Raw genomic sequence first — 72,089 nt, 5'->3', positions numbered from 1 at the left:
AGCACCTTTGACAAAGTTGACTCAGAAGAGAGCAAAGTTTCAATGGACTGATGCTTGCGAATGAAGTTTCCAGGCATTGAAGGACAGATTAACTTCAGCACCGGTTCTAACGTTCCCAGAAGGGACCGATGGTTATGTTATCTATTGTGATGCTTCAGGCATTGGATTGGGTTATGTACTGATGCAGCATGGTAAGGTTGTAGCTTATGCTTCTATACAGCTAAGAAAGCATGAGAAGAATTACCCGACCCACGATTTAGAGTTAGTCGCGGTGATTCATGCGCTAAAGATATGGAGGCACTACTTGTATGGCATTCATGTTGATATTTATACGGATCATAAGAGCCTCCAGTATATCTTCAAGCAAAAGGAATTGAATTTAAGTCAAAGGAGATGGTTGGAGCTACTTAAAGACTATGGTATTGATATTTTATACCATCCGGGGAAGGAAAACATAGTAGCTGATGCTCTCAGCCGTAGATCTATGGGTAGCCTGTCATATTTACAACAGAGAAGAGGGAAATAGCCCATGAGAATTATCAGCTAGCCAGTCTTGGAGTTCTATTATTGGATTCAGGTGATACCGGAATTACTATTCAGGACACGACAACATCCTCTTTAGTAACTGAAGTGAAGGAACGCCAATACGAGGATCCTGTGTTAGCTCATTATAAGGATACAACACCTCAGAAGGAGAAGACACCGTTTGAGATTACAGAAAATAAGGTCCTCAGATATCGAGGACGATTATGTGTCCCTAATGTTGCAGGGTTGTGTCGGCAGGTCATGGGAGAAACTCACTATTCTCATTACTCTATTCATCCAGGAGCAACAAAGATGTATCATGATATCAAGGAAATATATTGGTGGGACGGAATGAGAAAGGATATAGCAGAGTTTGTTGCTCAGTGCCCTAACTGTCAGCATGTCAAGATTGAGCATCAAAAACCCGGTGGATTATTGCAGGCTATGGAGATTCCGACTTGGAAGTGGGAAGTAATCAATATGGATTTAATTATAGGCTTACCTTGTACCCAACGTAAGTTCGATTCTATATAGGTGATTGTTGATAGACGTACAAAAGTAGCCTATTTTCTACCCATTAGAACTATATATTCCACAGAGGATTATGCAAGGCTTTACATTAAGGAGATAGTACGACTCATGGTGTCCCCATATCTATTATCTCGGATAGAGGAGCTCAGTTTATAGCTAATTTCTGGAGGTCCTTCCAAAAAGGATTGGGGACTCAGGTAAGTCTTAGTACAGCATTTCATCCCCAGACAGACGGACAGGTTGAGCATACTATTCAGACACTTGAGGATACGTTATGGGCTTGTGTGATAGACATCAAAGGTAGCTGGGATGATCATTTGCCGCTTATTGAGTTCGCGTATAATAATAGCTATCATTCCAGTATTCAGATGGCTCCATACGAAGCTCTTTACGGACGGAAGTGTAGGTCACCTATAGGGTGGTTCGATGTTGGGGAAACTATGTTAGTAGGACCAGAATTAGTACAACAGGAAATCGAGAAAATTAAGCTCATACAAGAAAGTCTATTAGTAGCTCAAAGCCGTCAGAAGTCTTATGCGGATAATCGACGGCGAGACTTGGAAATTCAGGTTGACGATTGGGTATTCCTAAAGGTATCACCGATGAAAGGCGTTATGAGGTTCGCAAAGAAAGGAAAACTCAGCCCTCGGTACATTGGACCATATAAGATCATACGGAAGGTAGGTCAGGTACCATATGAGTTAGACTTGCCTTCTGACTTAGAGTCTGTACATCCAGTCTTTCATGTGTCTATGCTTTGTAAATGTATCGGAGATCCTTCTAGCATCGTGCCAGTTGACGCTGTTTAGGTCACAGAGCAGCTATCATATAAGGAAACTCCTATTGCTATACTAGACAGACAGGTTCGGAGATTGACGACTAAAGACGTAGCTTCGGTGAAAGTACTTTGGAGAAATAATAATGTGAAAAAAATGACTTGGGAAGCCGAAGAAGACATGAAGTCTAGATATCCTCACTTATCTCCTCTTCCAGAGAAGGATCCGACTGAGACATCACAGCCTTAAGGTAAGTGTATGGATTCTTGTGTTAGTTATTACCATTGGTTGTGTGAAGCCATCGTCGTTATTGATGCTTGTGGTCTTATGTGACATTGAATTATTGGGTTTTCTACAGAAAGTTTTGATAGTAGTACTGTTACAAAGGCGACCCTACCAAATTTATATAGATCCCGGGGAGTTAAACATTCGAGGACGAATGTTTCTGGGGGGGGAAGGATGTTGCGTTTCGCGTTTTCGTACGTTAAGGTTTCGTCGTCAGTTAATCGATGTAGACTAAGGGATGAGATTATCTTGAGGTTATAAGCATTCATGCTATTTATAACATGTAAAGATTAAAGGGTAAGCGAATCAAGGAGAATGAGTTTCATTGAAGGTTGTTGATTTGAGATAAAATACGGTGCGAGCTATAATACCCGGCATTTATGGACTAATGACATATAAAGTACTCCATAACCACGATAGTAGGGTACATAAAGTGTATTAAAAGTGAGTAATATTTTAAGTAATTTGAGATAATTCTTAATTATATTGATTAGTAGTTAATGGGAGAATTAGCAAGTTAATTAAAATTAATGGGTAATTAATTAACAATCTTTGGATAATTAAAGAACCCCAACGTGGCAGCACCCCCATCCTATGTAATGACTCTTACAAGAGAGTGAAAGGTGGCACATTTAAGGGTGTTATGTGACACCAAACTTGAAATGTGGGACCCATACCCATTAAAGCATAAGACCCATCTAAATTCAAGAGAGGTGCATATAATAATAGTAATGAAGCTTCCATTGCTTGAACGAGATTAGCTTCTGAAGTGTTATTTTCTTGAAAGCAAAATCTTGATATTTCCAAATAGCAATATCTAAGTGAAGCCTTGAAATTGTTCACTAGATTTACATGTTTATTGTTTACATTACAAAGGCCTCTAATGTATCTCAAGTAATCATGTACCTAGGTATGAAATATAAGAACGACCAATGAAAATCTAGTTGATCACACATAGGTAACGTGAGATTTCATAGCATCTGCAACAATTCAACAAGAATATCATATGAAGTTTTTCCTACTCCGATCTTGTCGTCACGTATTTTATCGCAATTAACGTGTGTTAGAGGGATTATCAAGAGAATCGACTCAGGTATATTAAGGCTATCCTTTCTTTCTTTTTGGCATGGTCCATATGATACAAGCGAAACGAGCAAATGCACAGCTTTCATAAGTAACTCTATTCATAGAAGTATTAGAGGTGCCTATGTTCTTGATTTCCCCATGTGACATATTATTATATCTTTTGTTCATGGGTCACAGAAAAATACGTAGTTGATAAAGTTTATCCGAAAGGTATATTGATCTTATTTACATATTTCTTATGCTTTTTATTCATTTACACATGTACATTGACCCATGATCATATGGCATTATATACGCATATATTATATGTATATGGAATATGGGAAAAGGTTACGGCGTTATATACGCACCACCACCTGATCAGTTGGTACGCGTTGATGATTTTGCCCACAGTGGACGAGATGATATGATGGGATGCCCTCAGAGGCTTGATGATGTTATGTACACCTATACATATGCATGACATGACATTTATACGCACGTACATGACATTATAAATATTTTAGGATTTACAAAGTGATTTAGACTTATAAGCGAAATTCTTTATTCCATGTTTCATCTATGTCTGTTATGTACTTATTTTTATGCCTTCCATACTGAGTACATTATTCGTACTGATGCCCTATTTCCCAGGGCCTGCGTTTCATGCCCGCATGTGTAGGTAGACAAGTTGACGGTCCCCCTTCTTAGGATCCTTGATCAGCGAGAGTTAGCGTACTCCACTTGATCCGGAGCTGCTTTTGATTTTGGTACGATATGCTTGTATGCACATATGGGTATGACGGGGCCCAGTCCCGTCCTTGTACAGTTGTATATTCTATTAGAGGTCTATAGACCGTATGTATAGTTGGATAGTATGTGGCATTGCCGGCTTCCAATTTTGGATATGTAGTTGTCTATAGCAGCCTTGTCGGCTCGCTCTACGTATTTTTCAAGAATATGTACATGTGTCTTTTGGACAGGTTTTTCTCACGCATGTTATTCTCGTAATTCAGTAGATGTTATTCATCTTCATATATTAGTCGCATTCTTAAGGGTGTTCGACAGGTAGGACTCGGTCACCTGTCGCGGCCCATCGGTTTGGGTCGCGACAATCACGTAAGGTCCTTGTTGGCAAATAGGAATTTGCTCTTTGCAATCGCATAAATGAGAACGCGTTCCTGTAAGGTTGGGATGTTGTGCACTGCGAACGCGGTTAAGGAATCGCGATCTTGTAGAAGGAAGGAAAGGCTTTGGGAAGGCACGCGTTCGTGTGACCTTGAGCACGATCGCATAGACTGAAGATCACTGGTCATCGCATTCGCGATCGGATTCTCACGATCGCGTATGAGGATTTTGTGAGCTGTAGTAATTTGTTCTCCCCGATCGCATTTGTTTTTCTGCGATCGCGTAAGGTAATAAATGGGCAGCAGGTATTTAATTTCCAAATCGAGGGTTTTGTTACATTTTTCATCTTTTGAGTTAGAGACCTCGGTTTTGGGTGATTTTGGAAGAGATTTTCAAGGAATTCATCAGGGTAAGTGATTTTGCCTCGGATTTGATTAGTATACATTAATCCATCATTATTTTTACCATTTAATTAGTGTTTTTAGTTGAAAAAATTAGGGAAATTTGTGAAAACTTCACAAGCAATATTTTGAGGATTTGAAGGTTGATTTGAGGTCGGAATTAAATAATTTTAGTTTGGTTAGACTCGTTATTGAATGGGTATTCGGGTATTTTACGTTTGGTCGGGTTCCAAGACGCGGGCTCGGGGTTGACTTTTTTATTTTCTTTAAATATTGTAACTTTATTGTCCTGAATAGTTTCCTATGGTTTGTATATATGGTATAAAGTTATTTTTGGCTAGATTCGAGCCTTTCGGAGTCGGATATTCGCGGAAAAGGCTTACTAGTGGATTGAGTTAGCGTGTTTGAGGTAAGTATCTTGCCTAACTTTATATGGGAGAATTACCCTTTAGGATTTGGGTTTATTGTGCTATTTGTGATAAGTGAAAGACGTGTACGCAAGGTGACAAGTGGGTACACGTGCTATATGTGGTATTTGACCGGTTTAGGCTAGTTGGACTCTTTCATGACTTTAATTGAAATGTTATAGCATGTTATAATTTCATTGTTAGTCTACCCTTACATTTATTAATCTACCCTCACATGCCTTATTTGACAATGTTAACACTTGTTCCACCTTTTACTTGTTAATTGCTCTTATATGCTTTAGTTGAAGTTATTGTTTTCTTCATAGTCCATTACTTCTTTAATTGTGGAATTAGTTACTTGAAGTTGTTGTTTTTACGGAATAGCTTCTTGTTGAGTTATTGGTGTTGAAGTTGTAAAAGTAGTGATCACATTGAGGCAAAGTTGTTAATTATTGAAATACCATTCTTGTTGAGCTATTCCATTTCAGTTTCCTATTATTGAGACTCTTGTACACATTGTGGTTGAGCCATGGGTTGTTTGTTGTGGAAACATTAATATTGTTGATTCTTTTAGCAAGTTGTGGTAATTGGGCACTTGAGGTGCGAGTTGTGATATGTTGTGATATTGATACGCATGCGGTGGTATAAGGATAGGGGTTGATACGCATGCGGTGAGATAAGGTGGGCTTGATACGTGTGTTGCTTGTAGGGGAACTACTTAAATCCACGCGGTGTAATAAGGTGGGCTAAAATGCGGGTAGCTATTTTGGGTAAAATAATTTTTAAAACTAAATGTAAGGCTTCCGCGGTGATATAAGGAAAGATTGTGATTGTGATTGTGAAATGAGATTACGAGGCGGTACGTCGATTGTGATTCTTGTTATTATCTCTTATTTACCTCACTTGTATTTGTCTGTACTGTTTCCTTGATGTTCTTATTATGTGTTCCTTCCTTGTTGAATTTATTTTTTTAAATTCAGTTGCAGCCTATCTTGTTGTATTTCCTTATTGCCTCATTTTTCCTCGTTCACATTCTTAGACTGTATTATACTTGTTCAATTTCTTATTCTTATCCTAGTAGGTGTCTTGACTAGGCCTCATCACTGCCCTACCTAGGTTAGGCTTGATACTTACTGGGTACCATTGTGGAATACTCATACTATGCTTCTGCACATCTTTTTGTGTAGATCCAGGTACCTCATACCAGGCTAGGCACCAGTGAGTAGAGCTTCCAGATCGGAGACTTCAAGGTACACCTGCAGGCGTTCGCAGGCCTCGGAGTCACCCTTTGTCCTTGTTTTTCTATTGCATACTCTTTATTAGATTGTGATGTATTAGGGATGTTTCAATATACTCGTGTAGAGCTTATGACACAGTCTCACCAGATTTTGGGAGTTATTGTCAGCTATATTGTGGAGTTCTTTTATGATAGCTGGTTGGTTTAAACTTGAAGTTCTATTATTATTTCCATTATTTTTTCATGTATGTTAGGCTTACCTAGTCTTAGACTAGGTGCCATCACGACATCCTACGGTGGGGGATTGGGGGGGTCATGACAAGTTGGTATCAGAGCTCTAGGTTCATAGGTATTACGAGTCATAAGCAGGTTTAGTTGAGTCTTGTGGATCGGTACGGAGATGTCTGTACTTATCTTTGAGAGGCTATGGAACTGTTAGGAAACATAACTTCTTTGGTTCTTTATCGTGCGAATTTGTTGGCTTTATTTTGAATTTTTGTCTTTTTATTCTCTCATAGATGGTGAGGACATGCACCGCTGGATCCAACGATCAGACACCCACCCCCTGCTGGAGCTGCGAGAGGCTGAGGCCTGGGTAGAGGTCGAGGAGGAGCACGTGGTGCACCTAGAGGACCTGCCCGAGCTGCGACAAAGAAGCCACCAGTAGCTCCAGTTGGGGGGCAGGCACTCGAGGCGCTTGTCGCCACCCCTGCACTTCAAGAGACCCTCACATAGTTCTTGAGCATGTTTGGTACTCTAGCTTAGGCGGGGTTGACTCCACTTACACCAGCCACATCTCAGGCTGGGGGGAGCTCAGACTCGCACGGCCCGTACCCCAGAGCAACGGGTCCATGTTGACCAACGCCCCAGCAGCATTTATGCACCCGATGAATAGTGTAGTACAGCCATATCTTGATTCATTCATCATGGGTTTATTGACAGCGTCGGGGTGATCATGAGCGGCACCTGAGGATCGTGCTCTAGACCTTGACAGAGAAGAAGTTGTATGCAAAATTCTCAAAGTGTGAATTCTGGCTCGATTCGGCGGTGTTTTTGGGTCATGTGGTGTCGAGTGAGGGGATCAAGGTAGATCCAAAGAAGATTGAAGTTGTTCAGAGTTGGCCCAGACCGTCTTCAGCTACTGAGATTCAGAGTTTCCTTGGTTTGATCGGGTATTATCATCACTTCGTAGAGGGTTTCTCATATATTGCAGCACCTATGACCAGATTGACCCATAGGGTGCTCCTTTCAGACGGTCCAAGGAGTGTAAGGAGAGCTTTCAAAAGCTCAAAACTGCTTTGACTACAGCCCCAGTGTTAGTATTGCCTACGGGTTTTGGGTTGTACAATATGTACTGTGATGCGTCACGTTGGCCCTGGCGCGGTGTTGATACAAAACGGTAGGGTGATTGCTTACGCATTTCGGTAGTTGAAGACCCATGAGAAGAATTATCCGGTCCACGACTTGGAATTGGCAGCTATTGTTAATGCCTTGAAGATTTGGCGGCACTATTTGTATGGTGTCCCTTGTGAGGTCTATACTGACCACCGGAGTCCACAGCATCTGTTCAAACAGAAAGATCTTAACTTACGGCAGCGGAGATGGTTAGAGTTGCTTGAAGACTATATACCACCATTCTATATCATCCCGGGAAGGCCAATATGGCGGTTGATGCCTTGAGTCGAAAGGCAGAGAGCTTGGGCAGCATAGCATAACTACCAGCAGTGAAGAGGCCATTAGCATTGGATGTTCAGGCCTTGGCCAACTAGTTTGTTAGATTGGATGTTTCGTAGCCCAGTAGATATTTTGCTTGCATGGTTTCTCTATCTTCTTTATATGATCGCATCAGAGAGTGTCTGTATGATGACCACCATTTGTTTGTCCTTAAGGACACGGTACAGTGCGGCGATGCCAAATACGTTTCTATCGGAGATGACAGTGTGGTGCGGATGCAGGGCTAGTTATTTGTGCCCAGCGTGGATGGGTTACGTGAGTTGATTCTTCAGAAGGCCCACAGTTCACGATTATTCATCCGGGTGCCGCTAAGATGTAGCAGGATTTGAGGCAGCACTATTGGTGGAGGAGAATGAAGATAGACATAGTGGAGTATGTAGCTCGGTGCCTAAATTGTCAGCAGCTGAAGTATGAGCACCAGAGGCCAGGAGGGTTTCTTTAGAGACTTGGGATTCCTGAGTGGAAATGGGAACATGTTACCATGGACTTCGTTATTTCTACAACGGACTGAGAAGAAATTTGACACTGTATGGGTGATTATGGATAGGTTGACCAAGTCGGCTCACTTCATTCCGGTGGTAACTACTTTATAACAACACGATAGGGGGATTCAAGAATTACTGAAGAAAAATAAGAAAATCAAGAAACGTGCGGAAGCTAAAAGAAAATAGGATAACGAAAAAAGAAGACAAAAATTAAAATAGATTGAATTCAAGAAAGAGTTTCTTAAATTCAAGAAGTCTATTCATGAAGTTGAATCCTAACAACAACAATTAGCTAACGAAGAACTAATCGCTTTTGATAGAGAATTAAAAACAAGAGATAGATTGTGAAACCCGACCCTTTAGAATAACAAGAACAACAATAAGACTAAACTCATCACCTTTCTTGAATACTTAAGAGTTATCTACGATTTCGAAAAATGTTTAATCTTACCACCTTAAGTTGAGTCTTGAAGGTTGAAGAATAAATCCAAGAATAGCCACACACAAGAGTGCAAGAAAAATCTCATATTTTTTATTGATAATAGTCTATCATAATAATCTAAGTCTAAAAACAAAGAATACATCTCTTATATAGGTAGGAGGGGTCACGAAATTAAGGCTAAAAATAAGGAAATAAAGTCCTAAACTACTTTGGACAACAAGTCCAACTACCTTAGGAAAAGCAAAATACTAGGAAGCAAAAACCAAGTCATTCTTGGAAAGTAATTCCAAAACTCATAGGAAAAGAAAAACATAACCTTAACTAACTAGGAAAGCAATAAATATAGTCCCGAAATATATGAAAATAAGTCCCAAACCAATCTTGGATAGAATCTTGGAATGCTTGGAAATCTTGAAAATCTTGAAGGAAATTTGCAAGCAATTTTGCACCAACTTGCACTCAACGTCTAGCACGCCTATTTTACCCTTCTTGGACATCAAGTAAGTCTTTTTTATGTTATAACAATGTGGCTTTATTTAGGACTGCATGGGCTGCAAGTTTGGATACATTTTAGGTGCCAAATTGGTCCAAAAGTGGACTGACTAGGACTTTCTTCAAAGGATGTCTCTTGGGATCCAATCCTCATCTTCTTGGACAAAAATTTGGGCCATAAAAAATTGTAATACCTAGCCAATTCATATCCTTTATCCTTGAGCTCTTCCTCCCAATTAACAACTTCTTTATTTGCACTTTTGATGGCCTTGTTTTGCAACTCTTTAGCTTGACATCTTGTTAAAGCCATCTTTGAGATTCCAAAGCTTCATCCTTATCCTTGAATAGAATTGATCTTCCTAGGATTCTATCATTCCCCTCTTCTTGAAGAAAATTCGTCCTCGAATTTCAACCTTGCAGGAAAAAGAAAACAGGCACTAGTAAATGGCATCCACTAATCTGAAAAAATGGTAAGAATAAAACAAGATAGTGACCATGTATCCACTTAACCCAATTAAGCCTAAGAGGTGTAAATACTCCATTAAAAAGCATATGGACATCTTCATCCCAATAAAATTTATACCTACGTAGATTAATACAATAAAAACCTCTTTTAGATGCACTATGCAATGAAACTTGCAATTTGATCTTGTCAATAAGTTAGTCCAATCATGTGCATGCCAAAGAAATTAAAAAAGATTGACCATGCGTCCATTTAACACAAGTATCTCTACCAAATGTATCAAATAAGACACTTTTATGATATAGCCAAGTATCAATTACAAATCCCATGGATTCTTCTACATGTAATTTATTCAAAGAAGCACATAAATTCTCAGAAAGGTCAAAAGAACCCATAAATTCCAAAATAAAAATTTCTATACATTCAAGCTCATGATTATAACTTTCTCCAATAATATTCGCAATATCAATGGATTCTAAATAATTGCTCAAACTGTCACAGAAAGAGTCATAGATATGTTCATGAAAGTGTACTTGATCACAAGCGTCACAATAATCATGTATATCCTCTTTACTAGTAGCAAACACTTTTACAAGCTCACAATCAACATGACTTAAAGAATGACTCCCCATCACACACAAAAAATTATGTTCTAGCAATTTATCACATGAAAGCTCACTAGACACTTGAATAAGAGAAGAAGAAATATTTAAATCATTCGCAAACCTCTTTTCATAAATTTCATGCCCCTTTCTACCAAGTTGAAATTCATAATCATCTATGTCATACTCAATTTCAAAAGGAAGCAAATTACTCTTGCACTTGAACTTAGATATTACAGTTAATGACTTGATATGCATCAAAATATCATCATCCACAAAAATTATAAAGTCATCAACATAAGACTTAAGAGTATAGTTCATTACCTCCAAAAATACCTTATGTGTTCTAGAAAGGCCAAGAATGTGAATAAACCAGTTATACATACCACACTTGGACTTATTTACTAATGGAACAACATCACCGTGTATACATTTATACAATGAATCCAACTTAGCAATGGCTTTAGGAAACTCCATGTCATAAACATGTAAATAAGAATTATAATAGTCAAAAAGTTCAATAACAAAAAATTTAACCAATCTTTTATCTTCCACCATCCAACAAGAATTGATTTCGCCAAATTTATGTTGGAATCCAATTGGATCCTTTGCCACCATCTCTTGCGCCACACTTCCCCTTTCGAAAGGTATTTCAACATGTGGCTGCACAAAATTACAAGAACTAAAACAAGAAAGAGTTAATGGGTTAGAAAGTAAAGAAACTTTTTTCTTGCTTACACTTTCTTTGGCTTTTATCACAAGACGAACTTTTTCCTCACCCTTAGCCTCTTTTCTCTCACTAAAGTTATTTCTTCATGTATGTTAGGCTTACCTAGTCTTAGACTAGGTGCCATCACGACATCCTACGGTGGGAGATTGGGGGGTCGTGACAAGTTGGTATCAGAGCTCTATGTTCATAGGTATTACGAGTCATAAGTAGGTTTAGTTCAGTCTTGTGGATCGGTACGGAGATGTCTGTACTTATCTTTGAGAGGCTATGGAACTGTTAGGAAACTTAACTTCTTTGGTTCTTTATCGTGCGAATTTGTTGGCTTTATTCTGAATTTTTGTCTTTCTATTCTCTCACAGATGGTGAGGACATGCACCGCTGGATCCAACGATCGGACACCCACCCCCCTGCTGGAGCTGCGAGAGGCTGAGGCCTGGGTAGAGGCCGAGGAGGGGGCACGTGGTGTATCTAGAGAACCTGCCCGAGGTGTGATAGAGGAGCCACCAGTAGCTCCAGTTGGGGGGCAGGCACTCGAGATGCTTGTCACCACCCCTGCACTTCAAGAGACCCTCGCATAGTTCTTGAGCATGTTTGGTACTCTAGCTCAGGCGGGGTTGACTCCACTTACACCAGCCATATCTCAGGCTGGGGGGAAGCTCAGACTCCCACGGCCCGTACCCCAGAGCAACGGGACCATGTTGACCAGGTCCCAGAGGTTATACCAGTGCAGTCGGTTGTTCCAGTTCAGCCTGAGATTAGGGTAGTAGCATCTGAGGAGAAGGATCTTAGACTTGAGAGGTACAAGAAGTACCATCCTCCTACTTTTAGCGGCCTATCTACAGAGGATGCACAAGGTTTTCTAGACAAATGCCACTGTATTCTCCACACCATGGGTATTGTGGAGACGAGCGAGGTTGCTTTTACTACATTCCAACTGTTGGGAGTAGCGTATCAGTGGTCGCTAGCTTACGAGGAGGGTATCCCAACCGATGCAGCTTCACTAACAGGGGCTCAGTTTTTAGAGATGTTCTTGAGAGAGTTTATTCCCCAGAGCCTTCGGAATGCATGGCATGCAGAGTTTGAGCAGCTGCGCCAGAGTACCATGACAGTGTCAGAGTATGCTGTCAGATTCAGTGAGTTATCTAGACATGCACCTGCCTTGGTTTCTACAATCAGAGAGCGGGTCCGTCGATTTATCGAGGGGCTCAACTATGGTATTAGATTCAGCATGGCTCGAGAGTTGGAGACAGATACCCTATATCAACAGGTGATAGAGATCGCACGAAGGTTATAGGGTATGCGGGGCCGTGAGAGAGAGGACAGTGAGGCCAAGAGGCCTCGAGAATAGTGGTGCCCGTGCCCCAGTTGCAGCCCATCATGGCACGGGCTATATGAGCTGTCTAGTTCATTCAGCACTTCTAGATTCTAGTGGTACTATGGCTACTTCCAGGTCTCAGGTTGCCCATTATGCACCTGCACGAGGTGCTTTCAGCGGTCAGTCCAGCCGACCAGGCCCGAGCCAATTTCAGTAGGCACGCCCACCGAGAGCTTGTTTTGAGTGTGGTAATACCCATCATATGGTATGGGACTTCCCCGGACTCAGAAGGGGTGCACCTCCACCAACTACTCAGGCTCCACGTATTCCACGGGGTCCCCAGACTTTTCAGGCCGTGGTTACTACTCCAGTTGCTGCCCCACCTGCACAGCCAGCTTCGAGGTGGAGGCCAGGCGGGTAGGAGTCGCCCTAGAGGGGGAGGCCAAGCCAGATGTTATGCTTTTCCGGGTAGGACGGAGGTGGTTGCATCAGACGCAGTTATCACAGATATTGTTCTAGTTTGTCATAGAGATGCATCAGTCTTATTTGATCCAGACTCCACTTACTCATATGTATCATCTTACTTTGCTCTGTATTTGGGTATATCTAATAATTCTTTGAGTTCTCCTATTTATGTGTCCATGCTTGTGGGAGATTCTATTATTGTTGACCGTGTGTATCAGTCGTGTTTAGTTGTTATTGGTGGTTTTGAGACCAGAGTTGATCTATTGTTGCTCAGTATAGTAGAACTTGATGTTATCTTGGGCATGGATTGGTTGTCGCCCTATCATGCTATTCTTGATTGCCACACCAACACGGTAACATTGGCTATTCCAGGTTTATCGTAGTTATTGTTGAGGGGTACTTTGGATTACATTCCTAGCAAGGTTGTGTCCTTCCTTAAGGCACAACGGATAGTTGAGAAGGAGTGTGATGCATACCCAGCATTTGTGAGAGATGTCAGTTTGATACTCCTACCGTTGAGTCAATTTCGGTAATGAGAGACTATCCCGATGGATTTCTGGCAGATCTTCCGGGCATGCTGCCCGATAGAGATATCGATTTTGGTATTGACTTGTTGTCGGGCACTCAGCCCATTTCTATTCCACCATATTGTATAGCCCTAGCGGATTTAAAGGAGTTAAAGGAGAAGCTACAAGAGTTGCTTGATAAGGGTTTCATTCGGCCTAGTGTGTCACCTTAAGGTGCTTCGGTTCTGTTTGTGAAGACGAAAGATGGTTCTATGCGTATGTGTATTGATTATCGGCAGTTAAACAAGGTTACAGTGAAGAACAGGTACCCATTACCAAGCATTGATGACTTATTTGATCAGCTACAGGGTGCTAGAGTGTTCCCAAAGATTGATTTGCGGTTAGGGCATCATCAGCTGAAGATTCGGGATCCTGATATTCTAAAGACTGACTTTAGAACTCGGTATGGTGAGAACGAGTTCCTTGTGATATTATTTGGGCTGACCAACACCCCAGCAGCATTTATGCACCCGATGAACAGTGTAGTCCAGCCATATCTTGATTCATTCATCATGGGTTGATTGACCGCGTCGGGATGGTCATGAGCAGCACCTGAGGATCGTGCTCTAGACCTTGACAAAGAATAAGTTGTATGCAAAATTCTCAACTTGATTCGGTGGTGTTTTTGGGTCATGTGGTGTCGAGTGAGGGGATCAAGGTAGATCCAAAGAAGATTGAATTTGTTCAGAGTTGGCCCAGACCGTCTTTAGCTACTGAGATTCAGAGTTTCCTTGGTTTGATCGGGTATTATCATCGCTTCGTAGAGGGTTTCTCATATATTGCTGCACCTATGACCAGATTGACCCATAGGGTGCTCCTTTCAGACGGTCCAAGGAGTGTAAGGAGAGCTTTCAAAAGCTCAAAACTGCTCTGACTACAGCCCCAGTGTTAGATTTGCCTACGGGTTTTGGGTTGTACAATATGTACTGTGATGCGTCACGTTGGCCCTGGCGCGGTGTTGATACAAAACGGTAGGGTGATTGCTTACGCATTTCGGTAGTTGAAGACCCATGAGAAGAATTATCCGGTCCACGACTTGGAATTGGCAGCTATTGTTAATGCCTTGAAGATTTGGCGGCACTATTTGTATGGTGACCCTTGTGAGGTCTATACTGACCACCGGAGTCTACAGCATCTGTTCAAACAGAAAGATCTTAACTTACGGCAGCGGAGATGGTTAGAGTTGCTTAAAGACTATATACCACCATTCTATATCATCCCGGGAAGGCAAATATGGTGGCCGATGCCTTGAGTCGAAAGGCAGAGAGCTTGGGCAGCTTAGCATAACTACCGGCAGTGAAGAGGCCATTAGCATTGGATGTTCAGGCCTTGGCCAACCAGTTTGTTAGATTGGATGTTTCGTAGCCCAGTAGATTTTTTGCTTGCATGGTTTCTCTATCTTCTTTATATGATCGCATCAGAGAGTGTCAGTATGACGACCACCATTTGTTTGTCCTTAAGGACACGGTACAGTGCGGCGATGCCAAATACGTTTCGAGCGGAGATGACGGTGTGTTGCGGATATAGGGCTAATTATTTGTGCCCAGCGTGGATGGGTTACGTGAGTTGATTCTTCAGAAGGCCCACAGTTCGTGATAATCTATTCATACGGGTGCCGCTAAAATGTATCATGATTTGAGGCAGCACTATTGGTGGAGGAGAATGAAGAAAGACATAATGGAGTATGTAGCCCGGTGCCTAAATTGTCAGCAGCTGAAGTATGAGCACCAGAGGCCAAGAGGGTTTCTTTAGAGACTTGGGATTCCTGAGTGGAAATGGGAGCGTGTTACCATGGACTTCGTTGTTGCTCCAACGGACTGAGAAGAAATTTGACACTGTATGGGTGATTATGGATAGGTTGACCAAGTCGGCTCACTTCATTCCGGTGGTAACTACTTTATAACAACACGATAGGGGGATTCAAGAATTACTGAAGAAAAATAAGAAAATCAAGAAACGTGCGGAAGCTAAAAGAAAATAGGATAACGAAAAAAGAAAACAAAAATTAAAGATAGATTGAATTCAAGAAAGAGTTTCTTAAATTCAAGAAGTCTATTCATGAAGTTGAATCCTAACAACAACAATTAGCTAACGAAGAACTAATCGCTTTTGATAGAGAATTAAAAATAAGAGATAGATTGTGAAACCCGACCCTTTAGAATAATAAGAACAACAATAAGACTAAACTCATCACCTTTCTTGAATACTTAAAAGTTGTCTACGATTTCGAAAAATGTTTAATCTTACCACCTTAAGTTGAGTCTTGAAGGTTGAAGAATAAATCCAAGAATAGCCACACACAAGAGTGCAAGAAAAATCTCACAATTTTTATTGATAATAGTCTGTCATAATAATCTAAGTCTAAAAACAAAGAATACATCCCTTATATAGGTAGGAGGGGTCACGAAATTAAGGCTAAAAATAAGGAAATAAAGTCCTAAACTACTTTGGACAACAAGTCCAACTACCTTAGGTAAAGCAAAATACTAGGAAGCAAAAATCAAGTCATTCTTGGAAAGTAATTCCAAAACTCATAAGAAAAGAAAAACATAACCTTAACTAACAAGGAAAGAAATAAATATAGTCCCGAAATATATGAAAATAAGTCCCAAACCAATCTTGGATAGAATCTTGGAATGCTTGGAAATTTTGAAAATCTTGAAGGAAATTTGCAAGCAATTTTGCACCAACTTGCACTCAACGTCTAGCACGCCTATTTTACCCTTCTTGGACATCAAGTAAGTCCTTTTTATTTTATAACAATGTGGCTTTATTTAGGACTGCATGGGCTGCAAGTTTGGACATATTTTAGGTGCCAAATTGGTCCAAAAGTGGACTGACTAGGACTTTCTTCAAAGGATGTCTCTTGGGATCCAATCCTCCTCTTCTTGGACATAAATTTGGGCCATAAGAAATTGTAATACCTAGCCAATTCATATCCTTTATCCTTGAGCTCTTCCTCCCAATTAACAACTTTTATATTTGCACTTTTGATGGCCTTGTTTTGCAACTCTTTAGCTTGACATCTTGTTAAAGCCATCTTTGAGATTCCAAAGCTTCATCCTTATCCTTGAATAGAATTGATCTTCCTAGAATTCTATCATTCCCCTCTTCTTGAAGAAAATTCGTCCTCGAATTTCAACCTTGCAAGAAAAAGAAAACAGGCACTAGTAAATGGCATCCACTAATCAAAAAAAATGGTAAGAATAAAATAAGATAGTGACCATGTATCCACTTAACCCAATTAAGCCTAAGAGGTGTAAATACTCCCTTAAAAAGCATATGGACATCTTCATCCCAATAAAATTTATACCTACGTAGATTAGTACAATAAAAACCTCTTTTAGATGCACTATGCAATGAAACTTGCAATTCGATCTTGTCAATAAGTTAGTCCAAACATGTGCATGCCAAAAAAATTAAAAAAGATTGACCATGCGTCCATTTAACACAAGTATCTCTACTAAATGTATCAAATAAGACACTTTTATGATATAGCCAAGTATCAATTACAAATCCCATGGATTCTTCTACATGTAATTTATTCAAAGAAGCACATAAATTCTCAGAAAGGTCAAAAGAACCCATAAATTCCAAAATAAAAATTTTTATACATTCAAGCTCATGATTATAACTTTCTCCAATAATATTCGCAATATCAATGGATTCTAAATAATTGCTCAAACTGTCACAGAAAGAGTCATAGATATGTTCATGAAAGTGTACTTGATCACAAGCGTCACAATAATCATGTATATCCTCTTTACTAGTAGCAAACACTTTTACAAGCTCACAATCAACATGACTTAAAGAATGACTCCCCATCACACAACAAAAATTATGTTCTAGCAATTTATCACATGAAAGCTCACTAGACACTTGAATAAGAGAAGAAGAAATATTTAAATCATTCGCAAACCTCTTTTCATAAATTTCATGCCCCTTTCTACCAAGTTGAAATTCATAATTATCTATGTCATACTCAATTTCAAAAGGAAGCAAATTACTCTTGCACTTGAACTTAGATATTACAGTTAATGACTTGATATGCATCAAAATATCATCATCCACAAAAATTATAAAGTCATCAACATAAGACTTAAGAGTATAGTTCATTACCTCCAAAAATACCTTATGTGTTCTAGAAAGGCCAAGAATGTGAATAAACCAGTTATACATACCACACTTGGACTTATTTACTAATGGAACAACATCACCGTGTATACATTTATACAATGAATCCAACTTAGCAATGGCTTTAGGAAACTCCATGTCATAAACATGTAAATAAGAATTATAATAGTCAAAAAGTTCAATAACAAAGAATTTAACCAAGCTTTTATCTTCCACCATCCAACAAGAATTGATTTCGCCAAATTTATGTTGGAATCCAATTGGATCCTTTTCCACCATCTCTTGCGCCTCACTTCCCTTTTCAAAAGGTATTTCAACATGTGACTGCACAAAATTACAAGAACTAAAACAAGAAAGAGTTAATGGGTTAGAAAGTAAAGAAATTTTTTTCTTGCTTACACTCTCTTTAGATTTTATCACAAGTCTAACTTTTTCCTCACTCTTAACCTCTTTTCTCTCACTAAAGTTTTTCTTCTTCTTCACTCAAACCCTCTTATTTTTCTCTCTCTACCTCACAAACTTTTTTTATCTCATTGTCTTCTCCCTTTTCTTTTTTTTCAAGATCACTCTTTACATCACTTGATATCCCACTCTTTTCACTCAACACAACCTCTCCTTTTTTGCTCTCTTGGAATGTCAACATGCACTCCCTTACTCCTCTCATTCTTTTCTCTCATATTTTTCCATATTCTCTTTAACAATCTTTTCATCTTCACAAATTTGTGAGGGAGTCAAAGGCCCAAGAATGAGTTTCTTCCCGTTAACCTCAAAAGAGTATCTATTTTTTTCCATACTACATGTAGCTCTTCTGTAGCCATACCATAGCTTTCCCAACAAGATATAATAATTATTCATGGAAATCACATCACACCAGGTCGCATCCTCATATCTTCCAATAGAGAATAGTAATAACACTCTTCTATCTACCTTTACTCCTTTCAAAATGTAAGGTTCAATATTCTCAACACAAGGCAAGTTCAATTTCTCAATCATATAAGTGTTAATTAAGTTATAGCCAAACTCCTTGTCAATTCTAAGGGCACAAATCGAAGATATCACTTTAGCTCTTCTTTAAAAAATAACTTTACCATCGTCTTCCTTCCATTCAGTGTACTGGAAGTTCTACTTTTTAATTTATTGAGTCACAACTCGCCACCTTTCTTCATAACTACATGTTTGAGACATCTTGAGAAAAAGATTAAAGGCAATATGTATCTCTCAAATTTGAATTTTTTCCTCTAATGCTCTCACCTCTCTTGCCTTTTTCCACTCAAAGCAACTCTTGGTTGTTAATCTTTAGATTTATTGATAAACCTAACAAGTCACAACCCGCAGTGATAAGAATAAGGAGTTAGAAAAAGAAAAGGAACGTGGGAGACCAAACCTAGAAAGAATAGGAATTGGTTAGTGTTAAAAGAAAAAGAAAAAAATTTAAGAAACCCAAAATCCACAAGAATAAGAAAAGAAGTTACTTTAATCTTCAAGAACTAGGATCCCCTCTTCTTGTTTCCTTTCTTAACTTGAAAACTAAATAATACTTTAATTCTAAAAATACTAATGAGCAATAACACATTTTTTGGGCTGATTTTCGTTTTTAAGTTTTTTGGTTTTATTTCCTCAAGAACCTCCCAAGATTATCAAGATCGACATCTTGATTAGTTTATGCTCTGATACCACTCGATAACAACACGATGGGGGATTCAAGAATTACTAAAAAAAATAAGAAAATCAAGAAACGTGCGGAAGCTAAAAGAAAATAGGGAAACGAAAAAAGAAGATATAAATTAAAGATAGATTGAATTCAACAAAGAGTTTCTTGAATTCAAGAATTCTATTCTTTAAGTTGAATCCTAACAACACCAATTAGCTAAGGAAGAACTAATCGCCTTTGATAGAGAATTAAAACCGAGAGATAGATTGTGAAACCCGGCCCTTTAGAATAACAATAACAACAATAAGCCTAAACGTATCCCCTTTCTTGAATACCTAGAAGTGATCTAATATTTTGAAAAGGGTTTAATCTTACCACCTTAAGTTGAGTCTTGAAGGTTGAAGAATAAATTCAAGAGTAGCTACACAAGAGTGCAAGAAAAATCTCACAATTTTTATTGATAATAGTCTGTCATAATAATCTAAGTCTAAAAACAAAAAAGACACCCCTTATATAGGTTTGAGGGGTCACGAAATTAAGGCAAAAAAATAAGGAAATAAAGTCCTAAACTACTTTGGACAACAAGTTCAACTACCTTAGGAAAAGAAAACTAATAGAAAGCAAAAAAAAAAATAAATAAATAAATAAATAAAAAATAAAAATAAAAAATAAAAAAAAAATATAACCTTAACTAACTAGGAAAGCAATTAATATAGTCCCAAAATATATGAAAATAAATCGCTACCCAATCTTGGATAGAATCTTGGAAATCTTGAAGGAGATTTGCGAACAACTTGGCACCAACTTGCACTCAACATCTAGCACGCCTATTGTACCCTTCTCGGACATCAATTAAGTCATTTTTATATTATAAAATCGTGGTTTTATGTTGGACTTCATGGACTACAAGTTTGGATACATTTTAGGTGCTAAATTGGTCCAAAAGTGGACTGAATAGGACCTTCTTCAAAGGATGTCTCTTGGGATCCAATCCTCCTCTTCTTGGACATAAATTTGGGCCATAAAACAATTGCAATACCTAGCCAATTCATATCCTTTATCCTTGAGCTCCTCCTCCCAATTAACAATTTCTTTATTTGCACTTCTAATGGCCTTGTTTTGCAACTATTTAGCTTGACATCTTGTTAAAGCCCTCTTTGAGATTCCAAAGCTTCATCTTTATCCTTGAATAGAGTTGAGCTTCCTAGAATGCTATCAGACAACTCACGTGCTAATAATAATAACTCACACGGACAACTCACGTGCTCAATATCGTAATTCGCCCGACGTGGTCACGGGCTCAATATCACAATTTGTCAGGCGTGGTTACAAGCTCAATATCACAATCCGCCTGGTGTGGTCACAAGCTTAATATCACAATTCGCCCAGCATGGTCACAGGCTCAATATTATAATCCGCACGGTGTGGTCACATGATACTAGTCCAATCTGTATCACACAGAAAGCAAATATATAAGAATACATGTACATGATCAAAAAACATCAAATTTCATACTCCTAGACTGGTGCCTTAGCCGTATTTCTTCCTTGTCTTTGTCAACACTTGTTTCATCTGTGCCATTGCTTGTCTTTTGTCTCACATAGATTTGCCTTAGCTATTGAAACCCTTTGCCATCATTCCGTGCCTCCGCAATTTAACTTAGCTTGTACTTGCCGCTCCCACAACTTGAACTGCCCGTACCTTTGTCTTTGGCACACATGCCGTGCCATGCCGCCCAAACTTGCCCGCACTGCCTCATCAAGCCTTTGCCAAGCTTGTCTTGCCTATCCCAAGACCTTGGCCAATACTTGTTCTCATGACAATGTTTCTCGTCCATTGTCCCGCATGATCGTTTTTCTCCCGCATAGGCCAATGGCAAGGCCATCACGCCCCAATCCTTGCCACAGCCGCGCCACGTCCGATGTCAAAGATTTGGGTCCTAACAAACCACCCGCATCCTTTGAAATCGACATCCTCATCGAGTCGTCTTAATGGATCTGCACCAAGGAGTTGTTGACAGACAACGCCCCTGTTGCTCCATTCCACAAGAGAGTTTCCCAGGCTTTGACACTTCTTTCTCTCACGAATTGTTCCATCCTTGGCGCAGTTCAGCATTTTTGCCACAAACCATGTTCTCAAACAGCAACATTCAATCTGCTACTGATCGTCTTACCACCGCCACGAATCTTGCTCTGCTCCGATACTCATCTATCCGAGAAGTTCTGCTAAGCTCTCAGCTTCGCTCTGATACCATCTATCACAGGGTCAATTTGAGCCAATTTTTCGCGCCTGATTGACACTGCGCGACAGCAACCTGACACTCAAGTTACTCAGCCTTTCCCAACACTTAGCCAACTTTTGATCAAGTTTAGCTTCCAACAAGATTCGGCAGCAACATAAAGAGAACACCATCAATTACGTGAAAAACCCAACCTTTGTATTAATCACAAAATATACAAAGGACCCCTCTTTGCTATGAACACAATCCGTTCACAGCCCACTTCAACCCGCCAAGATCACAAATAGATCTTGTCACACTAAGACCTGCCAACGCTCCAGCCTTAGCCCACTTTCGAAAACACTTAGAAACCCTCACGTTTCTCTCTTGGTTCCCACTTTGATATGAACACAAGTCGTTCATAGCTACTAAGACCTGCATACGCCCAGCCTTAGCCCACTTTTGAAACACTCAAAAACCCTCATGTTTCTTTCTTGTTTCCCACTTTGCAAAGATCACAAGTCGATCTTTGCTCACTAAGACCTGCCCATGCCTAGCCTTAGCCCCCATTTTGAAACACTTAGAAAGAATCACCTTCCTAACTTGTTTCCGTTTCTTTGCTATGAACACAAGTCTTTCATAGCCCACTTAGTCAAGATCACAAGCCGATCTTGACACACTAAGACCTGCCCATGCCCAGCCTTAGTACCACTTCATCTTGGAGACCCTCTTCTTCATTCGAAGACTCTCTCCTTCTGCTCGGAGACCCTCTTCTTCTTGAAGACCCTCTCCTTCTGTTCGGAGACCCTCTTCTTCTTTGAAGACCCTCTCCTTCTGTTCGGAGACCCTCTTCTTCTTTGAATACCCTCTCCTTCTTTGGAAGCCCTCACAGGTGATCTTCCTTTTTTTCCTGGAAGGATCACATTTTGAACTACCTATCAGATCTTGAAGACCATCTTCTCTGTGGAAGACCCTCTTTTTCTATCTGAACTCTCATGCAAGAGTACTCTTAGCCTTGATCTAAGACTTAGCATTCATGCCTCTTCTTCACGAAATGCCCCCATATATATAGATATAGGGGCTGCCACTGGCAGATTTGAAGGGACAACTTACAATAGGGCAATTCCGTCATTGTGCTTTGCCCAGTCAAAGCGCTAAATAAGCACTTAACCATTTAATGGGGCACTCACCCACGAAATGGCCCTCTTCAGCACTTACTCTGTTTTGTGGAGCACTCAGCCTTCTAGGTGGAGCACTTAGCTCTCTGGTGGAGCACTTAGCCCTCTGGTGGAGCACTGGTCCCACCTCCCACTGAACCAAGCCTTTTACACAGCTTTGCTAAATCTGATCTTATCTAATAGTTGACATCCCCCAACTAAATAGGCCATTATCTTACACAAAATGACATCACATACAAGCATTAAACAGACATGGATACAAGTTATTGCAAAAACATAACGGCTCACTCCTTTGGCATGTGCACTACATGTGCCCTTTTACTTGGTCAGCTATTACACGCCCCAAGTCTGGCATTGTGCCCAGCCTTGGCTGATTTTGACATTGCTCCGCGCCAATGTCTTGTCCGCAACCTGCTGTCCATGATTTTACCGCACACACCCGACGCCTGTCGCCCGCATATTGCCTTAGCCGCATTTCTGCCTTGTCTTTGTCAACACTTGTTTCATCCGTGCCATTGCTTGTCTTTTGTCTCACATAGCTTTGCCTTAGCTATTGAAACCCTTTGCCATTATTCTGTGCCTCCGCAATTTAGCTTAGCTTGTACTTGGCGCTCCCACAACTTGAACTGCCCGTACCTTTGTCTTTGGCGCGCATGTCGTGCCATGCCGCCCAAACTTGCCTGCACTGCCTCATCAAGCCTTTGCCAAACTTATCTTGCCTATCCCAAGACCTTGGCCAATACTTGTTCTCATGACAATGTTTCTCGTCCATTGTCCCGCATGATCGTTTTACTCCCGCATAGGCCAATGGCAAGGCCACCACGCCCCAATCCTTGCCACATCCGATGTCAAAGATTTGGGTCCTAACAAACCACCTGCACCCTTTGAAATCGACATGCTAAGGTGTATGCATGTGCAAAGTGTGCTATCATAGCTCAAATCAGGCTAAGACATCGCAAAAGTAGCAATTATAAGGTTCAATTAGGAGATTAACCTCTATATAACCTCAAATATGAAGCTTAGCAATCAATCCAACGCATATTATAGCCTAAACACTACCCCAAGCATGAAAAATACTCTGGTGCAGGCCCATAGGCTCAACCCCACACAGGTGCGCCACCCATAGCACGTAGCTATTACAAATAACTCAAGCAACAAGTGCATCAACCGAGTTTAGGTAAGATGTTTACCTCAAGCAAGCAAAATCAATACTCCAGAAGCATCATCCCGCACGAACCGACCTCTGAATAGCTCGAAACTAGGCAAAAGCAACTCAAAAACATCAAATAATGCCAAAGGAATCAAACCCAAACGATAAAGGTCAAATTTTTAATCAAATACTCAAAGTCAACCAAAATGTCAACCCGAGTCCGCACCTCAGAACCCGACAAAACTCAAAAATCCCGATAACTCATTCAAATACGAGTCTAAACATATAAGTTTCATCCAAATCCGATCTCAATTTTGTGTTCAAAATCTAAAAATTCATTCTCTTAAGATCAAGTCAAAAAAACTCCCAATCTCTTCTTTTAAAATCCTTGATTTAGGTGTAATAATCCATGGAAAAATAAAATATATAATCAAAACAAAGATAAAATTACTTACCCTCAAGATTTGGGTGTTTATCTCCTCCAAAATCGCCTTACTTATGCTCCAAGAACTCAAAAAGTGAAGACAATGAACTCAAAATCCCAAAATTAAATGTTTTAATGTACTGCCAGTCGTCATTCTTTGTGATCGCGGTCACAAACCTCGCGATCGGGTTTCCAAAAATGTCCAGCACAGTTTTACCCTCTGCGATCGCGGCCATGAATCCCCGCGATCACGATGAACAATCTCTATTAAACCTTCCTAAACTCTTTCCAGATAGCCTGTAGTATAACGGCCATAACTTTTTGTACAAACCTCCAAATGACAAACGTTTGATTTTCTTAAAACTAGACATAAAGGGCTACAACTTTTATTTTTGGATCACCTCAAAATTCCTTATAGATTGAGAGATATAAGCTCCCAAAGTGAGCTCAGTGACAGCAGAAATTTCTTCTTCGCGAACGCGAACTTTACCTCCACGAACGCGATTCATAGCTCCAATATTGCATTTTCCTCTTTGCGATTGCGGCCCAGAGCTCCGCGATCACGATGTACACCCCTGTAGCCAAAAACCAGTAGTTAAAAAGGGCCTAAAAATGTTTGAAACCACCCAGTTCACTTGAGCCTCTCAGGACCCCCTCCAATTATACCAACAAGTCCATATACCTAATCCAAACTTATCCAAAAGCTCGAAACATCACAAATAACATCAAAACCAAGAATCGAAGATCAAGATCATTATCTTATCAAACCTTTAAACTTCGCCGAAAGTGTCTGAATCCTACAAAATCAACTCGGAATGAAACCAAACTTGAACACAATTTCCAAATGACAAAACGAACCTATTCCAGCTCCCGGAATGACAATCTGAACCTGATAACATAAAAGTCAACTCTTGCTCAAATCTATGAACTTTCCAAACCTTCCAATTTTTAACTTTTGCCAATTTGAGCCAAAACCCTAGAGAAATATCTAAATGCAAATCTGGGCATACGCTCATATCCAAAATCACCATCCGGAACTAACGGAGCAATCAAAACTCCGATCTGAGTTCAAATGCACAAAAGTCAAACTTGATCAACTCTTCTAACTTAAAGTTGAAGTTAAGAATCATTATTCCAAATCAATCTCAAACCACTCGAAAACTAAAATCGATGATATATAAAAGTTATAATACACCATATGAAGCTACTCATGATCTACAACCACCAAACCGAATGCAAATGCTCAAAACGACCGGTCGGGTCGTTACATTCTCCCCCACTTAAACATATATTCGTCCGCGAACGTGCCAAGAGTCGTTCCAAAGCCATGGAGTTGGAACGTGCTAGCTATCGTTCCAACCACAATAGCTGCTTAATAACAAATGTGGCACCAGTAGCAATCCTCATATTAAATAAAACCTTGTTCTAACCCTTCATACACTACCAATGATGAAAGAAATACACAGAAACTCATAACCACTCATCAGATCAACAAGTCGTGGAGTTCTCTCGCCCAACAAGAACCATAGCCAAATTCTAAGCTAACTAGTGGTGTTATTCTTACAAACATATCTTAATCAAATCTGATAGCACTTATTCCAGGTCCAATAACCTTATCTCATCTAGTGCAAGATGCTCGACCGACATGCCACACCAGCACCACCTCGAGCAACATATCATGCAATGCGTGCAACAAACAAGCAACAACTCGAATGTACCTAATAATGGAAAGAGAATCAAATGAGAGAACGGCCTGCAAGCTCAACAGATGCCATCACAAAGCACAATGCTATGAACCCATCGCATGAAGGAGAAACAAAACACATGAAATAAGCACGAAGGATCATATCCCAACATAACTTTGCTGCAATGCGTGACCCAATCCATACACCGGTCCACATGGAATACCTCGAGCCATGATTATCACAATCAACAACCATGTGCATATCAACAACAACCATGCGAAGTGCATGACCATAACCATGGAGAAGCGGATAGTATAATATACCACAAACAGGAAGACCATAACCAAGGCGCAATCAACCATTCAACACCCCAAGAGCCATCTCGCTCGAATTCCGCCACAAGGCCCAAACAAAACTGCATCATGTGTGTAAATAGTCAGCATCTCACAACCCATCATATCATAGGAGAGTAACGCATGAAACATATCATAAACGAATAAGATCAACTCTAACTGATGACACACCCTTCAACAATAGTTGTGCTGAGTAACAAATTCGACCTGATGTAGAATACACATTTTTATTAGGCCTACCAGTGTCCTCTAAATCAATTCTGATCCTCCCGAAATAGGTAAATAACCTTCCAAAAATCGACAGTAACTTATCCATGACACGTGCAACCAGCCGTCAAACTCTTAGCACACCTTCACAGTCTGCAACCAAGGAATAGTCTGCCTCGGAGAACGTCCGGTCCCTAAACCTCAAGAATACAGGAATCTCCATATCCGATCCCTACTCCACCACTCAAAAGACTGACAATCCTTCATACACAATCATCTCACGAGAAATACCTCCATAATTCTTCTGTGCCACATAGCAAAATCTGAACATCAGCAGTCAATCAACCAGGCGATTACGGTAATACCAGTCAAGCATCTGCAAGTCAAAACATAGTGCGCCTTCTGAAATGCGCATTCTTCTCAGGTAATAACAGATAGTGCCAACATCCTTCTAAACATCTGAAACCGTCCATTCTGTCTAGAACTCGTGACCCTCCCTTCAAAACTGAACCACAAAATTGTACATACAATTCTCAATCCCACACGTCGCGCCACATCTATCATGCCATCATATAAAAGCATGAGAATCTCATTATTAACCCTGAAGCACAAGCAGAATACACATTCCGTCAACCAGAAACCTTCCACCCCATCCAAGAGAAAATCGCAACATACCCCTAATGCATGTCGAAATTATCTGTCCCAAGACGTGGTCTACCCCATCGAGAACTCTTCGAAACCCATTTACACATAACCAAGACATCGGAACTAAATCGCTCTAACTCAACTGAGTCACGTAGATTGCCAAGCCCAATAGCATTGCCACAACACACCTACGAAGCCTCGCCACAACAAAAGAACCCAAAGAACCGATCACTTCTATTACCATGTAGATCCAAACCACTACCAAGCTGACCTATTTCTTCGATTCCCTCTCGACTTGCCTTCAAGATATCACTTCTCTCTACCAGTACACTATGATCCTTAACCCCAAGCTCACCACAAGAGATCCTAGAATGAAACCGCGTCGTCTTAAGACCCATAAGAAATTTTATTTCCTATTAAGCACCCAATAGTACCTCAACCGAAATGCCCACTCTAAAGAGACCTTCTGTGAGTTTGAATTTGTTTCTTTAACCTCTCTGATACTGAAATATAGCATCACTAATGATACAAAATAATGCAAGTCTCGGCACTAAGCAAATGCAAATCTCAGATCTTAGCCATATACAAACCCGGAGAATCCTCATATACCACATATGAATCATGAACTCATTAGAACCTTCTCGAGAATCATCCACTCTGCTCAAATCTCCAATGCACCGCCCAAACGAGCCTTACGACTTGTATTCCATTAGCACACAAACACCTCAAGAAGTAACCCCCACCTTGAACAACCCACTTAATCCCTACTCCATGTATACTACATCCACCACGAATAATAATCCTGAATCGTTCTAAGTTTTCCATATGCCCCTAAAGTGTAATACATCATGCATCTAGAAGTTTTCTTACTCGAGTCATCCTTGAAATCCACCTCTTCAAGTCATAACTGATCCACAAGTATGCCTCAGACCAAGACTAACTTAACACATGACCATGCAATCTGATCGCCGCTAACACACTCCCCCACTTGGCTCGAAGCCATAGAATATTACATCCGATAACCCAAAATACCCTTACTCTATAACGGCCATAATCCCGCATTGTAATTCACTAAGTCCTTCATCCGCTCATGCTTCTCTAATCATAAAATATCTCAAATCACCTGTTAAGTGCATACCCATCCTCGTGACAGTCGTGCAAACTTCTTTAAGCGATCCGAACTCAAATTGCGGCACACACGCATCCCATTGGTAGAAAGAAAGCTCTTCTCATAAACATCATAGGGATCACACGGCCTCAGAACCTTCCGCAGAAGATAACCCACCTACTTAGCCTCAAACTGGCATCTCTCTATGACCCCATCATGGTCGCAACCACTATGCAATCGATAAATCCTCCTGATTCTGAACTCGTCATCAAGACATAAGAATCTACTTCATTCCACAAATGAGCAATAGAAAGATCCCTCAACACACTCATAACTCGAGATTTTGCAACACATCAAGACAGAAATCAAGCACCCATAGTCCTTTTCACATCCAAAACAAACTCTTCTCATCACATACAAATCATCTAAGCCTAGTTCTCAATCACATAATACTCATCATATAGATATCCAACCACTCACTGACCCATCAATCCCACTCCTAGGGACACTACCGGACATATAAGTCCAAAAGCACATACTCGTGCAACTGAAACTACCGAGCCAAAGCTGCGGTCAAAACCTGGCCTCAAGTCCTCTAGACTGGCTCCACAATACAGAAAACACATCTCGCACTTCATCCATGACATCACAAGTCATCGATGCACAATTGATACCGAGTGCTCAACATAACGTACGAGTGTATAGAAGGAATTCAAAGAGACATGCTTCAAGCTGAATCAATGTCGCATGGTAAAAAAGGAAAGATTGGAAGTTTCCTAGATGCCCAGTAGCCTCTCGAAGATAGGTATGGACGTCATCATAACGATCCTCAAGACTCTACTAGACACTTGCTCATGACTCGTAGAACCTATGAACCTAGGACTCTGATACCAACTTGTCACGACCCGAAATCTACCTAGTCGTGATGGCACCTAACTCGACCCGCTAGGTAAGACAAATAAAAGTCAACACACTCAAATGAGAATAATAAGAATCAATAAGTGAAATAACTGAATTTCTATACAATATCTCAAGGATTGGTAGTACAAGTCATGAGCCACTAAGACTTGGATTTACAAAGCTGGTATGAAAATAAATACAACTTCTATTTGAAATATACATAAATAGAATTCGAATCATAAACTACCAAGGACAAGGAGTAGTTATAACCGAAAAGCAGGTACATCTTCAGTGCCAGCTCCCATCATCTACATCATCTCAGCTCCAAGATGTGCATGTAAGGTGCAGAAGTGTAGTATGAGTATAGCGACATCATGTACTCAGCAAGTATCATAACTAACCTCGGTGAGGTAATAGAAGCAAGAATTATAAATAATACCTGCTAATCACCTGTACAGTTCATAAAATCAACAAGTACAGAACAAAAATATGATCAAGTCATGAATCACAGAAGGAACCACCTTGGTGCACACAACTTTCTCAACGTACTCTGCTCAGTCAACAATCCAGCATATACGGGAAATATGCAAATAATCAGGTAAATAGCCAAGGAAATTGCAAGTAAGGATGAAATGCAATAACTAAATATCAATATGTTGCAGCATGCAACCCGATCCAAATAGAAATCACAATACAGCTCTAAGGCCCGCAGCAGAATCTCAATAAGCGAATCAAGCCACTGATCAGCCTTCCTAAGGCCCACATCAATCAGAAACCTGTCAGTTTCTCACAATCCGCATGTACACCATCAAGAAGGAACATGAGAGGGTGACCCTAGGGGGATAGATCCATATCCACACTCTACACAGATAACTCACGTGCTGCACGAACAACTCACGAGTTAATAATATTAACCACACGGACAACTCACGTGCTAATAATAACAACCTGCACGGAAAAGTCACGTGCTCAATATCACAATCCTCCCGGCGTGGTCACAAGCTCAATATCACAATTCACCCAGCGTGGTCACAGGATCAATATCACAATCCACTCGGCGTGGTCATAGGATCAATATCACAATCCGCACGGCATGGTCAGGTGCTACCAGTCCAATCCGTATCACACAGAAAGCAGATATACAAGAACACTTGTACATGATCAAAGAACATCAAATTTCATACTCCTGGACTGGTATAAGAGACATGCTAAGGTGTATGCATGTGCAAAATGTGATATCATAGCTCAAATCAGGCAAATACATCACAAAAGTAGCAACTATCAGGTTCAATTAGGAGATTAACCTCTGTGTAACCTCAAATATGAAGCTTAGCAATCAATCCAAGGCATATTATAGCCTAACGACTACCCTGAGCATGAACAATACCTCGGCGCACGCACATGGGCTCAACCCCACACAGGTGCGCCACCCATAGCACGTAGCTATCATAAATAACTCAGGCAATTAGTACCTCAACCAAGTTTAGATAAGATACTTACCTCAAGCAAGAAAAATCAATACTCTAGAAGCGCCATCCCGTACGAACTGATCTCCAAACGGCTCCAAACTAGTCAGAAGCAACTCAAAATTATCAAATAATGCCATAGGAATCAAACCCAAACGATAAAGGTCAAATCTTAAATCAAATACTTAATGTCAACCAAAAGGTTAACCCGGGCCCGCACCTCGGAACCCGACAAAACTCAAAAATTTCGATAACCCATTCGAATACGAGTCTAACCATATAAGTTTCATCCAAATTCGGCCTCAAATTTGTGTTCAAAACCCCAAAATTCATTCTCTTAAGCTCAAGTCAAAAACCCCTAATTTCTTCTCTTCAAATCCTTGATTTAGGTGTATTAATCCATGGAAAAATAAAATATATAAGAAAAACGAAGATAAAACTACTTACCCTCAAGATTTGAGTGTTTATCTCCTCTAAAATTGCCTTACTTGTGCTCCAAAAACTCAAAAAGTAAAGAATATTAACTCAAAATTGGATATTTTAATGCACTATCAGTCGTCCTTTTTCGCGATCGCGGTCACAAACCTCGCGATCGTGATTCCAAAAATGTCCAGCACAGCATTACCCTCCATGATCGCGACCACGAATGATAACAACACGATACGGGATTCAAGAATTACTAAAGAAAAAAAAAGTCAAGAAACGTGCGGAAGCTAAAGGAAAATAGGAAAACGAAAAAGAAGATAGAAATTAAAGATAGATAGAATTCAATAAAGAGTTTCTTGAATTCAAGAAGTCTATTCATGAAGTTGAATCCTAACAACAAACGAAGAACTAATCGACTTTGATAGAGAATTAAAAATAAGAGATAGATTGTGAAACCCGGCCCTTTAAAATAACAAGAACAACAATAAGCCTAAAATTATCACCTTTCTTGAATACCTAGAAGTGATCTAAGATTTCGAATAGGGTTTAATCTTACCACTTTAAGTTGAGTCTTGAAGGTTGAAGAATAAATCCAAGAGTAGCCACACACAAGAGTGAAAGAAAAATCTCACAATTTTTATTGATAATAGTCTATAATAATCTATATCTAAAAACAAAGAAGTCACCCCTTTATATAGGCAAGGGGTCACGAAATTGAGCCTAAAAAATAAGGAAATAAAGCCCTAAACTACTTTGGACAACAAGTTCAACTACCTTAGGAAAAAGAAAATACTAGGAAGCAAAAACCAAGTCATTCTTGGAAAGTAATTTCAAAAAATATTAGAAAAAGGAAAATATAACCTTAACTAATTAGGAAAGCAATAAATATAGTCCCAAAATATATGGAAATAAGTCTCAAACCAATCTTGGATAGAATCTTGAAAATCTTGAAAATCTTAAAAGAAATTTGCAAGCAACTTGGCACCAACTTGCACTCAACATCTAGCACGCCTATTGTACCCTTCTTGGACATCAAGTAAGTTCTTTTTATGTTATAAAAATGTGACTTTATGTAGGACTTCATGGGCTGCAAGTTTGGACACATTTTAGGTGTCAAATTGGTCCAAAAATGGACTGACTAGGACCTTCTTCAAAGGATGTCTCTTGGGATCCAATCCTTCTCTTCTTGAACATAAATTTGGGCCATAAAACAATTATAATACCTAGCCAATTCATATCCTTTATCCTTGAGCTCTTCCTCCCAATTAACAACTTCTTTATTTGCACTTCTAATGGCCTTGTTTTGCAACTCTTTAGCTTGACATCTTGTTAAAGCCCTCTTTGAGATTTCAACGTTTCATCCTTATCCTTGAATAGAGTTGAGTTTCCTAGGATGCTATCAACGAATCCCCGCGATCGCGATGAACAATCTCCATTAAACCTTCATAAACCCTTTCTAGACAGCCTGAAGTATAACAGCCATAACCTTTTGTACAAAATTCCAAAACGGTTTAATTTTCTGAAAATTAGACACAAAGGGCTACAATTTTCATTTTTGAATCACCTCTAAATTCCTTATCGATTGCAAGATATAAACTCCCAAAATCAGCTAAGTGACAGCAGAAATTTCTTCTTCGGGAACGTGAACCTTACCTCTGCGAACGCGATTCACAGGTCCAATATTGCATTTTCCTCTTGGCGGTCGCGCCCAGAGCTTCGTGATCGCAATGTACACCCAGTAGCCAAAAATCAGCAGTTAAAAAGGCCTAAAATGGTCTGAAACTCACCCGAGCCCCTCGGGACCCTGTCCAATCATACCAACAAGTCCATATACCTAACTTAAACTTATCCAAAATCTCAAAACATCACAAATAACATCACAAAACCAAGCATCGAAGATCAAAATCATACTCTTAACTTTCAAACCTTCAAACTTCGTCGAACGCGTCTGAATCCTACCAAATCAACTCGGAATGAAACCAAACTTTGCATACAAGTTTCAAATGACAAAACTTACATATTCCAACTCCCGAAACGACAATCTAAACCTGATAACATCAAATTCAACTCCCGGTCAAACCTATGAATATTCCAAACTTTCAAATTGTCAACTTTCGCCAATTTGAGCCAAAACCTTCTAGAAATATCCAAATGCAAATCCGGACATACGCCCAAGTCTAAAATCACCATCCGGACTTAATGGAACAATCAAAACTTCGAGCCGAGGTCAAATGCACAAAAGTCAAACTTGATCAACTCCTCCAACTTAAAACTTCATAGTTAAGAATCATTCTTCCAAATCAATCTCGAACCACTCGAAAACCAAAACTGACGATACACTCAAGTTAAAATACACTATATGAAGCTACTGATGACCTCAAACCACTGAATGTAAATGCAAATGCTCAAAACGACCGATCGAGTCGTTACAACATTACAATGTGTTCCCATGGTTTGAAGATCAAGAATTGAGGCAAGAGGATGGACTTGGAGTAGATTCTACCCAAAGTGGCTAATTTACATTTTAAGTCACTCTTTGGGGCTATTTTGGGAATTCCTTGTACCTAAATTAGCACTGTTATAAATATCTAAGCATTAGTGCCTTTAGATTTAAACTTTGATGAATGATAAACTTGAAGACATGAAAGTCTCATACTCTTTACTTATTTCTTAATTAATGCATTAATGTGTTTATGCCTTTAATTCCTTTATTGCTTTGTTTATGCTTTCGTTAGTGTTAAATTAGTCTTAGCTGGTGAGCAATTAGTAGTAAATTTTTAATTGCTTAATTACTTTATTCGAATTTTTAAGAGTTGCTAATCTCTCAATGGTTCTCTTGGCTTAGGGTTACAATTGATTGAATTCATATAGGTAATTAGGCTTCATAGTGGTTCTTATTTTTCCAATCAATTGTAGGTCTAACTCTATTTTTGATTCGGCGTATTTGCTATATTCGTGTTTTCGTTCATAGTTCGTATCACTTGTTAAAGCTAACTCTATGTTCTTTCTGGATGTTAAAACACAATAACATAGGAGATAAAGAAATCATAAACAAAATTGTGGATATTAATTATACTAAGAAGTCACTATAGTAGCGACAGTATCTAAATCCCGAGACTTGGAACTAAGCAAATCAATCCAGAACAACAAGCATAGCCAAATCCTCCCTTCTAAATACAGTTCACTTCAGAATTTATGTACGGTCATCCTAAGATACTCATGTTTGTACTAAACAAAAACCTGTGTAACCTTAACTGGACCTGGACCCCTTCCCTTCCTGTTGGGTCTAAAAAGAAAAGATTGGGACTTCGTATTACATGACTCTTGAGAAGAATACTGTTGTAAGTGGAAAAGGAGAGTAAGAGACTCTTCTATGCAGTGGGTAAAATAGAGAGCGAGCAGTAATATTAGACTGCAGGGAAGATTTCTCTCCAGTAACAGGAGAATCTCAACCAATGCCCAATTTATCTCCGAGATGATTCCCATAGTTTTTGTTCAATGCCCAATTTCCTTAGCTCCATCAGACCTTGCTCAACTAAAATATAAAGTGTGAACTATTAGAAAATGAATCAGTATTTATATGTATAAGAGTTTAGAAGCACAAGGAAGGGATCATAACTTCTAAGACAATTCAAACTAAAATATTTCAAACTCCAAAACAATGTATATACTACTTATTTTGCAATTTCTATTTTGAGTGGATCATCAACATGCACAGACAACCTTATTTGTATTGTGGAATATATGTACCACTTAATAGTTAAATCTTACCGAAAAAAAGGCAATATTTGCCCCTTTACTCGAAAATAAGTTACATCTACCCGCTTCAGTTTCTTGGTATAACTACCTCATATGTTGTTCGGACTCTCCAAAAATATCGTTGGATGCGTGTCGGATCCTCCAAAAGTTGTGCATTTTTTAAGGATCCAATACGGGTGCAGCAACATTTTGGAGATACACGTTGGCAAGCCTACAATGACTTGAAGAGACTTGCCTTTAAATTAAAACCCACATATAATATCCCATATCATTAAAAAGGGGTAAGTAATTAACTAAACAAAATAAAAAAGAGAAAAAGGTCAGAAAGGTGCCGAAGCCCAAAGGCTTAGGCAGAAATGCATCAAATTAAGTTTGAAAAAGGGTGAAAATATGAGATTCTTTGCAAAATCTCAAAGAAGCAAGATCTGGGAGGGGAGGCGGCGCATTACAGCTGCTGCACGTAACAACAGGAGCTATCACCAAGCCTTAATGAAATAAAGAGGAGGAAACTTTAGAGTCCATTAATTTAAGTTGAAGCCCCAGTACCGTGATTCTTGATTCTAAGGGATTTTCTGTCTATCTTGGGTTTCTTTTTGTGGAGAAGAACAAGGTAAATTGAATTTACTCAATACCTAATTTATTATTAGCTATTGTTCCGCTAACTAAAGGTATAAACTGGAACTTAAGGTATTTTGGTACATGAACTTTCTACTAAATAATAAAGATTTCTATAAGTTTAAAGCAAGCACTCTACTGTAGAGAGTATAGGTGCTTATTAAGCACTACGTGTGGACAAGAGTACGGTTAATTTGTATGTGAAACAAATCAGATTCTTTTTGAGTATATTAGTTGGTTAGCAGAAGATAAAGTCATATCCCCGAGGAATGAAAACAGGGGAATGAATTAAGTTTAACAGAATTTAACCAGACTATAGTGGTACTCATGGAGTATACATAAATTGGTTTTGTAACGATATAGGTAGTTGAAGTCAAACGAAGTACTCGCAGCGACAAGTTCAATATTTCGATACGAGTACGGTGAGTAGTAACTTTACCGCAATTTGTGTTTTCATAACTTGTCTAGTGATAAGCATCCTCCACTTCCAACCAAGGTTGTGAGTTCGAGTCACCCCAAGAGCAAGGTGGGAGTTCTTGGAAGGAGGGAGCCGAGGGTCTATCGGAAACAACCTCTCTACCCCAGGGTAGGGGTAAGGCCTGCGTACACACTACCCTCCCCAGACCCCACTAGTGGGATTATACTGGGTTGTTGTTGTTGTTGTTGTTGTTGTTGTTGTTTAAAAAAGCGCTCGCTTCCTCGCTTTAAGCGAGAAGCGAAGCGAAGCGAGAAGGGGCACGCTTCAGCAGGGTGAAGCGACTCAGGTGTAGAAAAGCGACCGCTTCCCACTAAAAAGCGAGAAGCGGGAAAGCGAAGCGAAGCGAGAGAAGCGCCCGCTTCTGTGTTTTAAAACAGACCTAGCCTTATTTTATTAAAAACGAGATTTTGTGATTAAACACTGGTCTTTCATTAATCGAACAGCAACGACTAGGGTTTTAAAGCAGAGACACTGGTCGACTTCTTCTTCTTCATCGACTTCTGATTTCTGAAAGCATCATCTAGGGTTCTTCTTCTTCAACTTCAAGTTAAGTCTTCAACAGCAACAGGTATGTTCTATTTTACCTTCTTCTTTCACTGTTTAAACGTCCAAAAAGCAGCGAAATGCTGGCGAATTTTTTTTTTAACCTTCGGTTCTTTCTCAGAAAATTATTGCCATTAACAGAGAATTCCTCTAATTTTTATATCCTTTATTCTTAGTTCTTATTGCCTTTCTTATGTGTTATATAGTTGTTCTTTTAATGGCACCAAAAGAAGATAGGAAAGACCCGGCTTGGGCTTACTCTGCAAGAGTTAGCGAGACCAACAAAATGGCAATTAGATGTCTTATTTGTGATAAGATTTCAAATGGGGGAATCTATCGTCAAAAAGCGCATCTAATCGGTAGTGATCCAAATGTCGCATCTTGTCCTAAAGTTCCGTCGCATGTGAAGGAAGAATTGAAAGCATTCCTTCAACAAAAAAAAAAGCCTCAAATGATTCATGAACAAGAACTGTACAATCTTGATGATGACGATGATGAAATAGAAGAAGGTGTTGATGCTTCCTCGCTTCCATCAAAATCACAAAAGCGAGGAAGGATGCAAACAGTGTCTCTAGTTGTGGATCTACTGGCAAGATCAAAGGTCCTATGGATTGTTACTTCCCGCAAAAATCCGGAGATACGGGAGAAAAAAGTGGTAATCCTCAAATTGATGCCAAAGCGATTTTGAGGGATCGTGCAGTTACAATGTTTGCGCGGTGGATGTATGATGCAGGTCTTCTTTTTAATTGTGTTAATTATACTGACACTTTTTCTGCTTTTATTGAGGTCGTAGGCCAATATGGTCCAGGAATGAAGCCTCCAACTTATCATGAAGTTAGAGGTCCATATCTAAAAAAAGAGGTGGAAGAGGTGAACAAAATCGTGGAGGAGCACAAAGTAGAATGGAACAAGTTTGGTTGTTCCATTATGATGGATAAGTGGACGGCAAGAAATGGAAAAATGATCATCAATATCTTGGTGAATTCTCCTAAGGGAAGCCTGTTTCTAGAGTCCGTTGATGCAAGCGACTCTTCGACTGATTCAACCAAAATGTACTCCTTGTTCAAGAGTACAATAGACTCTATTGGAGCAGAAAATGTTGTTCAAGTTGTCACGGACAACGCCAGTGAAAATGTTAAAGCTGGTGATTTGTTTGATGTCTGTTGGGTACCCGCATATTTATTGGACTCCGTGTGCAGCACATTGCATTAATTTGATCTTCGGTGGCATTTTCAAGGAAAGACCCTTCAGTTCAATCTTTAATCAGGCAATTAGAGTGTATTCCTACATTGTTCAAAGGCCTTTGTTATTGAATATGATGAAGAGATTCACTAAACAAAGAAGCATGGTGAAACCTGCAAAGACAAGATCTGCTACCGCTTTCTTGACTTGGCATAGTATGTGTGAGCAAAAAAGCAATTTGAAGAAGTTGTTTGTTTCAGATGAGTACACTAACAGTGCCTATGGAAGGGAAGCTCGAGGGAGAGAATCTGCAAATATTATACTTTCTCCTTCATTCTGGAACAATGTGGTTCATGCATGGAAGATTGGTGGTCCTTTAGTTAAAGTGCTTCGTTTGGTGGATGGGGAGCAAAGGCCACCAATGGGCTACCTGTACGAAGCAATGGATAGGGCAAAGGAAGCTATTCAAGCCTCTTTTAGTGATCACAGAAAATACAAAAGAATCTTTGAGATCATAGATAAAAGGTGGAATGGTCAGCTTCATCGCCCTTTGCATGCAACTGGACTTGTTTTGAACTCGGAATTGTTTTATGACAATGAAGAGAGGATTCTAGGAGATGAACCTTTATGGAATGGATACATTGAATGTATTGAGAAGTTGATACCTGATTTATCCGTGCAAGATAAAATAACAAAGCAATTTAGTGTACTTCTAGAAATGCTGAGTAACTTTTTGGAAAAAACATGGCGATTAGACAAAGAAAGATGAAGTCACCAGGTGAGCGAGTGCTTATATGTTGCTTTATAGTTAATAAGTTATTTCTTTATCAATATTATGTTTTGAAAATTTGTTCTACTTCTACAGTTGAATGGTGGAAGCAATATGGCCATTCCACTCCAGATTTACAAAAGTTTGCCATCAAGGTTCTAAGTCTAACATGTAGCTCATCCGGATGTGAAAGGAATTGGAGCGTGTTTGAACATGTAAGAACTAAGAAGAAAGATTTAGTATATTGAGATAATTAAATTATATCTCAATTGTCCTAATCTTACTAATTACTTATTATTTGCAGATTCATACCAGAAAGAGGAACAAACTAACCTTGAAGCGTCTCAATGATCTAGTCTTCATTAAGTACAATAGATCCAATTAGTTTGGACAACATCGATGATGCTAATGAATGGCTAACTGGAGTCCCGGAAGATCACGCAGATGAAGAAGTATTTGAGGATACTTCTGATTTCACTTGGGGTGATGTTGCGGAGGCGCGTGGAATTGGGGAGAGGATTTATGGTTTGAGGGGGAGTACCTCAACTTCAAGTTCACAGAGGAAGGGAAAAGAGGCAGCTACTTTGTCCCTAGTTGATGAAGAAGAAGAAGTTGAAGAAGATGACGAGCAATATAATAATGATAGTGGAATACAAGAATTTGACAATCTTGTAGAAGAATAGGATGCTCATTTTGTGCTTTAATTGATGCTCCTCTTTAGTTTTTTAATTGAAATATTGAACATTTGCTTACAATTACATGTGTTGTCTATGCAGTATTTATTTTAATTTTTCTTTTTTTAAATTCCGCTTCACTTCAAAAAAGCGAGCGCTTCGCTTCTCGCTTTAAGCGAAATGGGGGTTGTCGCTTTTCCTCGCTTCACGCTCTTCACAACACTGCTTGCATGATTACACATGATTGTAAATATGAATATGTTACCGACTGGTTTGAATTTGCACGTGGGACAAGTCCTTTACTTGATATATTAGAGAAATGTTTATTTAAGATGATTACTGTTATCTTAAATGTTCTCACTCTACTAGACATATTTTAGCGTTACTTGAGATATGATTATTGTTACCGATTGAAATTACATGATTTAAATAAGAATTGAAATGTCATGTACTGCTTAAGAAAGAAATTCACACGAGTATCGACTGATTACAAAGACAAGCGTAAGTGGGAGGAGACTTTGAAGGATCCCGTAGCTAACGGCATGTTCCTTAGACCGGGTGCACCTTGTGTAAATTATGGATTACCAGTTACTGTTATAGCCCTCGCTAGATAGTTAATAATCCTCAAAAGTCATAACATATTAAGCAAATGCAAAACCAAATCACAAAAGGAGACATCCTATTCTTCAACAACCAAAAAAAAAAGAACTGTTAAAACAGGGCAGAACAGTGAACAGCAGAAAAACAGAGCAGAAGCATAGTGAACAGCTGAAATTTAAAAAAAAACAGAGCACTCGCTTTTAATAGAAAACATGGCAGAACAAAGAACTGAAAAAATTAGAAAAGAAGAAGAGAAAGAGAAGAAGAAGAAAGAGGAGAGGAGTCGAACAGTGAACAGCAGAAATTAAATTAAAAAAAAAAAAGCAGTTCCCTAAAATAGAAAACAAGGCAGGATAGAAAAGAAGAACTGACAAAAATAGAAAGGAAGAAGAGAAAGAGAAGAAGAGAAAAGATGAGAGGAGTCGAACAGTAGCAGAGAAAATCAAAAGAGGAAGAGAAGAGAAAGAGAAGAAGCAGAAGAAGAGAAGAGAAGAAGAGAAACTTAGCTTAGAGAAGACAAGAACTCGAAGGCTTGCAGCAGTTGAGAGAAGAAGAGAGTCGTCGCAGCTGAGAAGCAGATGTGTTTGGAAGAAATGTGCGCAAGTGTATTTGAATTTTTTTTTAAAAAAAAACCCTCGGCAGCCGCCGGACCTCGCTTAAGCGAGCTTTTCTCGCTTTTTTCCATCGCCTCGCTTCTCACTTTTTTGCCTGAAGCGTGCGCTTATTTACAGATGCTGCGCTTCAGGGCAGAAAAGCGTAGACCCCTAGGCTCGCCTCGCTTCTACGCTTAAAGAGAGAAGCGCTCGCTTTTAATAACACTGGTATTACCGCGAGGGGTCGTCGTACCACCACGAGGATTGCAAGAAAGCCCCATCCTGAAATGAGTGCTAGCCCACCTCCAGAATCATAGGATAGTGTTACTGCTGAGGCACTTTCTTAATGCAGAAAGTCATAGAAAGCTAGGTGGACAGAATGGATAGGCACAAGATGGTTGGGCAAGATAAACCTATGCCAATACATGCACCTGCACAATCTCAGGCACCTGCACAGACTCAGCCTTTTGGGAATAAAGAGGTATCTTTGCAAGAGTTCCTAAAGTTGAAATCACCAAAATTCACAGGTTCTGATAGTTCAGCTGATCCTCAAAGTTTCTTGGATGGGAGGCATTACGTGCTCTAGGATGTTCTAGAGAGAGGGCGGTGGAGCTCGCAACATACAAACTAGAGAACATAGCTAATATTTATTGTTGTCTTTTGACTTATTGCGGGAGGGATATACGTCTTTTGAAAGAAATAACCATATTTATTTACATATAAGTACATCAAATTATTCTGTTTATTCAACATATATTAGAAAGCTCGCATAACAACTTCACTTTACTAAGTAAAGATTTATTCTGCATCTTTAGTAATTTATTGTACTATTTACTTTACCTTTTTGGCTAATTCATTGTGGAACTTTTTATTTCAAGAAAAAGTAATATTGTAGGAGTCCAACTTTTCAAAAGTCTCAGAAGCATAACTAAGTAATTTCAGCTCCTGCACACTAAGCTTGTATCCACTTCTATGTTAACATTTCTCTCATCTTGTCGTCCATGCATATTTGCAACAAATATAGAAAAATAACTTAGAGATTAATCTACTGTGACATTAAAAATTCGAAGCATCACATAATTTGAAACTAATGGAGTAGTACCTTGTTTATTTTACCAACTTAAGTTTTCACAACACATTTAAATAATTATTTTGTGCAATATAATAGAGATCACATGGTGGTCTAACAAATTAAGTACTTCTAGACATGGTTTATCAAAAAAAAACCTAGAAAACAGGCTTTATAGGTGTGGAGTGTACCATCAACAGCATCATGAGAAGTTGGTGCATGCCCACTGCGACTACTCCAAAATTGAAGTCTTTTATTGGCTTTATCCTCCTGTATACCATGGGCTTTGGCTCTCCTCCAAAAGTAAGTTAGCCATGCCTAAGCAAGTGAAATTTTGAAGGCAAGCTTAGCGTAGAGAAAAGGAGCAGAGCAGTGTGAACTGAAAGATGTAATTCATCTCAATGTTGTCCAGATAAGAACAAAGTATGCTGAATTTTCGGAACTCTCGTATTATAGTGTGATAAGATACAGATTCCTATTTAAGTGAAGAAAATTGTTATTTTGCAAATTGGTAATTTAAATTAAGACGTAGAATAGAACTGTTTTTACATTTATCGCACTTAGTTTTGGAGAGAAGTAAGCAGACTTGTGGAAAAAAAAAGAAAAAAAGGAAGTACTCAATGACAAGATGATTAAGGATCCTAGCTCGCTGGATATGTGGTATATAACTAGGAATCAGAAAGGTAAATGTAACTACAAGATGGATTATATACCTCCTTGAAAAGGACATCTTCAGACTCCTCGGGGCTGAGTTCTGAAAATAATGAAAATTTTACATAATATTCTCTCCAAAAAGGATTCCAAAAAGCTGTTACAAGATCAAGGCATTGGAAAACTTATTCAAATCAGACAAGACCAGGGATTTGCCAAAACAAGCTCAAGATAGGCACACCGTTCTTTTGCCATGTCTAAGCCGATGACAAGTATGTAAAAAAATAGACAAGTTTGGATGAGCACCTCACTGTTTTCCATATTTAAGCTAAAATCAAAGTATAAAACATAAAAAATTTAAAAAAAATTAAAAATCCAAAGGAAAGAAAGTTATAAATTTTAACAGAATGAGTTGCTTGTTTATTTCAGCTAGTTAAGTAGGATTCTGTGAGAGGGGCAATACTTTGATAAAGGAATCTAAAGACCTAAATGCAAAAATTGTGTCCTCACTAGAATGACAAATCAGATGGACTTACCAAATGCCTCCATATACTTCGGATCAATTGGTGATTTGATGTCTGCAATAATTAATTCAGATAATAAAACACAATCAATCTAGAAGGATCATACTTTTGTAGTTAAAAGAGAAGATGACTTTTAGAATTGTAGAACAGATGGAAGGAATTAACAAAAGAAAATATATCAACGAGCATCTGCATTTAAAATCAGCTGACAGATTTGCATATGCCACAACATAGAAGATCTTATTATTGAGAAGGTGTAAACCTAGATGTACTAAAATATCATTTCAATCAAGCGATTAAACTAAGATGCTTACTACTCCAGTTGACTTTTAAGTCGGTGGTCTTCTCCAACTGACCAGCAGAGAAAACGTTTGTCAGTCAATCTATGAGAAGTGCATAGTTGCAGGAGAGCTCTACAGTACATTTTACATGGTCATTAACAGTGTGTCAAAAGGACAGGAGACCAGGTGGTGCATTAACTTCAAGGCACAATGCGCGGTGAGTATTTAAATAATAAAAAAAATAAGAAATACATATAGATATAAAAAAATAACTTTAAAAAAGTACATTAAATCGTATATAAATAAAAAAATAAAATGTACATGTTAATCTAAATATCTAGGTGCAATAAAATGTGTACATCACAAACTTTTTTTTTTTTGATAAGGTAAATTGTATTAATCAAAAGGGAGAAAAGCCTCCCGTATACAAGAAGTATACCAAAAAGTAGAGAATTTACATCAAAGTGTACATCACAAACATTAAGTCAACAAATAATCATTTTAGGAAAGAAGGGCAAATACTTAAGATGCTACATATGTTCTATGGTGTACATTGCAAAGAAACCAAAACATGAAAGTCAAATCCACAAACAAACATACTTCGTTGCTATTAGGCTGCCTCATTGACTTGCACACGTGGAACACAACTTTTTCATCGCCCACCCGGAAGGTGAGCTCATGAAAGTCAAAGATGCAACAACAACTACTACGCTTCAATTCCAAACAAGTTGGGATCCACTATGTGAATCCTTACTTCTCCATTTTAGCTCAACTCATGTCATCACCATACTAAATAAAAATAAAAGTGAAAGATAAGTTAAGAAGTTTTCTAACTAGACTAAAACCTATTCCCGACTAGTTGATATCACCTATATGCATCTTTTCTTCCATTGTGCCCTATTTTTAGCCAAGTCTATGTTAGATAGTTATGTAAATAACGTAAATTAGTCCAAGTCCCACATAAAATAGGAGTAGGATATGTATTTTATAAATAGGGCTCATTGTATTATAATTGAATAGAATATCAAAAATATATTTCTCCCGTGTTTTCTCAAATGGTATTAGAGCAATCGTGAGAGATTTATTGTTGTGCATAAATTTCAGCGATTTCGGGAAGAGAAATCAGTCAACCGGAAGTCTTTTTCCGGCAAACACAGGTATGCCACTAGTAAAAAAAAACACTATTCGTCAATGTTATGCAAAAACTAACACCACCACGAAGTAGATCGGCCTCCGGTGACCAACCCATAAAAATATCTCCGTCAGAAGACCCTCCACGCGCCCTCACGCGCTGCCGGAAGAAAATTTTCCGACGAAGTTCCGACGTCACGCGCCAACGCATGGGGCACCTTCCGGCCATTTTTTGGCGACCGCTTTTCAGGACAGCTTGTTCCCCTTGCAATTCCGAGCCTACCCATCCAATTTAAACCAAATTCCGACCACTTTTATATTTTTGCGACGTGAACAATGATTTTTCCGGCGTGGACAATAACTTCCAGAAAATTTTCTGATTTTTTCGAAATGAACATTATAATGTCATTCGTATCAGAAGTCTTTGACTCACAATCCGTTGGATCCAATGCATTGAATCCAATCCAGATGATTTCTTTACCGGATTATATTGAGTTCATTCAGTACAAAGCATGTAAACAGACATCTTCAGGGATAGTTTCCGTTGTTCAAACAGGTAGTAGCATGACTTGTGTCTCCCAATCTTCAACCTCCGAGTCTTGGGTTATTGATTCAGGTGCATCTGATCATATTTCTGGTAACAAATCTCTTTTCACTACTATTTCATATTCTCAATCTCAATCTCTTCCAACAGTCACAATGGCCAACGGGTCTCAAGCCATGGCAAATGGAATAGGTCAAGCAAGTCCAGTTCCTTCCTAACCTTTAGATTCAGTTCTTTATATTCCCGGTAGTCCTTTTAATCTCATAGTCGTTAGTCACTTAGCCAAATCACTCTTGTTTTTATACAGGAATGCAGTACGGGGCGGATCATTGGTACTGGACGTGAATCAAATGGACTTTATTATCTTATCCTTGCTAAATCACATGAACTCACATCTTGTCTTTCTTCAACAACTTGTCATGTTACTGATTCACCAGAATTATTACATAAACGGTTGGGACATCCCACTTTGTCAAAACTTCAGAAAATGGTATCTGGATTGTCTCACTTGTCCACTCTGGAGTGCGAGTCATGTCAACTCGGGAAGCATACTCGCTCCCATTTTCCTCGACGTCCTGATAATCGAGCAGAGTCACCTTTCACTTTAGTCTATTCAGATGTTTGGAGTCCTAGTCGGGTCAGTTCTACCTTGGGATTCCACTACTTTGTCAGTTTCATTGATGATTATTCCCGGTGCACTTGGATATTTTTGATGAAATATCGATCTAAGCTGTTTTCTACTTTCCAGACCTTCTACACTGAAATTCAAAACCAATTTGCGGATTTCTCGTAGCGATATTGCCCTGGGTATTTGTCAACCCCATTTCAGCAGTTTATGAACGCTCATGGAATCATTCATCAAACATCATGTCCGTACACATCTCAACAAAATAGGGTAACTGAAAGAAAAAATAGACATCTCATTGAAATTGCTCGTACCCTACCCATACAGTCTTATCTTCCGTTGCGTTTTTGGGGGATGCAGTTCTCACATCTTGTTATCTTATTAATCGTATGCCGTCCTAAGCTATCCAGAATCAAGTTCCATTCTCTGTCTTGTTTCCCCACTCACCTTTGTTCTCTCTTCCACCACGTAACTTTGGGAGCACGTGTTTTGTTTATAACCTCACTCTAGGAAAAGATAAGTTAGCTCCTTGTGCTCTTAAGTGCGTATTTCTGAGTTACTCGAGAACGCAAAACGGATATCGATGTTATTCACCTGACCTCCAGCGGTACCTTATGTCCGCTGATGTTACCTTCTTTGAAACCCAGTCATACTTCATATGTCCAGCTGATCACTGAGATATTTCTGAGGTGCTACCAGTTCCATCTTTTGGGGATTCAATTACTATTTCCCGTTCATCTTCCTCTACAATTCCAGCTCCACCACCTACAGCTCCACCACTCCTGACTTATCATCGTCGTCCGCGCCCAGCATCAGGCCCAGCTGATTCACGTCCTGCACCTGACCCTGCTCCTACTGCAGTTGTCTCCTCTTAGTCAACCAATTACAACAACAACAACAACAACAAACCCAGTATGTTCCCACCAGGTGGGGTCTGGGAAGGGTAGTCTGTACGCAGACCTTACCCCTACCTAAAAGGTAGAGAGGTTGTTTCCAATAGACCATCGGCTCAGGAAGGTAATAAGAAGAAGTGGATAGCAAGAAAGGAAGAAAGAGGGAAGAGAAAAGAAAAAGGGAGATATAAAGGATAATTAGTACCAAATACTAGCAACAAGGGATACAATACCTGAAGCGAACAAAACCACATAACGTAATAAAAATCTAAGAATATGAAGGGACATGCGTACTACTAAGACTATCGGTGAGCAACTAAAAACTACCCACTAACCTTCTACCTTAATCCTCAACCTCCACACCCTCCTATCAAGAGTCATGTCCTCGGTAAGCAGAAGCAGCACAATGTCCTGTCTAATCACCTCTCCCCAGTACTTCTTAGGCCTACCTCGACCTCCTCAAACTCGCCATGGCCAACCTCTCACACCTCCTAACCGGGGCATCAATGCTTCTTCTCTTAACATGTCCGAACCATCTCAACCTCGACTCCTACATCTTGTCCTCCACGGAGGCTACTCCCACTTTGTCTCGGATAACTTCATTCTTAATCTTATCTCTCCTGGTATGCCCACACATCCATCTCAACATCCTCATCTCTGCTACTTTCATCTTCTGGATGTAGGAGTTCTTGACTTGCCAACACTCAGCTCCATACAGCATAACCGGTCGAACCACCACTCTATAAAAGGTATACGGTCCACACTTAATCCTAATCCCTATTATGTCGGTTTAAGTTATCATCGTCTGTCATCACCCCATTATGCGTTTGTATCATCTTTGTCCTCTGTTTCCATCCCTAAGTCTACAGGTGAAGCATTGTCTCATCCAGGATGACGACAAGATATGATTGACGAGATGTTTGCTTTACATATGAGTGGTACTTAGGAGCTTGTTCCTCTTCCTTCGAGTAAATCGGCTGTTAGTTGACGCTGGGTGTATGTAGTCAAAGTTGGTTCAGATGGCCAAGTTGATCGACTTAAGGCACGTCTTGTTGCCAAAGGGTATACTCGGATATTTGGGCTCGATTATAGTGATACTTTCTCTCCCGTGGCTAAAATAGCACCAGTCCGCCTTTTTCTATCCCTAGTTGTTGTTCGCCACAGGCATCTCTATCAGTTGGACATTAAGAATGTTTTTCTTCATGGTGATCTTGAGGATGAGGCTTATATGGAGCAACCACCTGGTTTAGTTGCTCAAGGGGAGTCTAGTGGTCTTGTATGCGGATTGCGCAGGTCACTCTATGATCTGAAACAGTTTCCTCGAGCTTGATTTGGTAAGTTCAGCACAGTAACTCAGGAGTTTGGCATGACTCGTAGTGAAGTTGATCACTCTGTATTTGATCAGCATTCTGCTTCAAATCTCTGTATTTATCTGGTGGTTTATGTTGACGATATTGTTATTACCGGCAATGATCAGGATGGTATTACTAGTATGGAAAACTATCTCTTTCAGCACTTTCAGACTAAGGATCTGCGCAGATTAAAGTATTTTCTGGGTATTGAGGTCGCTCAGTCTAGCTCAGGTATTGCGATCTCACAAAGGAAATATGCCTTGGACATTCTTGAGTAGACAGGAATGACAGGTTGTAGACCTGTTGACACTCCTATGGATTTGAATTCTAAACTTCTGCCAGGACAGTGGGAGCCGCTTAGTGATCCTGCAAGATATAGGCGGCTAGTTGGTAAATTAAATTACCTCACAGTGACCAGACCTGACATTTTCTTTCCTATGAGTGTTGTGAGTAAGTTTATGGATTCTCCATGTGATAGTCATTGGGATGCAGTTGTATTCTTCGATATATAAAATCAGCTCCGGGCAAAGGATTATTGTTTAAGGATCGACGCCATGAGCAGATCGTTGGATACTCAGTGGGCAGAATCACCTTCTGATAGATGTTCTGTGTCTGGATATTGTGTTTTAGTAAGGTAATTTGGTATCTTGGAAGAGCAAGAAACAGAATGTGGTTGCTCGGTCTAGTGCAGAAGCAGAGTATCGAGCAATGGCTATGGCAACATGTGAGCTAGTTTGGATCAAACAGTTGCTCAGGAGTTGAAATTTGGTGAGATCAGCAAGATGGAACTTGTGTGTGATAATCAAGTTGCCCTTCATATTGCATCAAATCTGGTTTTCCATGAGAGAGCTAAACACATTGAGATTGATTGTCACTTCGTTAGAAAAAGATACTCTCAGGAGATATTACTACAAAGTTTGTGAAGTCGAATGATCAGCTTGCAAATATTTTCACCAAGTCCCTTACCGGTCCTCGTATTAGTTACATATATAACAAGCTTGGTGATAACAACACGATAGGGGTCCAAGAATTACTAAAGAAAATCAAGAAACGTGCGGAAGCTAAAAGAAAAAAAAGAAACAAAAATAGACAGAAAATTAAAGATAGATTGAATTCAAGAAAGAGTTTCTTGAATTCAAGAAGTCTATTCTTGAAGTTGAATCCTAACAACAACAATTAGCTAACAAAGAACTAATCGCCTTTGGTAGAGAATTAAAAACAAGAAGATAGATTGTGAAACCCGACCCTTTAGAATAACAAGAACAACAATAAGCCTAAACTTATCACATTTCTTGAATACCTAGAAGTGATCTAAGATTTCGAAAGAGTTTAATCTTACCACCTTAAGTTGAGTCTTGAAGGTTGAAGAACAAATCCAAGAGTAGCCACACACAAGAGTGCAAGAAAATCTCACAATTTTTATTGATAATAGTCTCGGTCTAAAAGCAAAGAAGATACCCTTTTATATAGGGAGGGGGTCACGAAATTCTACCTAAAAATTAAGGAAATAAAGTCCTAAACTACTTTGGACAACAAGTCCAACTACCATAGGAAAAGGTAAAACTCTAGGAAATAAAAACTAAGTCAATCTTGGAAAGTAATTCCAATAATCTTAGGAAAATAAAAACAAAACCTTAACTACCTAGGAAAGCATCAAATATGTCCTAACAAACTAGGAAACAAAATAAGGAACTTGACTCCTTCTCCTATGTCTTGGCCGCCCCTCCTTGAGCTGACTTGGGCGCCAAGTTAGCTCCTTTGTAGATTGATTTAGGTGCCTAATTTAGGCCCTCCTTGGTTGGTGCTTGGACCCCAATCTCTACCTCCTCTTGGACTTGGACTTGGACCATGAAATGAGTGTAGCACTTAGCTAAATCCTCTCTATAATTCTTGAGCTCTTCTTCCACCATTAGCGCCTTCTTGATCTCCCGTTGAAGCCCAACAACCTTGTCTTGCTTCTCCTGAGCTTGAGACCTTGTGAATGGCTTTCTTGGTGCTTCTAAAGCTTTATCCTTATCCGTGGAGCTATCACTTGGTACATATGATCTGTATGCACCGACTTGAGGGGGAGTATTAGATAGTTATGTAAATAACGTAAATTAGTCTGAGTCCCCACATAGAATAGGAGTATGATATGTATTGTATAAATAAGGCTCATTGTATTATAATTGAATAGAATATCAATAATATTTTTCTCTCGTGCTCTCTCACAGTCTGCATTGATTCCAAGAATTTGCAGGATTTTTGGGAACAACTTACTTCCATGTGATTTTAGGTCTACCCGTCCCCTTTTAAAACTTTCATTCACCATATTTTTACACCTACAGACCGAACCTGTAGGTCGACGTAGGATATGACCAAACCATCGTAAGCGACCTTCTCTCATTTATCCTCAGTGCGTGCTACTTGCACCTTCTGGCGAAAGTCAAAGATGCAACCCCCAATTTTTTTTAAGAGAAGCTTGCAACACTAAAAGTATTGGGGTATTAACCCCATGAGATTCTTGTCCTCGTGACCGTCGAAGTGCATTTAGAGTCTGCCTCCCACAGGGTGAGCCATGAGGCGAGTCCCAGCTTGTGATTCCCAATTTTGCCTTGAAAATTACTGGTTATTAGTATGAGAGCTCAATTTATTCTTCAATTTTTTCATGAGAACATGTGGAGGTAGGCAACCAATTACCATTTTATTTGTTAACAAACAACAACAACAACATACACAGTATTATCCCACACCGTGGGGTCTGGGGAGGGTAGTGTGTACGCAAACCTTACCCCTACCTTGTGAGGATAGAGAGGTTGTTTCCAATATGCCCTCGGCTCAGAATAGTATAAGTACCACATTAATGAAAATATAGGCAAGGGACAATATCAAAAAGTCATATAAAAGCAGAATAAAACAAGACAGTAAAGTGATCAACAATGAAAGAAAACAACGATTAGTCATAAAAACCTACTACCAACAGAAAACAAGACTGCGTGCCAATACTAATGTTATAAATACTCTACACTATCTACTCTACTACCCTAATTCTCGACCTCCATACCTTCCTATCAAGGGTCATGTCCTCGGTCACCTGAAGTTGCGACATCTCTTGCTTAATCACCTCTCCCCACCTCTTCTTTGGCCTACCTCTACCTCTCCGTAGGCCCTCCAATGTCAACCTCTCACACCTCCCCAACGGGGCGTCTGTGCTCCTCCTCTTCACATGACCAAACCACTTAAGCCGCACTTCCCGCATCTTGTCCTCAATAGAGGCCACACCCACCTTATCGCGAATAACTGCATTTCTAATCCTATCTAACCTAGTGTGCCCGTACATCCATCCCAACATCCTCATCTCTGCTACCTTCATCTTCTGGACATGAGCAATCTTGACTGGCCAACACCCAGCCCCATACAACATCGTTGGTCTGACCACCACTCTGTAGAACTTACCCTTAAGTTTCAGTGGCACCTTCTTGTCACATAAAATACCGGAAGCGAGTCTCCATTTCATCCATCCTGCCCCAATATGATGTGTGACATCTTCATCAATCTCCCCATCCCCCAGAATAATAGACCCGAGATACTTAAAACTCGATGACCTGCGAGTCCAGCCTCACCTCCCCTTCCCCTCCTAGAGTCTCGCCACTAAACTAACACTTCAAGTATTATGTCTTGGTCCTGCTCAACTTGAAACCTTTACATTTCAGGGTCTGCCTCCATACCTCTAATTGCGCATTCATACCGTCTCGCGTCTCGTCAATCAATGCAATATCATCTGCAAATAGCATGCACCACGGCACCTCCCCTTGGATGTGGCGCGTCAGTACGTCCATACCAAAGCAAACAAAAACGGACTGAGTGCTGACCCCTGATGCAATAACCGGGAAATGGTCCGAGTCCCCCCCACCGCCCTCACTCGGGTCTTTACTCCATCATACATGTCCTTAATCAACCTAACGTAGACAACAGGTACACCTCTAGCCTCCAAACATCTCCACAAAACCTCCCTCGGAACTTTATCGTATGCCTTTTCTAAGTCGATGAACACCATATGCAAGTCCTTCTTTCTCTCCCTATACTGCTCCATCAATCTCCTAACAAGATGGATGGCTTTTGTAGTCGAACGCCCCGGCATAAACCCAAATTGGTTCTCGAAAATAGTCACGCTCCTTCTCACCCTTAGCTCTACCACTCTCTCCCAGACTTTCATAGTATGGCTAAGCAACTTGATACCCCGATAATTATTGCAATTTTGGATATCACCCTTGTTCTTGTATACAGGAACCATCGTGCTCCACCTCCACTCTTCGGGCATCTTCTTCGTTCTAAAAATGACAATAAATAACCTAGTGAGCCACTCCACACCACTCTTCCAAAACTCCACCGGGATTTCATCTGACCCGGTCGCTTTGCCCCTGCTCATCTTACGCATAGCACCCTCAACTTCATCAACTCTAATCCGCCTACAATACCCAAAGTCACAACGACTCCCGGAGAGTTCCAAATCACCTAGTACAATGCTCTTGTCCCCCTCCTCGTTCAAGAGACTATATAAGTAGGTCTGCCATCTCCGACGGATAAGCCCCTCATCCAACAAAACTCTACCTTCTTCGTCCTTGATGCACTTCACTTGGTCTAAGTCACGCGCCTTCCTTTCTCGCGCCTTGGCTAACCTGAACAACCTCTTATCCCCACCTCGGCCCTCGAGTTCCTTATACATACGACTAAAAGCTGCATTCTTGGCCGCCGTAACTGCTAGCTTAGCCTTTCTTAGCCAACTTATAATGCTCCCTATTCGCCATCTTCTCCTCCTCGTCTACACTTTCCACTAGCTTCAGATACGATGCTTTCTTGGTATCCACTTTTCCTTGCACCTCTTCATTCCACCACCAGTCTCCCTTGTGACCACCAGAGTAACCCTTTGAAACCCCTAATACCTCTCGCAGCTTCCCTAATGCACTGCGCAGTCATGGTCCACATAGCGCTTGCGTCCCCGCTACTCCTCCAAGCCCCCATAGTCACCAGCTTGACCCCCAACTCCTGCGCTTTAGCTTCCGTCAAGGCTCCACACTTTATCCTATGTTGGCTATACATCGCCCTCTTCCTCCTCTTCCTCGTGATCTCAAGGTCCATGACCAGGAAGCCTATGAAGGGTCGAGAGGTTCTCACTCGGGTCGACCTAGCAATCCGTGCAAAGACCTCTATCGGACTTCCTACAGAGTACATATTCAATCTGAGTCGTGGCCACCGAACTCCGGAAGGTGACCAAGTGCTCCCTCTTCTTCGGAAAACTCGAGTTTGCTATCACCACATCAAATGCTCTAGCAAAGTCCAGCAGAGACGTTCCTCCTTCGTTTCTATCTCCAAAACCAAAGTCACCATGCACATCATCGTACCCCCCAGACATCGCTCCAATGTGGCCGTTGAAATCTCCTCCTATGAAAAGCTTCTAGGTGTGCGGGATACCACGCACCATCTCATCTAAGTCCTCCCAGAAATGCCTCTTGACTTTCTCATCCAAGCCTGCTTGGGGTGCGTACTCACTGATTATGTTCAAAGTAAAACCTCCAACAACTAGCTTAATCGTCATCAACTTGTCATTCACCCTCCTAACCTCCAACACTAGTTCACGGAGGTCGTTATCAACCAAGATACCTACCCTGTTCCTGCCCCCCACCCTCCCAGAATACCAAAGTTTGAAACTGCCCACATCCCGCGCCCTAAATTTGAAGTTGTCATGTAAAGTTTCTGCATTACATAACAATGATGTACCATTTGCTTCCTACCATATAGAAGTCTATAATTTGAAAAGACATAACGGTACGGGTGGATATCTACATTAGGAAAGAGGGTATAAACAGCCCTAAAATTTTTAATATTTCAATTTATGAGGCAGAGCATTTCAAGCAGCAAACCACAATCCTTGACCTTAAGAGTCTCCATTGACAGATTTATAAATGCGCAAACCATGACAGCTGATTAGAGCATGCAACACATACATTTATTTGCAAGCAGGGCTTAAGGAAGTTCAGAGATCTGTACAGAAGCATCTGAACATATCAATAGTTAATTACATGTTTAAGAAACAGAGAAGAGAAAAACCTGAAATTGATGTTCGAGTGGAGTTTGGACGTCGTTGATGAGCCAGTGCAAGCACTATGGCATCCTCAACCTGGATCAAGGATATCATTAAATGGTAATGCAATGCTCTATTCTTCCACCTAGAAAGGAGAATAAAATAATACTAAACCCTGGTGGACAATGTTTCTACTTGCAAGCGATTATTTAGCCTATTCTAGAAAAAAGTAGCAAAGAATTGAATGGAGTAGATTTCATCCCTATCAATATGCACTTGGTGTTCCAAATCCTGGGACTGGCCTGATGTTGGCCCGTGCCTTTATCCCTCGGCTGAACACCATAACTATCATATTCCACCCATCCTAGTATAAAAGCAATGATTTTCACTTTCTGTAATAACTACGTGTGACCAATATGGTACATATTCAGTAGGTCTTTTCTTATTTTACCAATTCTTTTTATTAATCTCAACTTATGATTTAACAAATTCATAATACCAATCTATATTGATCATATTCTTCTTAAACTGCATATGTGGAAATTTTAAAGTTTAAATTGATCATTGACTTGGTGATCAATTAGTACTGGAAGCCAAAGTTTAGAAACAGGGCAACGAATGCAGAAGCAAGAACTAAATAATGACTCTAGTTATTAGAGTAACCTTCAAGGAAACAAGTTCATTCAAGCCCATTTCAACAGAAAGCATGCTTTCTATATTTCCTTCTCCAGTGAGATCATTCAAATCCTGAACAAGATTACCCCTCTCTGGATTGTCATAACCTGCAAAAGAGAACACTGATTAAGAACTCATGCCCATTGAAAAATTCTACCATTTACACAGACAAGTAGCTAGGTTTAATCATGCTTACCTTTTTCCAAAAATTCTTCCTTTGCCTTTTGTCCAGCAGAGATAACCAATTCAAAAGGAAGAGGTGCGAAGGATGACCAGTACTCATGTTTTGAAGCAGCAATATCTGCACAAATGCCTGGAAGAGAAAAAAGAGCAACATTAACTTTACACTCAAAACTGGTAACACTTCTTATATACACAGCACTAAAACAAGAACAGAGGGGTACACGGGGTCAACGCTTACAAAAAATAAAACATTGAGTGGACACAAATGCAATTAGAACCTAGCAGCAGACAGAGCATTCATGTGCGGCAAAATAGCAAAAGAAGTATTCAATTGATGCAATCCATTACAAAAAGTCAATCTCCTTTTGTATAGTTGTAAAACAATGTAATGATAGTTAATTTGCATTAAGTTTTCTAAGTGAGGTTACTGGCACTGATATCACTTATTATATGTTCCCTCTTTGCATTGTCACATTTGGAGTAAAAAGCGCTTCCTTACAATCTAACAATATTCAAATGCGCTATTGTAGTTTTTGCGTCTCATTTATTGATTCTCTATCTCTTATGTACTTTTTTGCCTCTTTTTTCGTAATTGACGTGACTTGGGGGACTTCATAAAACCATTTCAAGTCTATAACTGATGATCAAAGGTTGGTATGAGCAGCATAGACAGGAAATGTCAAAGGAAAAAGGAAAGGGTAGAAGTCAGGAAAAAATGTTTTTCTACTTCAGAAAATAGAGATCTTGTGTAACTAGGAAAAAGACAAATCTCTGATGCATTACTTACCAAACTGAGCTGCTAAACCCCAATAACGTGCAAGCCAGCATCTTTTAAGAACAACATCTTCCTGCAATATGAATATGCCAGGAAGTTAAAGTATTGTAATGAAAAATTATAATTATGAAAGCAGTATCAAAAAGTGCAGCTAGATACCATCTCATTCTGGGTTAAAACCATCCTTTGTGTCATAAAGCGTAGAGTTTTAACCTCAGATTCAGTCCCTCGAAGTTGATATACAGCAGCAGCTGCGTCATCTTTTGCTTTCTAGGTCAAACATGGTATTAAAAAATTAGATAAAACAAACCAGACCTTCAGTAGCATTACATGGTGGTGATGTTCACCTGAACATTAGAACAGAGGTTTGCAAGTTCCACATCTATCCCATTCTTGGCTTGTTTTGCGTCTTTCAGTGCAGCCTGCATCAATTAATCTTCCACAATGATTGAAATTGTAGTACACTTGAAAGCAGTTACACAGACGGAACAATGCTGATGTAACATGTGGGCATGGTATTCTGAAGGAAGACTCAGACAGATTAACTTATAAAGAATAACATAAACTTCTACTTAAAAGTTTATTGAGAATAAGGAAATGAATATAATCTACCATGTGTCCATACTAAAAGTAATCGAATGGCCCGTGCTACTCTGACCCTGTGTTTGTGTCTGTATTTTCCTAAATATGTGGAGTAATGTCTAGCCATACAGGCCAAGGTAAACTTTTTCTTCTGTATTCGGCTATTCATTCGATGATGAATGATTTTTAATATTTTATGCTTTTTAAATAAACTTTCTCTCAACAAAAAGCCAGAGACAAGAATCAGCCTGACAAATTAATCTGCAATTAACTCAATATCCCAACTGACCTCCCTTTGGCGCAAAGAGGCTTCCTTCCTGCAAATGATAAAAAGTCTTATCATGATATATACATATCCACCAAAAACGATTCTTATCATGGTATTAACACAAAATTCAGTGCAAAGATGAATACGTGGAAGACTTTTACCTGCTTAACAACTTTGCTTCTAAGGATACTCCTTCTCCAAGTGCTGCAACCTGATGCATAAGAAATGCCTTTCAACTGTCAGATGAAGTTTAAATTGAAGATGCCCATGGTGCATAAGTCATAAAATAAGAATCAATAACGTTTATCCAGCAAAATTTCCAAATAAGGTGTTTATAATCATTTTCATCTCTTTTCTTTTTTTGTGATAAAGGAGGTGTTCATACTAGAATGACACGCTGACTATGTTTAAGGTTTTCGCTTCTTACTTATCAAAATACAAAGACAAAACATAAGTTTATTGCTTTCATTCTCTTTCAGGTAAACAAGTAAAATTCCACTAATGAAGCAATGAGGCTCTTATACACTGGAGGGGAAAAACAAATGAATATTACAAGTTTTTAAGACAAAGGATTTGTACACAATTTGGCATAACAATGGCATAACCTGTTTCTCAAGCTCCTTCACTCTAGCTTCTGCTTCATCGTAACTCATTTCAGCACCTCTAAGCTGCACAAAAGAATTCGCAACTTCAGTATAAACACACGCAGAGATGCATGGCTTAATGCAAGTAAAGCAGAGGAAAAGAACTGCTGAAACATGCACCTTTCCAAGCAGATTTTCATTTTCTTCTTGTAGCATATCAAGCTGCCAAAAAAGTAAAGATTAGAGCAGAAAGAAGGCACTGAAGTCAAGTGGTATATCCAAGTGTTTACATGCATAAAGAGACACAGCAGGTACTTTACGTGTCTGATGACTGAATACTATGCATGTAAGAATAGAGAGGTATCAATTTGATAGCAAAATGAACATACTTCATCATGAAGCGCAGAAGCAACACGGTTATCTCCTGTATCTTTCAAGTTAACTTGTCTTAAATCTGGCGAGAATCTGCATTACAAGTTAGATGATGAGTGCAGAGAAAAGGAACTGAATCTTGCTAAAGCATCTTCTGCATATATATGGAGGAAGCTCATGCGCCTTAAGACACTTGCACTGCTTCAGTGTTGCCATTAACAGAACTACACAGATGAACAGAAGGTTTAAGCCAGTCCAACGTCCTTTTGAACTGTCATAGCAATAGCATACAATCAAATGGCAAATATTTTTAGACTTAAAAAGTTTATTAATGACACAATTGCAAGAACTTGGCAAACTATGGAATATGTAACAAGTAGAAGATACAACCCACAAAAGAAAAGAAAAAACACATGTTTTAGACCCTTTGCTCCAGCTGCTTGTTCGTGGGAATGTTAGACTGAAAAGAAAAAAAAGGAAAAACAGAAAAAGAAGCTCATTATACCTTTTCTCTCTCAGCTTGTTGGTTGGAGGCTCGATTGGGGGTATAGGTGAAGGAGTCTTCACAGGCTGTCGGGTACTTGGTATTGATGATGGAGGACGAGTTGGCACATTTGCTCTTCCTGCTGATGTTGAACGAAGAGACGACGGGTTTTCCTCGACAAAATTCCTAGCTAGCTACTTACAGAGGAGACAATTATCATACAGAGGTAATTACAACTCAAACTAACATGCCACTGCTTATGCTCATCTAGATTAAATTTGTTTAACTGTATCCCCTCCGTACTTTATATCACAATTTTTACGACAAACCCAGAATTATCCAAAGAGATTTAACAACTAGCCAGTCTCTTGAGCTAGAACCACTTTCTGAAGAGAACCAACACAAAGATTTTCAGAGCTTTTTTGCTATACGGTTGAAGAACAGAACTTATATAACTGAAATCAGTTACAAATGCAGTTCAATATGAATGTGAAGAACAGAACTTATATAACTGAAATCAGTTACAAATGCAGTTCAATTTGAACACATTCATACTGGATTATACTTCATTATCTATGTAGAAGTGAAACGCTGTCAATATTTCAGAACTCTCCATCAACACAACAGTAAGCTAAATCTCATAAAGTAACACACACACACACACACAAGGAAATGTAAATCAAGACTGAATAAACAGATCGAGGTCTTGATATTACCAGAGGGGAAGATGATCTATTATTATTGAGCTTAGCGGACTGAATAGCCGCAGCATTAGTGTTGTAGGTAGCATTAGTGTTGTCGGTAGCACTAGTGCCGTTGGACCGGGAAAAAGAGGGAGGTGCAAATCGGAATCCAAGATCATCATTATCATCATCATCATCGTCATTACCAGCAGAAGCAGCTTGTGAGGCCATGACTTGAGCGAGGCGCTGGGCAGCAGCTTTTGCAGCAACATTCTGAGTGCGCTTAATGTTGGACATCATGACGCCGGAGACTGAGGAAGACCGGCCATGATGATGTGGACGTCCAGGTGATGAAGACCCGGAAGTCAGAGTCGGAGCTGCTCCGGATTCGCTGCTCCATTTCCTTAACTGCCTCGGACTTGCTGTTCTCGCCCGATCCATTTTAATACTAGTTGTTGATGAGTTCAGTACAAAAGTATTTAGGTTACGAAAAGATGAGGGAGAATGTAGGTCGAAACTGGCTAGATTTGGGGGTTCGTTGTTACAGAAGCTTCTCTTCTCCGCCGGAGAGATTGACGGAGACAGATATTAGCCTAGCCCGGAAAACTTGCTTGGTTGGGCGTGTCTTCTTTTTCTTTAGGGGGAAAAGGTCCAAATTTATCCCCCGTCTGAATATTGTCTAACATATAATACCTATAGTATTCCGTCAAATTTATTTCCTTTATATCTAATCTCCAATAAACTTTTAAAATAACCGTTACTCCGACTCAAAATCTCTAAAATCATTTTACTTAAATCTCTTTTTCTTCTTCTTGATCCACTATTTTCAAAATAATTAACAAAAATAAGAGAAAAAAATATTAAAATAATATAACAGTTAGTAAATAAAATATAGTAAATTAAAGAATCTAAATTAAATAGTTTGTCTAAATTTTAAAAGTATTTACAACACTCCAACTTTAATAAAAGTATAAAAACTTTACAAGTATTAGTGATAGAAGTTGAAGTTCCTTGGAGATTTTATATTGTCGAATTCAATTTTGCTTTAATCAAATACATATGCATTGTACACTCTTAAGTTAATGGACTGAACTCTATACTAACTAGATAATTACAAAATATATTACATACATGATGTGCAGACACATATAATACATAACAAATAGACCCACAAAATTACACAATGTGTATATGGTTGAAAATTTATAAAAAAATTTAAACCAATTCTAAAGTGGGTGCAATGGTAATTAAAATTTTCAAGAATAATTTGTATGGTTTAGTACCTTTAGCGTTCACATTAATAATAATTTCTAAAAATAGTGGATCAAGAAAAAGAATAATTGATTTAAATAAAAGGAATTTTGGAGATTTTTGGTTACCTAACGGAATGAGGCGTAATTTTTAAAAGTTTACTGATGGTAGGAATAATTTGGCCGAATAATATGATGGTAGGGGTAAATTTAGCCAATAGTATGACTGTAGGGATAAATTTGGATGAATAGTATAATGGAGGTTAAATCTAAATAATATACGAAAGTAGAATGATAAATTTGGACATTTTCCCTTTTCTTTATGTTTTCTTGAACTTTTCTTTCAAACTCCTAATACTTGGCCTTTTATTTTTATTTTCTTTTTCGGGAACGTGAGTTTGATGAGTGGCGTAGCTTGTCGGTGAGTATTTTAATTAGAGCATTTATCCAAAGACGCGTGTCGTATCAAAATCAAACAGTGAATGTTCATAATCGAAAAGAAATGGATACATCAACCCATCTCCTTTCTTGGGAAGATATGAAAAGTAGATCATTTTACATAGTAACTAATTTACCACGACACATCCAAAAATACTTGACAACAGTGACAAAGTCATAATTTTCAATGAGAAGATTTAAAATATAAAAAAAAATATACAAAAAAAGATAAAAAAACTCAACTAGCCCGGAACCAAAATAGCAACTTTTTGGACTTAAGATACAAAAATAGATGCATAAAAAAATTTGGTACCATTTTATATACGCTATACGTTAACGATCAGTTATCCCGTTAACATATAGCGCAATATAATACATGCGCTATACACTTCATTTTGATACTTCAATAGTATAGCGCATGTAATAAATGCGATATGCGTATAGCGCATCTAATACATGCGTTATAGAGGCGTTTTTCCTGACTTTTTGAATGATAACTCTAATAATTGTATGGTAATGCACTTATTTGTATCCATACTTTTCAGGTGCCACTTAAAGTTGCTTACTTAAGGCCGAATGTTCATTCTTGCAAAAAGTAATTCTTGAGTGAATTTGAACCAATTTGCCTTTGTTCTTCAACATTCTTTATACATCTCTTCATCTTCATTAATCTATACAAAGTTCTTTTGAATCTTTCTACGAAGTTTAATGAGCGAAGAGTTAGGGTTGCATTATATTGGGGCGGCGAGAATGTGGTGGAAATAACTTGGTGCACTGTAGTTGTTCTCCACAATGTATTATTAAGTTTCCACTCACATTGGAGTACCACACATTGTATTTTTGATTTGTAAAAGAATGCGTGTGAGTAAACGTTCGATTAATTTTAAAGTAACCGAAAGATATCTGTATTCGCTTACTCTACAAGGTGTGGCATGCTATGACGAGTTTAACATCGATGGCGATGAAACTCTACGTGATTTTCTGAGGACTTCGTATGAAGACAGGGATGTTCTTGCGATAAGCATGTTGGAAATGTACGTAAAGTCTGAAGACGTCAACAAGGTTGATATTCCGCATACTACGACTCAACCATCTGGAGGTGTTTTCGGAGCTGTTTTATCTGAACAGGTTCTGTGTGAAAGAGTCTGGCCTGATATAAACTTATCTCCACGGGTTAACGAGGAGTGAGGACACAACTTCTCGCCAATGCATCAGCATGGAGGGTCGCCAAGTTTACAGAATTCACAAACCGAGTGGTAATTTGCAACTTATATTGTTGTAATATAACTATTTGTTTTATGTGTATAGTAATTCTAACTCGTATTTCTTCCATATGGGGTACCGGCCAGATATAAATTTTACTTGTTATAAACCAACCAACATTGAAAATTTACCTACTTTTGGAGGGATGGATCACATTGGTCCATCCTTGAGGCATCAACAATTTGATAATATGCATCATGGGCTATCTACAACTTATGAATGGTATGTTTAAGCGTTAAAGTTAATTATGTTAAGATGTAAAAAATATTAATTATTTGATTGGTTGTGCAAAGAAATGAGCAACATGACGGTCTTGTCCTAATTCAGTTGGGCATTGACGATATTTTGAATCAGGACATGGCAGATGCACAGAGCAAGGAAGATGACAGTGACTATGACAACAATGCTGATGAGTTAGGCGATGAAGCACCCTTCTCAGATGAGAGCGACAATAAGGAACCACACTTCATAGATGAGAGTGACAACGAGCAATCAGATTTGATGATGGAGCATAATGCCACCACTCAGCATGCTCTATATATGCAGACTCCACCTACCGTTAGACAAGCGGTGTATGAGTCACATGTGCTATTTCATTCAAGGGAGATTCCTTACCTTGATCATTTGTCAGGTATGACCAATGTGGATGCCCTCATAAGGGATCTTGATGAAATTTGTACATCAATGTGGGATCAAAGTAGACCAATGGAGCTCTACAAAAATATGCTTTTCAATGACAAAGCTCGTCTCAGTAAGGCGATGCGAATTTACAGCATAAAAAACTACCATGAGATCGAGGTTGCTGAGTCATCTAAAAAACATATAAGGTGGTTTATCGTAGATGGGACCAAGGTTGTAAGTGGATGTTGCTTGAGAGAAAGTTGAAAACTAATATATGGGTGGTAGAGAAATACATTAGCAAGCATACTTGTAATATGGACACATTCAATAGGAGTCATTTTAACTTGAATGTTGATTTGATTTTCTTTTTCTTGATTCCACATATTGAATCGTCCATAAGATATAAAGTGAAGGAGTGCATAACTGTCACGACCCAAACCGATGGGCCGTGATGAGTGTCGAATTCTATCTATCGAACACTCCTAAGCATATGTCTAAGATATAAACATGAAATAAGTGTAGGTCATGCATAACGTCTGGAAATAAACTACTGATTCATATGAACAACATACGCGGAAAAACATGCCCAAAAGACATATATACATATATGTATATGAAATATAGTATAGCGAGCCGACAAGGCCACATACTATCCAACTATACATGACTGTCTACAGACCTCTAACAGAGTGTACAACTGTATAAAGGATGGGACTGGGCCCTGTCATACCCATATGTATACAAAAGTATCGTACCAAAACTCAATAGTAGCTCCAGATCAAATGGAGCACACCAACTCTCGCTGAGCAAGGATCCTAAGATGGGGGACCGTAAGCCTGTCTACCTGCACCTGCGGGCATGAAACGCAGGCCCCCAGGCAATAGGGGTGTCAGTACGAATAATGTACCGAGTATGTAAGGTATAAAAATTAGTACTCCCTCCATTTCAAATTAGATGAGGTACTTTCCTTCTTAGTCTGTTCCAAAATAAATGACACATTTCTAAATTTGAAAATAATTCAACTTTAAGCTCTTTATTTTACCCATTTTACCCTTAATGAGAAGCTTTTATAACCACATAAATGTCATGGCCCCACAAAGCTTTTACCCCTTAAGCATTTAAGACCACAAGTTTTAAAAGTCTTCTTCTTTTTCTTAAATTCCGTGTCGAGTCAAACTACCTCATCTAAATTGAAACGGATGGAGTATATAAAAGACATGGGAGAAACATGGAGTAAAGGACTCAACCTGTAAGTCTGAATAGCTATGTGAATCATGAAACAATTATAATATCATGTATATGCGTATACATATCATATCATGCATAGGTATATACGTACATAACATCATTAAGCCTCTGAGGGCATCCCATCATATCATCTCAGTCTTTGTGGGCGAAATCATAAACGTATACCAGCTGATCAAGTGGTGGTGCATATATAACACCATAACCTTTCCCCATACCCCATATACATATACTATACACGTATATAATGCCATGTGATCATAGGTCAGTATACATGTATAAATGGATACAATGCATAGTGAAGTAAGTCAATAAGATCTCTCGGAATGTCATGAGACCCATGAACAGACGATATGATAGTAGGACATATGGGAAATCCAGAACATAGGCAACCCTAGTACTTCTAAGAATATAATCATTTATGAAAGCTGTGTGCTTGCTCGTTTCGTTTGTATCATATGGATCATGCCAAAAAGAAAGAAGCAATAGCTTTAACATACCTCAAGTCGTCAATGCAACTCAACAACAAGCTTATGACAACTAGCGCTCCAACCCTATAACAAAGAAATACATGTACAACTTAAATGGCGCTAGTATATCACGTATCTCAAATGATAACTCGATTTTAAAATAAAACGAGCAGTATTTCCCCTGATTTTATTGCTCCTTCAAGCCTAATATAGGTGAGATAAAAACATAATACAATCAACAACTCAAAAACAACCCAACTACAATTCGGGACCTTCAATACAACAAAAACCCCAAATATACCATAACACACCCAATCAACAAATTATCAATTAGCCTTAAATTGCAACGACGAGCGACCATCCTACTACCCTACCACATGTGGCATTTCTCCACACCCTTTTATCCTTCCAAACTCTATAAATCAATAGCATAATATGCCAACATGAGTGGACTACAAAACAATTCACTAAAAGTAAAATAAATTGAACTCACGGCTTCCGATCACCGTCTATTAGGAAATGAATTTATCAACCTTCCTTGATATTTGAAGCTTGAATACAGAAAGTAAACATTTTCTTAAGTATGAAGTACCTTCCAAAACTCAAACTACAAAGAAAGAGAGAGGCAATATAGCGCTACTTACGTCGTAGGGATCGTTCTAATGTTATCGCTTCTTGATTTCGTACTCGGGATGTTAATCTTCTTTGAAACCCTAGAAGAGAGCTTATGAATATGTTTATGGATGTTCTAAGGTCGTGTTCTATGGAAAAATGAAGATAAAGATGGCCTAAGACCTATATATATTAAGTTTGGAAAAGTCAAAGAGGTGCTAGCTTGGCACCCTAGCATTAGCCCATCTTCCGACGCTTATATCTTTTTATCCGGATGTCGTATGAACAAACGGTTAAGAGCATTGGAAACTACATTCCAAGACCTTTAATTTGGTATATAATATGTTTTAAAAAGACCCCATATAGCACACAAAATTTATTTCTAAAAAAAAGCTTTGTTACAAGGCAAATCCTTAGTCGGTTTTTCTGTAACTTAATATCCGACTTTTCCCAAACTTTATATTTTCTATCCAAATATCATATATAGTCATATTATAACCTTAAACTTATTTAAATCATGATTAACTAGTTTTATATTCATTATACGTCACCTTGGGACGCATAGGGTGTAACAATCTTCCCCCTCCCCAGAGACAATCGCCCTCGAATGTTAAACTCCCAGATATCTATAGAAATTCTGGCAGAGTCTCCTCTGTAACGGTACCACTACCAACCTGTCAGACAGAAAACCTAACATTACAAAGCCACACAGGGCCACAATGATCAAAAACACCAATGGTCTCGCACGACCAATGACAATATCTAACATAAGAATTAAGTACCATATACGTACCTAAAGGTTGTGATGTCTAAGTCCGATCCTCCTCCAAAAACGGAAACAAGTGAGGATACCTAGACTTCATGTCTTCTTCAGCTTCCCAAGTCATCTCCTCCACATTCTTGTTCCTCCTAAGTACTTTAACCGAAAATACGTCTTTAGTTCTCAATCTCCGAACATGTCTATCTAATATAGCAATGGGAGCTTCCTCATATGATATCTGCTCTGTGACCTGAACATCGTCAACTGGAATGAATCTAGAGGGATCTCTGATACACTTACGGAGTATAGACACATGAAAAACTGGATGTACTGACTCAAAGTTGGAAGGCAAGTCTAACTCATATGCTACCTGGCCTACTCTGCGTATAATCTTATAAGGTACAATGTACCGAGGGCTAAGCTTTCCTTTCTTACCGAATCTCATAACGCCTTTCATCGGCGATACCTTTAGGAATACCCAGTTATTTACCTAAAACTCCAAGTCTCGTCGTCGATTATCTGCATAGGACTTCTGACGACTTTGAGCTGCTGATAGCCTTTCCCGTATAAGCCTTATCTTCTCAAATGCCTGTTGTACCAACTCTGGTCCTATTAACTTAGTTTCCCTAACCTCGAACCATCCGATAGGTGACCTACACTTCCGTCCGTAAAGAGCTTTGTATGGAGCCATCTGAATGCTGGAATGATAGCTATTATTATATGCCAACTCAATAAGTGGAAGATGATCATCCCAGCTACCCCTGAAGTCTATCACACAAGCCCATATCATATCCTCTAGTGTCTGAATAGTACGCTTAGCCTGGCCATCTGTCTGGGGATGAAATGATGTACTAAGACTTACTTGAGTCCCCAATCCTTTTTGGAAGGACCTCCAGAAATTAGCTGTAAACTGAGCACCTCTATCTGAGATAATAGATATAGGGACACCATGAAGTCATATTATCTCCTTAATGTAAAGCCTTGCACAATCCTCTGCTGAATACATAGTCCTGACAGGCAGAAAATGGGTTGATTTTATAAGTCTATCAACAATAACCCATATAGAATCGAATGTACGCTAGGTACGAGGTAAGCCTATGATGAAATCCATATTAATTACTTTCCATTTCCAAGTCAGAATCTCTATAGCCTGCAATAATCCACCGGTTTTCTGATACTCAATCTTAACCTACTGACAATTAGGGCACTGAGCAACAAACTCTGCTATAGCCTTCTTCATTTTATCCCACCAGTATATTTCCCTGACATCATGATACATTTTCGTCACTACTGGATGAACAGAATAACGAGAATAGTGAGTTTCTCCCATAACCTGCTGGCGCAGCCCTACCACATTAGGAACACATAATCGACCTCGATATCTGAGGACTGTATTTCCTGTAATCTCAAATGATGTCTTCTCCTTTTGAGTGGATGTATCTCTGTAATGAGCTAGCACATGATCCTCATACTGGCATTCCTTCACTTCAGTTACTAAAGAGGATGTTGCCGTGTCCTGAATTGTAACTCCAGTATCACCTGAATCTAGTAATCGAACTCCAAGATTAGCTAATTGATGAATCTCATAGGCTATCTCACTCTTCTCTGGCTGTAAATATGATAGGCTACCCATAGATCTACGGTTGTGGGCGTCGGCTACTACATTCGCTGTTACACCCCATATTTTCGTACGTGAAAGTACATCATAAGTAAATTGATAAAAGCACGGAAATAATTTATGCTAGTTATAACAGGCGATAAGTAAGTGCCGTGAAGGTTAGAGGGTAAACGAATCGAAGAAAATGAATTTCGTCGAAGTTTGTCGTTTTGAGATAAAATACGGTCCGAGCTATAATACCCCATATTTATGGACTAGTACCATACAAGGTACCACATGACCATAATAGTAAGGTGTATAAACTGTGTTAAATGTAAGTAGTATTTTAAGTAATTTGAGATAATTCTTAATTATGTGGGTAATTAGTTAATTATTGGGTAATGAGATATTACCTGATTAATTAAGATATTTGGTGGATAAGATTAAGGGGGGGCATCACCACTTAACGTGGCAGCCCACAAGTCTTGATCAAATCACAAAATATGAGTCTTATTTCATAAATCAAGATGGCACATTAAGAGAGATTGGTGTCTTAGTCATCACATATGTGGGGCCCCCACAAATCTCAAAGATAAGAGATTATTATACATAAGTTAAGAGGGAAAATACATAATCTTGCTAAGCTTACAGATGAAGCTCACAATTTCAAGGATCTCTTTACTTCACTAAGGTATAAGACCTTTAAGTCACAGAGAGAGCAACGAGAGTTCTTGGATTTGCAAAGGAAGAATTCACCTTATATCAAATTCACCTTATATCAAATTCACAAGTAACGATCTTCAACAAAGGAATTCATACGAAGCTATACTACGCAATAGCAACGGGATTTGTAATTATAAGGGAGCCAGGTATAATTTTTCTCAAGAACATCATACGAATTTTTTCCTACTTCGATCCGATGTTACGTGTTTTCACAAAAGACGTGTGTTAGAGAGGTTGTTAAGAGAATCGGCTCAGGTATGTTAAGGCTATCCCTTCTTTCCTTTTGGCATGATCCATATGATACAACGAAATGAGTAAATGCACAACTTTCATAAATGACTCTATGTTATTGATTCCCCATATGTCCTATTATTCTATCATCTGTTCATGGGTCCAAGAAAATACGTTAGTTTGATAAAGTTTATTTCCTGATATTAATCAGAGGCATAATGGTATTATGATGTTCCGAGAGATTTTAATGACGTATTTCTCATGCATTGCATTCATTTACATTGACCCATGACCAGATGGCGTTATATACGCCTATATATGTATATTTTATATATATATGGGATATGGGAAAAGGTTACGGCATTATATATGCACCACCACCTGATCAGTTGGTCTACGTTGATGATTTTGCCCACAGTGGCTGATATGATATGATGGGATGCCCTCAGAGGCTTGATGATGTTATGAACGCATATATCCATGCATGGTATGATATTTATACGCATATGCATGACATTATAATATTAATGATTCACAGAGTTATTCAGACTTACATGTTGAGTCTTTTACTCCATGTTTCTCTCATGTCTATTACTTATTGATTTTCATTTCTTACATACTCGGTACATTATTTGTACTGACATCCCTTTGCCTGGGAACGCTGCGTTTCATGCCCGCAGTCTCGATATACAGGTTTAGAGCCCTCCAAGTAAGCTATCAGCTCAGCGGAAGGTGTTGGTGCGCTCCATTTGCTCTGGAGTTGCCTATTTGGTCATTATGCATTGGACACGTATTGATTGGTATGTCGGGGCCGTGTCCCGGCCTTATGAAGCTTATGTACTCTTAGAGGCTTGTAAATATATGTCATGTAATGAAAGATTGTATGGCTTTGTCGGCCAATGTTCAGTGTATGAATGATCATTTTGGCCTTATGGGCCCGTATGTCAAATGTATAAGTTTTTATATATCAGATTGGGTCACCTTATATTGAGTAATTCCTTATGTTTATTCTGGTTAGCCCATGAGCCCGTTTGGCCCATTTGCCAATGACAGTACGATAAGAAGGATATGTGATGTTGGTACTCGGTTGAGTAAGGCACCGGGTGCCCATCGCGACCTATCAGTTTGGGTCGTGAAAAAAGTGGTATCAGAGCAGTTCTTTCCTAGGAAGTCTACAAGCCGTATCTAGTAGAGTCTTGTTTATGGGTGTGTTGTGCACCACACTTATAAGCATGAGGATACAGGGTATTTAGGACTGTTACTCTTTCTTCTTACTCTAGATCGTGTGGTAGAGCTCAGTTGTAAGAACTCAATTTCCTAAACTCTATCTTATTCATAATACGACGATGCCAACATCTAGAAAGACGGTTGGTAAGGGATTGAATGTAGTTGTGGAAGAATTGAGTCAGAGGAACTCGATTTTGCATGATGCTCATGATGAGTAAATATGAGGTCTTCAGCAGATCATGTGTGTACTAAGATGTGTAAGCCTCTTGATAAGGAGCCTTAAGGCAAAAATATCTATCCACCCCTATGGTGAAAGGCAATGAGAGATTCAAAAGCTAGATACAAGTTTCAACAAGTAAAAGAAGCAAGATGAAGAAGGGTACGAGGTACCCAGCAGTGAAGATTTTCATTATTTACCATTCAGGAAGGGAGATATAAGCATTTTGAGTTACCTTCAACAGTTGTATAAGTATGTACAATTAGCCACACCCATCTCATTTATGCCCTATGGGGGCTAACAGAAGTAGTATAAGAGAAGGCAGGATATCAGGATCTAGCTGGGGTTAGGGTAACCCAAAATGGTGGATGGATTGTTAGCGTTAGCTGACATTTCTGAAGGATATTGCAAATGTGCTAATAGATCTCCTTGTGAGACACCCAGATGGTGCACTCTAAAATAGTACAGCTAGATATGAGTACTACAAAGATAGGCACTGAAAGCCTTGAAGGGATAAATATTATCTTAGTGTGGCTCTCGTCCCTAGTAGAGCGAGAATGTTAAGCAACCCGAAGAACCAGTAGATGGAGCAAGGGGAACTAAAAGCAAAAGAATGTCTTGTTCGAGTTTTCAGAATAAAGTAATAGACATAAATGTTAGCGGGAAATAAGAAGAGAGTTAATGAAGCATTATGAGTAAGATGTGATACATGGATGGCAACGGTAGATCAAAAAGATGACAGTATTACAGAGTCTATAGTCAAGTGAAGGAAAAGACGAGAGGTGACAGGCCTTGAGACAACAAATAGGCCATAAAGTCATATCCTCATTTCTAGAAATAAGTTCGTGATTCCAACACGACTACCAGAAGGAAAAGTTAGACCCAGAGTAACAGAAATCAGTATGGACTAGCGAACAAGATAAACTAAACATGAATTAGGGACTAAGTGGTTTGATAATAGTCAGCATCATGAGAATTTCAGATATTGCGTTTCGGCAATAATAGAATGGACGACAGAAGAATAACCTTTAAAGGTCATTCAGGAAGACGCTTCCCTAAAGCAAGCAATGCGAGCAAAGTTAAGCTTAAGGGACTATGTGTGCCAGTTACACTAAGTGTCATCCTCGTGAGTAAGGAATTTTGTTATCCTTGGTACAGAAGGATTACCGCAAAGTGAGTAAGGATCATCGATGATGTGAAAAGACGCCAAAGATGAAGAGGTAAAACATCTATATGTAGATCGTCGTAGCGCTAAATATTAGTACTCCCCTAAAGGGGGAATATGGAGTGATGTGTCACTAAGTCAGAATTAAGTGGTTCTAGTAACTATGGAATGGTAAAGGAAGAATGCGATAAAAATGAAAAGGGGATGAGATTGCACTTATTCAACTCCTACAGATATGCTACGATTCCAGAACATTATGCAAGCACGACGTCAAGGAGAGGAAGTAAGAGTTCCGCCCCGAGATGTTTTTGATAAATAAGAAGCCAGTGCGAGAGGTAAGTTAAGACAAAAGAAATAGCCCAAGAAAGATAAGTAAGTGCCATGAAGGTTGGAGGGTAAACGAATCGAAGAAAATGAATTTCGTCGAAGTTTGTCGTTTTGAGATAAAATACGGTTCGAGCTATAATACCCCGTATTTATGGACTAGTGCCATACAAGGTACCATATGACCATGATAGTAAGGTGTATAAAGTGTGTTAAAAGTAAGTAGTATTTTAAGTAATTTGAGATAATTCTTAATTATGTGGGTAATTGGTTAATTATTGAATTAGTAGGGTATTAATGAATTAATTAAGGAAAAGGTGAATTATTTTGATTACTTTCTCCCTCTGGTTTAGTATTAGAAGGACAAAATATGATTCTTATTTCATAAATCAAGATGGCACATTAAGAGAGATTAGTGGCTTAGTCATCACATATGTGGGGGCCCCACAAATCTCAAAGATAAGAGATTATTATACATAAGTTAAGAGGGGAAATACATAAGCTTGCTAAACTTACGGATGAAGCTCACAATTGTCACGACCCAAACCGATGGGCCGCGATGGGCACCCGGTATCTTACTCAACCGAGTACCAACATAACGTATCTTTTCATATCATACTATCATATATAATTAAGTCGGAAAGGCTGCCGTGAGATAAGTAGAATACAACATGTAATACCAACTTATACATAAGACATACGGGCCTATAAGATCAAAATAACCACTCGTACACTGAACATAGGCCGACAAGGCCATACAATCTTTTACGTACATGGCATCTGTCTACAAGCCTCTAAGAATACATAATTATCATAAAGGCCAGGATAGAGTCCCACCATTCCAAATAATACATGTCTAAATCATACTGACCAAACAAGCAACTCCGGGGCAAATGGAGTGCACCAACATCTTCCGCTGAGCTGATAGCCTACTTGGAGGGCTCTCGACCTGTCTATCGGGACCTGCGGGCATGAAACGCAACGTCCCCAGGCAAAAGTGACGTCAGTACTAATAATGTACCGAGTATGTAAGGAATGAAAATCAGTAAATAATAGACATGAGAGAACATAGAGTAAAAGACTCAACATGTACGTCTGCATAGCACTGTGAATCATTTAATTTTTTATAATATCATACATATGCGTATAAATGTCATACCTTGCATAGGTATATGTGTTCATAACATCATCAAGCCTCTGAGGGCATCCCATCATATCATCTCGGCCACTGTAGGCAAAATTATCAACGTATACCAGCTGATCAGGGGTTGGTGCGTATATAACGCCGTAACATTTTCCCATATACCATATACATATAATATACGCGTATATAACGCCATCTGGTCATAGGTCAATGTACATGTATAAATGCATGAAATGCATAAGAAATATGTTAATACGGTTTCTCAGAATGTCAAAAGGTCATTATGCCTTTGATTAAAATCATGAAATAAACTTTACCAACTTACGTATTTTCTGAGACCCGTGAACAAATGATAGAATAATATGACACATGGGGAATCAAGAACATAATCATCTCTAGTATTTCTCTGAATAGAGTTATTTATGGGAATTGTGCATTTGCTCATTTCGTTTGTATCGTATAGATCATGCCAAAAGAAAGAAGGGATAGCCTTAACATACCTGAGCCGATTCTCTTGACATTCCCTTTAACATATGTCAATTGCGACAACACGTAACAGCGGATCGAAGTAGGGGAAAATCCGTATGATATTCTTGAAAAAGATTGCACCGTACTTCCTTATAATTACAAAATCTCACATTGCTTGGAATTGTTGAAG

At 39.2% G+C, this 72,089-nt stretch overlaps 1 protein-coding gene across 8 annotated transcripts; it reads right to left on the bottom strand.

Moving 5' to 3' along the window:
• Window positions 1–29,407: 29,407 nt before the first annotated feature.
• On the bottom strand, window positions 29,408–58,841 carry LOC107831161 (coiled-coil domain-containing protein SCD2). Of its 8 annotated transcripts, none has more exons than XM_075230843.1 (18): window positions 58,178–58,841; window positions 57,483–57,655; window positions 56,995–57,070; window positions 56,786–56,827; window positions 56,627–56,689; window positions 56,183–56,232; window positions 56,043–56,070; window positions 55,519–55,593; window positions 55,331–55,441; window positions 55,184–55,244; window positions 54,410–54,526; window positions 54,202–54,320; window positions 53,565–53,634; window positions 42,664–42,705; window positions 42,190–42,284; window positions 41,668–41,794; window positions 30,803–30,870; window positions 29,648–29,752 (listed from the first exon to the last, which is right to left on the bottom strand). In XM_075230843.1, the coding sequence occupies exons 1-17, from the start codon at window positions 58,583–58,585 to the stop codon at window positions 30,818–30,820; spliced, it is 1,710 nt and encodes a 569-aa protein (XP_075086944.1). In that variant the 5' UTR covers window positions 58,586–58,841; the 3' UTR covers window positions 29,648–29,752; window positions 30,803–30,817. The 8 variants fall into 8 exon arrangements, 5 of the variants coding, with proteins under 5 accessions (XP_075086944.1, XP_075086941.1, XP_075086942.1 ...); XM_075230840.1 differs by lacking the exons at window positions 29,648–29,752; window positions 30,803–30,870 and adding exons at window positions 34,243–34,729; window positions 35,042–35,173; XM_075230841.1 differs by lacking the exons at window positions 29,648–29,752; window positions 30,803–30,870 and adding exons at window positions 34,243–34,729; window positions 35,042–35,173 and having other exon boundaries at window positions 42,190–42,230.
• Between the last annotated feature and the right edge of the window lie 13,248 nt (window positions 58,842–72,089).

This window comes from Nicotiana tabacum, chromosome 15 (assembly GCF_000715075.1).
Source record: "Nicotiana tabacum cultivar K326 chromosome 15, ASM71507v2, whole genome shotgun sequence".
Classification (NCBI taxonomy): Eukaryota; Viridiplantae; Streptophyta; class Magnoliopsida; order Solanales; family Solanaceae; genus Nicotiana; species Nicotiana tabacum.
This window is presented reverse-complemented; position numbering and strand designations above follow the sequence as displayed.

Bases quoted from the DNA above. Each gene is read 5' to 3' on its own strand.
- LOC107831161 (XM_075230840.1), bottom strand. From the start codon at position 58,585: ATGGATCGGGCGAGAACAGCAAGTCCGAGGCAGTTAAGGAAATGGAGC. The intron at 56,233-56,626 runs GTTATGCCATTG...CTTATGCATCAG, and splicing joins TGAAGGAGCTTGAGAAACAG to GTTGCAGCACTTGGAGAAGG. The intron at 55,245-55,330 runs GTATCTAGCTGC...TTCATATTGCAG, and splicing joins TTTTAACCCAGAATGAGATG to GAAGATGTTGTTCTTAAAAG.